This window comes from Tripterygium wilfordii, chromosome 22, assembly GCF_013401445.1.
Source record: "Tripterygium wilfordii isolate XIE 37 chromosome 22, ASM1340144v1, whole genome shotgun sequence".
In the NCBI taxonomy this organism is placed as follows: Eukaryota; Viridiplantae; Streptophyta; class Magnoliopsida; order Celastrales; family Celastraceae; genus Tripterygium; species Tripterygium wilfordii.
The window spans coordinates 12,534,609-12,597,726 of record NC_052253.1 but is presented as its reverse complement, the minus strand read 5'-3'; the positions used below and the strand labels follow the sequence as shown (position 1 = coordinate 12,597,726).

General features: G+C 37.3%; 10 protein-coding genes and 1 long non-coding RNA gene across 16 annotated transcripts; 6 read left to right on the top strand and 5 right to left on the bottom strand.

Annotated features, from left to right (window-relative positions):
• The first annotated feature begins 3,979 nt into the window (after positions 1-3,979).
• Positions 3,980-9,498, top strand: LOC119990332 (protein WVD2-like 7). Of its 2 annotated transcripts, none has more exons than XM_038836194.1 (9): positions 3,980-4,386; positions 5,253-6,103; positions 6,313-6,534; positions 6,645-6,688; positions 6,762-6,848; positions 6,932-7,028; positions 7,131-7,202; positions 7,930-8,028; positions 8,796-9,498. In XM_038836194.1, the coding sequence occupies exons 2-9, from the start codon at positions 5,429-5,431 to the stop codon at positions 8,973-8,975; spliced, it is 1,476 nt and encodes a 491-aa protein (XP_038692122.1). In that variant the 5' UTR covers positions 3,980-4,386; positions 5,253-5,428; the 3' UTR covers positions 8,976-9,498. The 2 variants fall into 2 exon arrangements, with proteins under 2 accessions (XP_038692122.1, XP_038692121.1); XM_038836193.1 differs by having other exon boundaries at positions 5,249-6,103.
• Positions 9,499-10,299: 801 nt separating this feature from the next.
• LOC119991941 (proline-rich receptor-like protein kinase PERK1) lies at positions 10,300-10,961 on the bottom strand. Its single transcript, XM_038838499.1, has one exon. It carries the CDS (start codon positions 10,860-10,862, stop codon positions 10,431-10,433), a length of 432 nt encoding a protein of 143 aa, XP_038694427.1. The 5' UTR covers positions 10,863-10,961; the 3' UTR covers positions 10,300-10,430.
• Positions 10,962-18,905: 7,944 nt separating this feature from the next.
• On the bottom strand, positions 18,906-19,325 carry LOC119991560 (chitin-binding lectin 1-like). Its single transcript, XM_038837904.1, has one exon. The coding sequence runs from the start codon at positions 19,323-19,325 to the stop codon at positions 18,906-18,908; it is 420 nt and encodes a 139-aa protein (XP_038693832.1).
• A 772-nt stretch (positions 19,326-20,097) lies between these two features.
• On the bottom strand, positions 20,098-25,747 carry LOC119990473. Of its 3 annotated transcripts, none has more exons than XR_005466047.1 (4): positions 25,573-25,724; positions 23,519-25,441; positions 21,626-22,748; positions 20,098-20,804 (listed from the first exon to the last, which is right to left on the bottom strand). It is a non-coding gene; the product is annotated as an uncharacterized LOC119990473 (long non-coding RNA). The 3 variants fall into 3 exon arrangements; XR_005466048.1 differs by having other exon boundaries at positions 20,098-20,533; positions 25,573-25,723; XR_005466046.1 differs by lacking the exons at positions 20,098-20,804; positions 21,626-22,748 and having other exon boundaries at positions 23,289-25,441; positions 25,573-25,747.
• A 5,813-nt stretch (positions 25,748-31,560) lies between these two features.
• Positions 31,561-33,653, top strand: LOC119990769 (probable gamma-secretase subunit PEN-2). 3 transcript variants are annotated; one of them, XM_038836857.1, is made up of 3 exons: positions 31,561-31,927; positions 32,698-32,847; positions 33,221-33,454. In XM_038836857.1, exons 1-3 carry the CDS (start codon positions 31,666-31,668, stop codon positions 33,355-33,357), a joined length of 549 nt encoding a protein of 182 aa, XP_038692785.1. In that variant the 5' UTR covers positions 31,561-31,665; the 3' UTR covers positions 33,358-33,454. The 3 variants fall into 3 exon arrangements, with proteins under 3 accessions (XP_038692785.1, XP_038692787.1, XP_038692786.1); XM_038836859.1 differs by lacking the exon at positions 33,221-33,454 and adding an exon at positions 33,465-33,653 and having other exon boundaries at positions 31,564-31,927; XM_038836858.1 differs by lacking the exon at positions 33,221-33,454 and having other exon boundaries at positions 31,564-31,927; positions 32,698-32,959.
• Positions 33,654-34,345: 692 nt separating this feature from the next.
• LOC119991808 (photosystem I reaction center subunit N, chloroplastic-like) lies at positions 34,346-35,268 on the top strand. Its single transcript, XM_038838285.1, has 3 exons — positions 34,346-34,745; positions 34,835-34,960; positions 35,055-35,268. Exons 1-3 carry the CDS (start codon positions 34,464-34,466, stop codon positions 35,142-35,144), a joined length of 498 nt encoding a protein of 165 aa, XP_038694213.1. The 5' UTR covers positions 34,346-34,463; the 3' UTR covers positions 35,145-35,268.
• An 84-nt stretch (positions 35,269-35,352) lies between these two features.
• Positions 35,353-39,464, bottom strand: LOC119991807 (probable polygalacturonase). Its single transcript, XM_038838283.1, has 5 exons — positions 38,689-39,464; positions 37,414-37,534; positions 36,935-37,109; positions 36,459-36,529; positions 35,353-36,335 (listed from the first exon to the last, which is right to left on the bottom strand). The coding sequence occupies exons 1-5, from the start codon at positions 39,124-39,126 to the stop codon at positions 35,713-35,715; spliced, it is 1,428 nt and encodes a 475-aa protein (XP_038694211.1). The 5' UTR covers positions 39,127-39,464; the 3' UTR covers positions 35,353-35,712.
• A 2,054-nt stretch (positions 39,465-41,518) lies between these two features.
• On the top strand, positions 41,519-42,858 carry LOC119991932. Its single transcript, XM_038838486.1, has one exon. The coding sequence runs from the start codon at positions 41,597-41,599 to the stop codon at positions 42,593-42,595; it is 999 nt and encodes a 332-aa protein (XP_038694414.1). The 5' UTR covers positions 41,519-41,596; the 3' UTR covers positions 42,596-42,858.
• Positions 42,859-50,315: 7,457 nt separating this feature from the next.
• Positions 50,316-52,670, top strand: LOC119990607. The gene is made up of 3 exons (XM_038836603.1): positions 50,316-50,732; positions 51,978-52,116; positions 52,216-52,670. The coding sequence occupies exons 1-3, from the start codon at positions 50,382-50,384 to the stop codon at positions 52,398-52,400; spliced, it is 675 nt and encodes a 224-aa protein (XP_038692531.1). The 5' UTR covers positions 50,316-50,381; the 3' UTR covers positions 52,401-52,670.
• Positions 52,671-57,043: 4,373 nt separating this feature from the next.
• LOC119992225 (U-box domain-containing protein 26-like) lies at positions 57,044-58,661 on the top strand. Its single transcript, XM_038838907.1, has one exon. The coding sequence runs from the start codon at positions 57,329-57,331 to the stop codon at positions 58,523-58,525; it is 1,197 nt and encodes a 398-aa protein (XP_038694835.1). The 5' UTR covers positions 57,044-57,328; the 3' UTR covers positions 58,526-58,661.
• A 2,960-nt stretch (positions 58,662-61,621) lies between these two features.
• Positions 61,622-62,771, bottom strand: LOC119991937 (NAC domain-containing protein 104-like). Its single transcript, XM_038838493.1, has 3 exons — positions 62,548-62,771; positions 62,019-62,302; positions 61,622-61,929 (listed from the first exon to the last, which is right to left on the bottom strand). The coding sequence occupies exons 1-3, from the start codon at positions 62,711-62,713 to the stop codon at positions 61,762-61,764; spliced, it is 618 nt and encodes a 205-aa protein (XP_038694421.1). The 5' UTR covers positions 62,714-62,771; the 3' UTR covers positions 61,622-61,761.
• Positions 62,772-63,118: the final 347 nt, after the last annotated feature.

Genomic DNA, 63,118 nt, shown 5'->3' with positions numbered 1-63,118 from the left:
ATCCGTTAATACTCCAAGACAACTTATCTGGAGTGACCGCCATCTGTGGGCCGAGTGTAGGTCTAATAAAGTGAGCCCACGAAGCCCAAAGACTTCTGAAACTTATCTGCAGTGGACAGACATCGATGGGCCTAATGTAGATCTAATAAGGATTCAGTAACGATCGTGTGTTTCAGTTCCAGACTTCCAGTTTCAGATTTCCTTCTCAAAAGTTTGAAACTTCCATCAAAAAAACAAAACACCTAGGATTTCTTAGTCACTGTTGGGCCTGTAGCTTGGACTATAGGCTATAGCTTTCGTACCTAGTTTTTCGGCTACGGCCCATATAAGAAATCAAACGACAAAGGGATATTGATTCATGGGCCTGATTAATTGGTGAAGAACTGGGCCCTTTCTAGCCACATTTTACCAGGCCTTGTTGAACTCTTTGAACTTTTCTCGGTTTCATGTCGCGAGACTACATCCAATATTTTTCTTTTCGGATGAAAGGCCTTGCATCTACTTGCCTACTTGTAATGGTCGAATTTTGTTTGTTTTTTTTTTTTTTTTAAGTTTGACATTGTTTAATTATATAAAATTATATCCAAGCTTCAAGCTTTGATATCGATTATGGTATATATATACACTTACATATACACATAAAAGACATATATGAGTTTGTATGTCTATAGTTGATTTTTTCGAGTTTGACTGTTCGAGTTTAAACCTATATCAGATGTTCAAAAGGCAAATTTGTATTTTATCGTTGTCGGTTATCAAAAAATCTGTACAGATGATTTTATTCCAAAGTCCGTTACAATCTTCATATGAAATTTCAGCTATATATATCTATGGAATTCAGTCACAGCTAAAATAAATCAAGAACACATGGGCTCACGTGAAATATGCACATACGTTCATACTCCGTCGTATATGGTTGAACATAAACACGAAAGTAGCAATGAATTCACACCTCACATGGACTTACCAATTAATTACGTGACCCTCGATCGTGTCAATGAAATAATTTCAAAATGTGACACTCTTGAAAGCTATGTCTAAGACAAAAATTACACATTGGATTGATTGACATAATCTAATCGAATAGTTTGTAAACAAAGATTCACTCACCTAGTCACCTTCACACAAACAAAGCATGGCCAAAGAGCCGATAAAGCCATGAGAATAATCCGATATATCCACAGTTAACCGGAACCACAGAGCTAACAGATAATATTGTTGTGTGAGATGACCAAATCTCCAATTTCCGCCAAGACCTTTTATAGGTTTTAACTTTTAAGTATCATAGACGACAGTATAGAAAAACAAAATTGTGCGAGTTCGAGCCCAAAACATACCATCATATTGGTTTGTAATATTTTTGGGTGGATTTTCTAACAAACTACCAAGTCCAAATATATACAATTAATTTGGAGGGTATACCACTATACCTACCTTAAGCCCACCCCCTTTTTGTTTTTATTACCGTAATTTATGGTTGTAGGAGCATGAAGTACCACTTGATGAGTTAGATCTCTCACCTAATATTATGGACGACTTCATTGACTGGGGAACGTATGTCACATGGTTAGGGTCTTTTGGTCTCACTTGTTGCCTTTGTCATTACTTGCATTATGTCAATTAATTAATTATTGATGTCATTTGTCTCACCCTTCTCAAATACCTAATAAATCGCAAGGTGTTAATTAGATGTTGAGTAGTTCCTATTTTGGTTTTAATGCAATAAAAAAAAAAACTCGAACATGATAATTCAAGTAACTTGCCAGAGGAATCGTTATCACATGACACATAGGGATGTCATAAGCGTCTACACCGTCGGGAGCCGGGGGTCTGCTGTAATAAAAATTACAGCAGACCCCACTGTAGCTCTTGTGGAGTACAAAGAATTTTTTTTTAAACTTTGAAAAATCGTAAATGCGTAGTATTCGGTTTAACGAACCCAACGACATATTTTTTGTTCGAAACAAAAATCAAAGTCACCGTGATCGAGACATCGAATGTTTTGTGTTTATATCCAACGGTCTAAAATTGTCATGTATTTTTCATGTTTAATATGATTTTTGTTTCGAACAAAAAATATACCGTTGAATTCGTTATGAAAAATACTACACATTTATTATTTTTAAAAATAAAAATAAAAATTTTTGTTAACTTAAAAATATATTACAGCGGGACCTGCTGTAATAAAAATACAGCAGGTCCCCGCCACCCCTACACCGTCATATTGATTTTCGACGGAAGGAAAAAGACATATATGATAGAATCTTCATCAAAAAATGTATCCTTAGTTCAGTTTGGCAGGCCGCGTGTGGGTCTTCAAAACCCAATGTCGTAGCTTCAAATCCTAACAAGCGCAATGATGAGCTTGACCCTGCGAGCCCAACGTGGGCAGCCCGGCACCATCATGTGTCGTCCTAACGGGAGACACGCCACACCCATTGGCCATTGCACGAATGCATATTTACCAAAATGAGTGCACGACAGAGTCTTACATGTACTACTTTCTGAACTTGCAATCATTCATGGCTTCATCAGTACTTCATTCGAAAGTTTTGGGGTCCCAGGAAGGAAGAGGATTCTAACCATGATTTCTTGGCCTTTTTGTTTTCTGTCTTTGAATTTTGCAAAAATATTGCACATGTTCCAAGTTCATCATTACTAGACAATTCCAAAGTTTGTGATTTATATAGCTTTTTGGGTAATGCTTTCTTTAATCTTTCGTCGACCTTTGTTTGAGACAAGAAAACATCCACACTTTTACATGCACCAATCCGTGTGTGTATGTATATATATATTATTTATAATAATTATAACCACGAAACTATGTATTGTTTGGCCCACAATTTATCATGATTAGAAATTTCAGTTCACACACATTAACAATATTGTCGGTTCTGATAAATAAATAAGGCTCACACGATTTTGTTTTTCATGAACCGTCTCACTTAATATTATTTAGGTCCAAGGAAAATAACTTGTTGGAAATTGGAGATTTAACCCTTTCACACAATAATAATATTGTTCGTTTTCAGGTTTCGGTTCACTGTAAATACATCAAATTATCCTCATGATTTTGTCCTTATTATGATACCTTATTGATGGAGAGGAAGTGAGATTTTTCTTACAAACCACATTATTTGGGTTTGCCCAAATGATGTGGAATTTAACAAGTATTGATAATGGTCTTTAAGACTTGTGGCATGAAAGTTAAGAAGGTTAATGAATACTTTTCTCTCTTTTATGTGGATCAATTACTATCATTCGAGTGCGCCTTAAATAAATTTATCGGTCTGTATAAACTATGTATGTGAAATAAACCCATAAAAAGTTATGTGTGAGCGCATACATTTGAAGATGATCAAATCTTGATAGCAGAGTATGACTAGTTTGCACCTTATTATCAGGTAAACATCATCATTGATAATTAAAAAGATTAATCAACAATTTTGGAGCAAAAAAGAAACATAATTAAGTCCCAAAGAGTAGAATCAATAGATAATCCGTTAAGGGTGCCCGGGACCTGCTGTAATAAAATTATAGCAGGTCCCGCTGTAATGCTCTTTATGGGTAGTAAAAAATTTTATTTTTATTTTTAAAAATCATAAATATATAGTATTTTTCATAACGAATCCAACAATATATTTTTTGTTTGAAACAAAAATCAAATTCATCGTGATCAAAACATCGAATATTTTGAGTTTATATCCGATGGTATAGAATTATCATGTCTTTTTCATGTTGAATTTGATTTTTGTTTTTAACAAAAAATATATTGTTGTGTTCGTTGCGATGAACACTACATATTTATGATTTTTAAAAATAAAAATAAAAATTTTTAATACTCAAAAAGAGCATTACAGTAGGACTGCTGGAATTTTATTACAACAGGTCGCGGGCGTCCAATCCGTTAACCTCACAAGTACAGCGAGACATTTACTGGATTGAACATAGCACAGCTGGCACTTAATTTCCCCCTCACTTCACTGCAGAGTGTCGCATTACACGAGAACAAGCATATAAACACATAGCAAGAGAAGCAAGTCTCCTCGACATTGAAGAACGATCCCGCAAAAGAAAAGTTTTCCGATTGGTTAATTTATACTCTTGTTAATTTCACACGCTTACTTGAGATTCCCTGTGTCTGATTGCATCTCAAGCTTCGGCTGCGAGAGTTTCTTTGATTTCTATGTAATTTTGCGATTGGAATCGGCGAATTCACGGTTGTGTCGACAGTTTTGGGGGAAATTGTTGATTCGAAGTGTTATTCGTCGAAATGCGGGTTTCAGGTATTTCACTAATCGACATTTGAATAATTGAAGGGCAGTGGATCCTTTTTGTGCAATTATGGCTGGAGAGATCGAAGAACCATTCAGCTTTAGCTTTCAGGTTTTCTCTTCTCTTTCTGTTTTTAGCAATTCACAATTTTAAATGATAGTTAGTTTTATTACAGTAGTAGTATGAATATGCTTCGGTTCGTTAACCTCCATAGAATGTCTTCTTCTTAGTTTTGGTTTAATGATTTGATTAGTGATCACGAACTTTCTTACTATTTTCCAAGATAGATTTTCTATCTGATGTCTCTTCTATTCTTGCAAGGGAGAAGAAAGATTACAGGTTTAGATCTTATGAAGGGAATTTGGGTCTTATAATCTAAATCTTTCCAAAAACCGCTTTTGAATTAAAGAAAAGAAAGACAATAGTCCTAGCTTGTTAATTGCATTACTTAATTAGCACAGCAAGGGGCCTACCTTAAGTTGATTCATTTTTCAACTTCTTAGAACTTAGAAGTTAGAAGTGAGTTGAATCCCACAGTTTTTTAATTGCCAATTTCTAGCTTCTTAAATTACTTATTTTTCCTTGATCAGAAATTTTGAATGCTTCCAAAGAAGAACTCTTGAACTCTAATTTCGGAAATTATAAGTGAGAAAAGTTCTTGTTTAATTTCTGTAAATCTGTTGTGATTTATTTATAACCGTGTTTTCTTTGATTGTTGTTTGTGTAATGCAAAGATGCCCAATGAAACAGCTACATATACTCCCGGAAATTTCTATAGTCTGTAATATCAACTGATATCTATGAAGAACCATGACCACATTACTCTACCTGAACTTTCACTTGTGGAGTTCATAGTTCATCACTACAAAGTAATGTGTATTGCTGTTCCTGGAAGGGCGTTTGTTTTTACATCCTGGCAGATAGATTCTATTTTCATCCCCCCTCTTAACACTCACTCCTTTTATTCGGCCAGGCAGACTCTTTCCGCTCTGGCTCTATATCATTTGGGAAATACGAAAATGAGTCCTTATCTTGGGAAAGGAGGTCATCTTTCTCGCACAACAGGTACCTAGAAGAGGTTGAGAAATGCTCAAAGCCTGGCTCTGTTATCGAGAAGAAAGCTTATTTTGAAGCTCATTTCAAGAAGAAGGCGATGCTGCATCAGAATTCGTCTGGGGGCCAAAATGGGAGAGAATATGACACCAGTGACAATGAAGTCCTGGAGAACATAAATTACAAGGAAGAATATGATAATGTGAATGAAGGTAGTGAACCCGCTTCCACTAATGGAGGTTTATTGGGGAATCCGAATAATTGGGAAGATAACAATGGAGAAGAAAGGAACCAATTAAATTATGTAGATGATGCTAGCCATTCTGCTCACTTTAAAAAGGAATTGGGGAATGTGGATTATGGTGAAGAATTTGATAGTCGATTTGGATATTTAGATGATAGTGGTACACAATGTGCTTATTATGATGAGAGCCCCAAAGGATCAGAACACCGGAAAGAAAGTGAAGTAGCAGCCTGTGGAGTAGATGATTCCATGGTTTTTCCCTCTGGCCTTGAGATTGAAGCTTCTATGAGCAAGTCTAATAGTTTAGATGGTTTTCAGGAAGATGGTATGCAAGAACCAAATCAAACTGAAATATGCTCTGGCAAGTTACTTGTTGATGATGGTGAAACTGAGATGGAAGTAAACCGGAGGCCTGATGATATTAGCATTAGTTTTGAATCATCTAGGCCTTTTAACTCATCGCCAAAGAATAAAACTGGCAAGAAAGTTAGTAAATCTAGTCTTGAACATCGTCGGACCCATTCTGCAGAGGTATGGATTTATAATGTAGTAGCAGTTAAATATCACCCCCATGATGCTTACTTAAGCTTAGAGCCATTCCACGATAAGAAACAATGCCATGGTGTGGTTATTTTTCTTGTGTGAAACTTACTCCATATGGGCACATGCTATTGAATTGATGCACATTTCACAGAATCTTCACGTGGCGTGGCTGATACACCTTGATTTCCTCTTTGTAGTTGATGGCTGCTGTAGCAAGTAAATCAACTAAACCAAGGCTGAAATCTCTGGTCAGTACAGTTGCAAAAGGCTCTTCCAGTGACCCCTCAAAAACATCTGCAAAGAATCAGAATATAATGGAAAAAGAGAGTCAGCAGAGACCAAAAAAAGAAAAACAGCCATCACAAGTTGCAATTCCAACTAGACATTGGCTGAACAGAAATGCAAAGAAAGAAATCAGTGTTAGTCATGAGGATTATTTTGAGTCAATTATGCAAAATTTTCAGTTGTGCATCGTTTTTGATATCACATGTCTATTGAATCAAACATGTTGAATTTTGTCTTTGTTCAGGATACTGAGATAACCAAAACTAAACCAAATATTGAAAGGAAAAGGTACTTCCTAGTTGTGCGCATTGTAAACCCTTATATCCTTGGTAACGACTTTTATGATATTATCTGTTTGCAGTGAAAAGGTGATAAGGACGAAGAATGTAATTGAACCACAATCTTCTGCATCAAAAGTTGAACCCAGAGTACATGATTCGTCAAACAGGTCTCCAAGCAAAAGAAAAAAAATCTCTCAAAAATTTTATATTCATAAATTCTGATTTTTTATGTAGACTTATTCTTATGTAGACTTAAGAATACTGTTGCTCTGACTAAGTTGGACATAAGAACAAGTGCTGCAAGTTTTGATTTCAAAAGCTCTGAACGAGCGGAGAGGAGAAAAGAGGTAAGACGTTACGCATTTTTGTCATCTGAACTTTCTTTAGTTCAAGTAATCAAACTTGATTGGTTGTCCCTCTGTTTTTTTTTTTTTGGCTTTGTAATTCAGTTCTACAAGAAATTGGAGAAAGAAATGCATGCTAAAAAAGCTGAGACGAATCAGCTCCTAGCAATAACCCAGGTACAGGAAACGTCATTTACTTAGCATTTGCTCTCTGCGTGAAAATGATGTGGCCATGTGGGTGTCTCGGTTAGTAGAACGGCAATTTTGGCATTAGACCCAGAATCATAAAATCAGTTATTCTATGAATGTGAACATATCTTTGATCCCTGTATCTGAAAATGCAACTGCTGCAAAGTACTAACAGAACTTTAAAATACTTGACCATACCATTTGCTGGCCAAAATTTCATAGCCATGTTTGGTTCAATTGCTTGTTTTGTGATGTAATTTGAGTTTTCACTATAATTTATGGTGTAACTAAATGTTATGGTCTGATTAGCTGGTAATCAAACGTCACAAAAGATTAAAAAAAAAAGATCACAGTAGCACACTCAAACTGTTTGATTGAAATTCCTTAACTTATTTAAGAGAGGAAAAAACTCAACCGAGTAAAATACTTTCATGGTATAATATAAGACCTCGTTACATGATTGTCCCTTATTACAGGAAGAACTTGAAGAACTAATTTATTGTCTAATTATCTGGGGTATGATGGAATGTATTGAAATGTTTATTTGAATCCTCTTACAGGAATTCAACCAGGATCATTTTTCTATTTTTATTCTTTATTTGTGAACCAAACATGGGCTTGATTGTATCCAACTTCGGTTTGGTTTTTGCCGTTCTCTACATACATCTTACTTAATTTAGGTTAAAGCAATTTGCTTCAATTACTGTTTCTGCAGGAAAAGAAAGAGGCCGAGATTAAACAATTCAGGAGAAGCCTTAATTTTAAAGCAACACCAATGCTTTCCTTTTATAGTGCTGGCTTAATTGGGAACAAGGTAGCTTATCATTTCTGTATTTGCTTGGATTTTCTCTGGGTATTTTGGCTTAGCAGAGAGCAACTCAATTGTCTCTCTCCGGGAAGGTTCACATACTTTTAACTAGTTACTTTAGGTAAATCATTCTCGTTATTTACTTCATTTAGTCTACGGATACGGTTATTTTTTTTCTTTTTTAATTTTTATATCTATAAACTTTGGAGTTTTCATTTTTGGATGGCTCTAGTTTTGTGGACGACGACTATGATATATGTCTGTTTGCATTTGTAAAGTTCCTGATTTTTCTTCATTTCTCGTGTACGGTCAGGACGCTTTTTTCTGATGTGATAAAAGCTTGCTGTTGATATTGTTTGTTCTAAGGTAATTCCCCAAAAAGAAAATTAAAAGTTCTATGGAAATGAGAATCTTCTCAAGATATGCAGTTTTGAAAAAGGAGATATGTTCTCCAATCTCTTAAGCTCTATGGGTTTAGAGTAATTTACTCTATATATGTCCCATCAAGAGCAAGTTAATTTGTATCTTGGAGCATTGGCATCGGTAAGGCTACCTTACCTTGATACTTTAGGAAGAAAAATAAGAGGAGGAGAAGTTATGCATATTTGTCTTGGGCCTCCAATAGTTTTACCTTTTCTTTTAAATTCCCTTATAACAGTTTCACAAAATTTTATTTATCATTTAATTACATAAGGTTTAATTGTTTCCTTAACTATGATGATGGTCTTTCATTGCCTCAAACAGACTCTCATTTATGTATTAAACTTTCTCAGGCTGCATCATCCAAACACAAACCAGGCAAGGTACATAATAAGTTGAATACTGGAGCTGCTGTGAGATCGACACCGCTTTTCAAGGCAGGAAATAATTGGACTGCAGAGCAATCTGAAGTTCATGCACTACCATTGATTCCACCGACTAATAACAAGTTACCAAGAAGCAATACCGAATGATGGGATGACTGGGAAGAAAGTGCGGGGGGAAATGCAGAAGCATCGAGTTCCAGACAACAATAAAATGATGAAAGATCTGAAAGTCAGAGGGAAGCTGAAAGCAGGAGCTAGGAGAAACCATGGTGAGGTAGCAAGTAATGAGATGAGATGCACTGAGATTGACGACAGTTATAGAATGGCAACAGTAATGAGATAGGATGCTACGCTTGTTTGCAGCCTTTCTACTTCCAGGAAATTGTGTACATCTATTTCTTTTCGGTGGAAAAAGCAAAGTGAAATCTGGAGATTTTGGGTTTTGTCCAAGTGCTTTTCTCAGAATCTCAGGTATGCAGATGGCAAATATCGTCGCAACCACTTACTCTTGAGGTAGTTCCCAGTAGTTTGCCATTCTGATTGTGCTAAAATTGCACAGATAAAGCAGGGATGTGATATGAAGCTGGAAAAATGTAAAACCGGTCGGCTGATTTGCTGATTTCATGTTACCATATTTCTTAAGAATCAATGCAAAAATGCTATCATACAATGTGATATAAACTCGAATAATGCTTGAAACCCAAAATATGACATTCATTTTACCCTGATCAATGTAATGTGTTGAATGTTAAATGGCTCTTATGGTTATTTCAATACATTACTAGATCCATCTCTATCTGTTTGCGGCCTAGTCGTCCTCCTTTGGTCAAAAATATTATCATATCAATCATAATTTTCCCTTCAATTGATTGAGACAATAAGCCTTTCATCACTCACTTTCTTAGTGCTCTTGCCTCAATGGCAGGAGCACTTGCCTGGTCTCCCATTCAAGTCATCCCAGGTTCGATACCAAGACAAACATCCCTCAAGATACTCCAGAAAAGAACCCCAAGGCGAAAGAAACTCTAAAGTTGTCTTACGTTTACAAACAAACATTATTTGTCCATATTCCCTTCCAATTCCATCCATATAAATTGAAAGAAAGATGAGAAGAAGACGGAAGACTTTAAAAAGCAAGGAAAAGAAATCAATTCATGAAGGTTCCTCGAACCCATTGTTGAAAGCCCACTTGGGCCCACTACCATTCTCATCCAAATAGTTGGTGTCAGATCCTAATCAAAGCATGATAATCAAGACGCATTTTTTTTTAATCGAGACCCAACATGTCATTCGGATAAATGAGATGAGTGAATGTAACTTTCGAACCAGCATTGCTGGTACCACATTAATTGATTGGTTCAAATTCTTGATTTTGGATATCGTAGACTGTAAATATGGGAAAAAAAAATCAATTGGGCCATCCTCAACATAAACATTACCAATCTTAGCTATTCTCTAACAACACAGTGATAATAGAAGAAAGCTTTTGATAGAGGAAATTAATTAATTAATTAACTGCAGCATTATTAAATACTTGAAATCCTAATAATTCTCTAATCAAAATTATTTACTGCCCAATTAAATAATTAACACTTTCTTACATCAATGAAGTAACATACACAACAGCAACAACAACAACAACGTTAAACTCGTAATCAGGACCGTTGATCTTCCAACGGAGGCAGCAGAAGACTCATCATCAGTCTTGTGAGGAGGTTTCCTGTAATAGAAGGGAAAGTAAGGCAAGATTGGGTCAGGAAGCGGAGGCACATAATAACCACCACTCCCATCACCAGTGGGCGGTGGAGGGTAATACGGCAAATTCCCACTCGGAGGAGGGTAAGAGTAAGAAGACCCTGATGGGTATGGCGGCGTCAGAGCCTCCGGGGCCGGTGGAGTTTCGGTGGTCGGTGTGCCGGAGCCGGTGGGCGGTGGATAGCAGGGGTAAGGACAGACTTCTTCGGAAGCGGCGAAGCTGAAAATTGAGGTGAAGAAGAGGAGGGAGAGAGGGAGAGTGCATAGTCTTGGAGACATGTTTGTTTGGGTGAAGAGAAAGATAGGAAAGAAGAAGTGAAATTAAAGAAAAATTGAGGGAACAAGTTGCTGAGTGAGGTTTGTTGGTGTGTTTGTCTTTGATTAAAAAACGCCAATAAAAGAAAAAAGGAGGAGAAGAAAAGGACAGAAAAGCAAGTGTGGATGCTTCTGCTCTGTATATACCACTAAAGGCTGACCTCCCCCAACACCTACAGTTAGGGTTGTTATTGGTATGGTAAATTATCCATTGGTATATCGTTACCGACATATTGGTTACTGAAAATCACAGAAAACTGGTATACCGTTACCAATACTTCGGTATGGTAAATTTACCGCTACAATTGGTAACGGTAACGGTAAACAAAGTTCAAAATCGGTAAATTTCCCGATTATCGACATATATTAAATATATATTAATATTATTAGTTTTATTTAAATTAATTTGATTATGACCATTAGATTATTCATCTCCTATAATCTAAACCATTGATTAATTGATTTTAGGGTTATAACTTAATCTTATTCTGATTAACTTATTCTTCATATTTACCAGTTTACCACTTACACAGCCCTAATACCTACGACCTCTGTCCTCTGCCTCTCGTCGTTCACCTTACGTTCTTACCTTTCTGACTTTCGAGGTTCAATTTTCGATCAGGAACACAGCCTCTACCTCTCATCTCTGCACTGAACGTCTGCACCTTACCTTTGGCTATATCTGATCTCTCCGACTCTCCCTAGTCTTTATCGGCTCTCATCTCTGCCTCGCTCGGTGCTACACGCCTACAACTTTTCAGACGGGACGCTCACGATTTCTACCTATCTCCTGCCACCAGTACACGAGTCTATCATCTCTGCCTAGTCTTTCTCTCTGATCTCTCATCTTGTCGTGCCTCACTGCCTCCAAATTGGTAACTGGTAAGTCAAGTGAACAACATAGGCTTTTGAGTTATGATTTCTGAATTTGCCTTGAACTTGCCTTCAATAGTGAAATAGGGAGATTTTTGTAAGAGGATACAGTAGACATGGTCAATCAATTTACTTACATTGTTTCGTTGTGAACTTGCAGTTGTATATATAGTAGACATGGTCAATCAATTTCTTGTTCTACCTTATACCCTGAGCATACTTGTTGGAGTTAAATAACATACGGATTAATGGATATGCTTGAATCTAATAGTTTGGAGGAGCTTGTATTATTGATTTATTGTGTAGACTAATTAACTATTATTATTTTTGGGATAAAATTCTGCATTTGATTCCTTTGTATACTACAGTTTACACTTGTGTTGTGAACAATTGTACACTGTAGGCTTTATTTCATTGTTATTGCAGTCTGTTATTTGTCTATTTAGAATCTTGAATAATTGTAGATTTTATAGGATGGAATCCAGTCACTCAAACAACATGAATATCTCTCAAGCTGACGTTGTTGAGCAACCTATATCCCAACCTACAACCCAAACAGAAGCTCAATCTATTGCACCTCCTCATAAAGGTAAGAAGCCTTCATGGGTGTGGGAATATGCCACTAAGGCTATAAGAACAGATTCAGAGGGGACAGAATACCAAGTGGGGGTTTGTAAGACTTGCAAAAAGGAGATAAAAGGTGACAGTAAGAAGTATGGGACAACAGGGCTTGCCAACCACTTATCAAGGCAATGTAAGAAATGTCCAGCTTATGGAAGGAATTTAGTTGTTGAGAAAGGCCAAAGCACTATTTCACAAGAAAGTATGGGGGGTGCACTAGTCCCACATGTATTTAACCAAAAGAAATGTGAGGAGAAGTTAGTTAGATTTATCATCCGTGATGAAATGCCTTTTAGGATTGTTGACGGAGTGGGGTTTCAAGAATTATTGAGTGAGTTGTGCCCTAGGTTTAAGATACCATATAGGCAAAAAGTCCCCTTGTTAGTGTGGGAGCAATACAATTTTGAGAAGGGTAAAATAATGAGTATAATAAGGGAACGAAGAGTGAGTATCACAACCGACACTTGGACGTCCATCCAAAACATAAATTACATGGTTGTCACCGCCCATTTTATGGATAGTGATTGGAATTTACAAAAAAGAATAATCAATTTTACAAAGATCACTAGTCATAAGGATGATGACATAGGGAGGTGTTTGGAGGGGTGTTTGAGAAGTTGGGGGATTGAAAAAGTCTTTAGTATTACGGTTGATAATGCTTCCGCTAATGATAGGGCTATTGAGTATATGAAAAAAAGACTTGGTGAGATGAATACTCTTTTGCTCAAAGGCGAGTATTTGCATATGAGGTGTGCTTGTCACATCCTTAATTTGATTGTTAAGGATGGCTTGAAGGAGCTTTATAGCTCAATTGAAGGCATAAGGAATTGTGTAAAGTACATTCATTCATCCTCGGCAAGGTTAGACAAGTTTAGGGAATATGTCATCATGTTTAAAATGGACCAAATGTCAAATATACCCATGGATGTCCCGACTAGGTGGAATGCAACCTATAAAATGCTTGAAAGTGCCTTGAAGTACAAGAAGGTGTTTGCTAGAATGGTGGAAGAAAATGCTCATTTCTTGAGTTATTTCAATGAGAAAGATAAGGATGGATTGAAGAGGGTAGGGCCACCATGTGAGGAGGATTGGGAGAAGGCAAAGGCCTTTGTTCATTTTTTGAAGAAGTTTTATGATGCTACATTGTCACTTAGTGCAACTAAGTCTTGCACTTCTCACTTAATCTTTGTGATAGAGTCGGACTTGTTGATTGATATTGATATGAAAATTGATGATGATAGTGATCCGGTGTTGCAAAGTGTGGGGATGTCAATGAAGCTAAAATTGAATAAGTATTGGGGAAATTTTGAGAGTGTTAACAAGATGATATATGTAGCCCATGTTCTAAATCCTAGATATAAGCTTGAATTAATACAAATTTCCTTTGAAGACATGGGGAAGGATGTTGCTACAATAAAAAAGAGTGTTGATGACATCAAAAAGTGCTTGCTACAATTATATGATGTATACAAAGGGGCTAGTGGTCAAGATTAATCTTCCACCACTACGGGCACCACCACTCGAGTCAATACAAATTCAGGTTCCCAATCAAGTGGGCTTTCTCATGTTGAGATGAAACTAAAAAGAAAAAGAGAACAAATGGAAGTTGCAGAGATTGCAAATGAAGTGGATAAATACATTTCAGATCCTTGTGAAAAGCTTGATGGTGACTCTTTCGATCTCTTGACTTGGTGGAAGTTGAATCAATCATGGTATCCTATTCTTTCAAAGGTTGCCAAGGATATATTCTCAATCCCAAGTTCGACCGTGGCTAGTGAAAATGCTTTTAGCTTGGGTAGGAGGATTGTGGATCCTTTTAGAGCTTCATTGACCCCAAAGATGGTAGAGGCATTGGTGTGTACTAGTGATTGGCTTAGAGCGAATGAATTTAATTTCTATAAAGAGCCAACGGATGAGGAAATTTCTTTATACAAGGAACTTGAAGAATTTGAAAAAAGTAAGCAACTCTTGCACTTTTATTTTAGTTGAATTGTTAATATGTAATAGTTATGTGAATTGTTAATATTTATTTGCATTGTTCACTTGTTTGCATAGGTATGAATGCACAAGCTCTACCTTCCGAACTACCTATTTCGGCTTCACGTCCACCAAATCCACAAGCTTTGTAAGTGCTTATTTTGAACTGTCTGTAACTTTATATGCGTTGTGTAGACTCTGCTTTTGAACTACTTTTTTTCCTATTTATAACTCTTCTTATTTGCTTTTTATTCACATACTGGGCCCATGATAGCAATATGTGAGTGCATGCCTCTTTGAGTTCACTGACCATTGCAAACTAAACCATTTCTACAGCCATGATAGTTCATAGATTTAATTTAACATCTAATTTAATACACTAATATTATATGCAGGTAAGTGTCCCATGCAACAACTTATGACTTATCAATTATGGCTACAGTGAGTTGTGGACACTGCACAAGCCTTCTCTGTTTCTCTTTAAGCAACCAAAAGAAGAAGAATCCAAATGTTTCTCTGTTTCAGGCCAGGATTTGGTGGTGGTTTTGGACTTATGGTGCTGCACTGCTGATTACTTTCTTTTTGTTGAGTTTCTTTTGCATTATGTAGACTTTGAGATCCAGTATAACAATTTACTTATTGTGATGTTTTACTTATATTTTAATATTTATCTGAAAGTGGAATGTGGATTATATGTAATGTGGATGTGGATTATCATATATAATTATATATGTGGAATTAAGTGGATGTGGATTTGGTAGAATGGGTAAACAGTTTTTATTGTTTTTAGAATTGACACATTTTTCCCTAAACCCTAAAGGTTATATTCATTGGTAAATTTACCAATTACCGTCTTACCGTTACCGACTATCGGTATACCGACAGTCGGTATACCGACACTTCTGGTAACGGTAATGGTAACATTTTTTAAGTTACCGAAAGAATCGGTATGGTAACGGTATTCCGTTATTGGTAACGGTAACCGTACCAATAACAGCCCTACCTACAGTTATAGTAACATAGTGAGCTTATCTTCACTACAGTCCTCTCCTTTGTATATGCAGTGGACTTGTAATAAAGTCCTCAATTTTAGCTATAAACAGAGGCAACATGAAATCATGTAAATATTATCCGTTATCGGTTATGGGTTTTATTTCTTGGACCATCTCCATATCGTACTTAGACTTAGAAAACACGTTTGTTACGGACCAGAATATGAAACGACAGAACTAATTAAGCCCACATAAAAATATACATATGACTTGACTTTTCAATGGATACCCAATATATTATACGGCTTCAAACTTTTATTGACTCTTTGGCTCACACGTTTGTTATGTGAGAGATAATTAGATTTTGTTTATATGTGACTCGGATGAGTTATGTCAATCCGATATGAAATTACAAGTCTTGAAAATATGTATGTATATGCACAACAATTACTACTAAAATTGTACAATTACTTATGTGTTAATACTTATTAAAATAGGGTCTGCCTCACAACATTGAAATAGCTAGACATGATGACTTGGTTTGCTGACTTTGTAAGTCTGATTCAATCTTCACAACTTGGTTCCTCAAGCTAATAAAAAGAATGCACCGGCCCGCTGGAAAGTTGATGGTTAAGAGTGATATTGATCAGGGGTAAACCATAACCAAAGAAAAGTTGACTACATATCATGACCTTATTGGCTAGCTAGGATGAAACAAGTAATGCTTATAGTAGCTAGTGTTAATTCATAGAGTCGGTGGAAAAGTCTTCCAGACTAATAAGAAACTTATTTTTGAGGTATTAGTTATAGCTAACAATATTGATTCCGTCCCCACTAAAATTTCTAACGTGTTTGATTATAATTTCATACACCAAATTCACTAATTTTATAGAATTAGTCATCCGATCAGTTAGAGATTAATTATCTCAATTGGAATTAATTAAGACCCAAATTTTGATTAATTATATATCAAAACTCTATGACTTAGCAAGAAGCCTAGGAGGAGGAATCCCATTAAAGTTTATAATACTATTCTCTTCTTTTGGGCTCAAAAAAGGAGGATAATAAAAGTGGCAAAAAGCTCTGAAAATCCAAATGATAAAAAAAAAAGGTAAGAAAATAGAATTAATTCTCTCTTCTTTTAGGTGGAGGACCATCCTTTTCTGCTTCAAAAAGATTAACGTACTTTCTTAATTTGTAAGGAAAAAAAAAAAGAAGATGAACAAATATGGGAAAGTAATATTGGCTTATATAATTCCTGCTCCTTTAGGTATCAATATTTGATCCAAATTGAAATCCTATGGTGCTTCATTTTTGTGCAGGAACAGTCCAATTCTCTCACCCACCCAACCACCCTTCTGTTGTTATTTTTCTTGGCTTGGCTTTAGGTGCAACTACAAGCAGGCTGTGTGTTGTATGTTTACTCCATTATTGTTGTCACCCAACCAACCAATAATATTGGAATTAATTCTTGCCTTCTATCTTATCTTCTACGCTTGATTTTTTTTTATGTGTTAAAATTAAAATTAAAATTAATTAGGAAGTCAATGATGAATATGATTACCTTTTGAATGCAATGCTAGGCTGCTAGCTATGTGTTACATTAATATATGGTGTAGATTTATTATCAATCAATTGGAATACAACGTGGATCAATATGACCATATGCAACTAAAATGCCACTAACGCTTGTACGTTTAATCAATTCAAATAGGTCAACTTTTGGACAACTCAATTTTCTACATTAATTCACACTACTTGTAACAAAAGTTATTTCATAATCACAATGACACTGCCTATTTTTTTTTAAATCAAGAACGATATATCTACGAATTCCTCGAACGATCTAAGTTTAAATTCATATTGAATATCAACTATATTTTGTATTCGTCGAACAATTTGAGTTTAAATTCATATTGAATATCAATCATATTTTGTATGATATCGTTATCGTTTTTTTTTTAAAAGTTATTGCACAAATTGTATGGTAAAATGAGAATTAGAAAGGCGAGTGTAATACGTCAAATCAGTTGTTCTGTAGTGAAATTAATTGAATAAACACTGGGTTAGTGGGTTTCAAATACTTTCAATAATGTGACAGCAACCTTATCAGAAAAAGAAAAAAAAAATCGTGTCTTGACGAGTAAAGATGACCCACGAATCCATGACGTGTCAGGCATGTGAGGAGTGGGACCCACATTTGGTGAAACCGAAGTTGATACTAGAATGTACTGCCAAACTGACACGTCTTAGATACTTCAGAGTACATGCGGACCCGAACTGATCCGGTTCTAAACAAAGTGGTTAATATAAAATTATAATACTTTTTATTCGGGTTGCATCCCAGTCCCACCCACCCAAACACAATCACACAAAAACAGGTTTCGGGTATTCGAAATGAGTAACCCGACCAACCCGATAACTAATTTAAAAATAAAACTGGAGTAATAGTTTTCTATGCACAATTATATATTACTATTGATAATTTGATAAATTATATCATTAATAATTTTTTCTTATATTATCTGAGATGGATTTACTGTTTGTTAGTTGTAAATTTAAACAGGCTGTTGGTCCTCTATTTTTTTTTTTAATTTTAGTTTTGATATCAACATATATGGTCCTTGTGTGTGTGAGTCAAAGGTACACAAAAATCAACGGGTCGGGTTGGATTTGAGCAGAAACACTTGTGAATTAGCACCGACATCCATCTTCTCTTTTGTTTCCTGGGAAAAGTCACAGAAGATTAATGATCCTTCAAGCAATTTCAATTCGCCACGTGTCATGCACCGAGTTGTCACCAATTAATTTTATCTTGTGTGTAATTAATCAATCAAAAAAGTTCACTTTATTTTTGGGATAGTTTTTTTATTTATAAAGAAACTAAAAAGAAATTCACCGTTAGTTACACAATCAGCGATAATAGAGTTGACATAAGAAGGAAAATCTTCTAACTAAATGTGGGAATTTACGATTTTTGGGATGATTTATCTATATCATAATAAATATTGATTAATATAACAATTACTATTGACAATCAATCAATCACAACTAATCTCAAGATTATTTCTTTAATTAAAAGAAAATGAACCTAAGCTTAGGATCCATTAGTCCGGACCTCATAATTCTCTTAGATAAGTCATGGTGTACAAATGTGGACGTGATTAAGGACATATCTTATGTATCTACCACCATTTGGGCCCCACCGTACCCTAAAAATATTAAATCTAGACAGCAATTGAAGTGCTAAATGATGGATGATCCATATATATTCAACGATAATTATATACACATACATTATTTATATCAATTCAATTCAATTTAAACCAGATCACATGTTTTATTGATTGCAATTGAACACAAATCTAATCAAAAACTACTGAAATTAAAGAAATTTTCGCTAGAATTATTGAACATTTCCAGACAAACACTAAACAGCTAGCGATCGACGAGCTAAAAAACCTGCTATTTTTAGGCCACAATAATTCTCTTAACGTAATAATCTTGACCAGAATAATTCTTCCAATATTAATAACGGGATGATTCAAGAGAAACCCAAAAGTCCCAATAATCCCCATCCAATGAAAACTGACAGACCCACCTTCAAATTCCTGTCGACGCCGCCGAAATCATTGTCAATTGGGTACAAATTTCCTGGTGGACCGGTGATGTAAATATAAGACGGCGGCGGCGGAGGGTAGTATCCCGATGGCGGCTTCTTGGGAGACGGAGGATGCTGCGACGGTGGCGGAGGACACAGGGATGACGGTGGAGGTGGAGACGGTGGTGGTGGTGACGGTACTGGTGGAGGAGGAGGAGGAGAGGTTTGGCCACATGGTTCACACTTCTCGCCAGTGGGCCCCGGGACACCGGTTTCATCGAGCTTCCTTGAATCTGAACCGTTGATTGCAGAGATCAGAAGGAATATCATGCTTATAAACACAAAAACATTGCGACCATCCATTTTTTTCAGACCAATTTTGGAAGATAGAGAGTCGGTGGTGTATGGATTGGAGAGGGAGAGGGAGAGTTGAGTAATATAGTGGAGGAGAAAATATGATTCAAGGTTGATAGAGATAGGTTTTGTAACGTTAGGTGCATGGAGAAGGGCTAATAAGGTATTTTGGGGTGGTTTAGTGGTGACTACTGACTAGAAGGTTGATGAATTAGACCTTGTTTAGTATATGGACTTGTTTTTCAATTGATGTTGCCTAGCTTGTTCAATAAGGGAATTGCATTGCATGTGGAATGTCCTAATGTATGGGCCCCCACCGGCCACCGGCTAGACTTTATAAGACTTCAATTGGTTATACATATGTCTAATTTATTGTTATTTTTCGTTATGTTTACATGTATATATTATATGGATCTGTGTGGGAGCGTGTTGTATTTTGTACCGACAAAAAGTGTTTTGATACATCACTAAGCAAATTGAAATATATTAAAAATTAATTATGAAATTACAAAGTCTACCTACCAAATTACGAAAACTAAACCATAAATTTTCATATTTCTAACCTGACCCCTCCCTCCCGACTCAGCAACCCACAAGACCCCCACCTTTCTCCGTCGTCCGGTCACCAATGAAGGTAGGCGACCGATCAAATCGAAGCACCCGACCTGCATAAATCATTTCCACCATCATTTTTAAATCATTTGCAAAACGCACTGCCAAATGCACCGTGTTGTACAATTTAGGTCTCTCGATTACTTAAAAAAGTCAACATCCCCATATGTCGATAATTCGTATCAACCAAGTTAGCTATAATAATCAATGATTGAAGGTGCTATTTTGAGGGCTGGGCTGGGCTGGGCTTCAACATACCTTTCTCAAACTCGGCTACCTCGTACAACTACGGACTATACCAAGCCCGGCCCAGAACAGCCCATACAAAGCCTGCAGTGTCAAGCCCAGTCAAAATAACTCTATAGAGTCTCCGGCCCATGGCAGCAGGACATACACATACAATAAATTACATAATTCTATAATCGAAATCAGATAAAGCTGTAAGACCATATATCAGCATGATCGAAACCTCTCTACTACAGCCTTCCAGAGTGCTTCAATTGCCAAAACCTGGAACCCAAAAGGAAGGAAAAGTTCACTGAGCGCATCAAAGAAGGGTAGGTGAATTGTTGATTCCCTCATCTCCTCCTATCTGCAATAACTGCCTGTTCCATGTACATATGCCCTTTTGAGGTATCAAATTGTGTATTTCTCCCCATCAGTAGATCCGAATTCCAATGTATACAATATAGTAACATAAATGAGAGGAAATCAAACAAGAATCGTATAGGAATAAAAACTTTGTTGTTGGATATAGAATAGAATACACCTAAATAATCAAGTCCAACATTGAACATTGTCTCTTTAAGATTGATTTGTCCCCCATAGTTGTTTTTGGTGATCGAACAACAATCTCCCAAGATAACATGATCTTTCCTACACAAGAAATAAAGCAGCAATTTTTGTGCCTCTGACATAAACAAAAGTGACACTATTCTCTCTTATGCAAATTTCATGCACATGTATATATGTGAAACTTTCAAATTCTATTCTATGTACTTGATCTTAGTATCTATTATATCTTAGTATCTAGAATTATTATGTCGCAAATGCACAGGAAAATATGTACTTATACGGTTGTTGACGAACCCACATGTCTATATATTATTCATAATGTTTGAACGAAGATACGTCAGTTGAAAAAATCTGTCAAAATGTGTGTATGTTGGCAAAGTCACTTGAGCGCCTTTCGAAGTCCCTCAAGTAGCTAACTTCCTGGAATCGCTTATGTTTTCGCTCAAGTGATTTTTGGAGTCGCTTAAGCTACTTTCACTCTGACAACCCTCTTTTCTTTGAGCTACTAATTTCCATTCATGTATCATCAATATTTAACTTTATTGTCTACATAAAACTCTTTTAGATTTATGTTCATACACATGATTTTCATGAATTAGAACTAGGTGAATTCAATCCAATCGTGGGCCTTCCTTCTGTCCCGATATTTGTCTCCTTTCTCTAAATAAAATCAGTAAGTTTATAAAAGAAAAAAAAAAGACCAGGAAAGTATAGAGAGAATGTCAAGAAACATTTGTGCCGGTCTCACAAATTAAGCACTGAAGCATGCATATATATGGAAATGGAAATAGATGTTTATCATAATCCTTCACCTACAGAAATGAAAGAAAACACATGCAGCTTGTTCGCTCAGGAAAGACTAAGAAAACAAGGGAGAGAGAGTTCAGAATTAAAAGTCAAACCTGGGAAATCCAGTTGAGAGAGCAGTAATTAATGGTGGAAACGTAACATTTGATAGTTCCATGCATCAACTGGAGCCTTGTCAAACAACTGAATATCTATGAGGTTTTAAATTCCATGCAAACCCAGGTCAAGTAAATAGTCCCTACTTCATCACACCTCTATTTCATTGTCATGTTCCACCTTGAAACTTCATCTTACATAGATATCTAAGACTGTGACATACCTGAGTCTACGGGAACCGGGCAAACACTAGAAAAGGAGTTGCTTGAGCTAAGTAGCTAACTACTATATAATCGTAGTTTTTGAAAAATATGGGGCATTGAGCAGCAACCAGGTAGAGCCGCCCTTATCTAAACAAGAGGTTTTTTTTTTCCCTTCCATTTTTCCCAGATTTTCTAGGCAATAAAAAGTACATTCCAATTCTTACATAAGAAACAAGGGTTGTTGGGAAACTTAGCGTAGTGTATGCATGTATCAATTCAATTTGATATACGGGAATATTAAAAAGAAAGAAAATAACAAAAGATGACTAGAACCAGCCAAACACATACATCCATGTATGGAAAAGTAGGGTGGGTCCTAAAATTATTTCACCATTTCACTTTCTTTTACCAGATGAATTTGGTTTCTCTTTTCTAGGTTTCATGAGTAGCTTATAGCCTGCACTTTCCTATTACAGTCCCAGTTAGCAACATTTGTATGCATAATACTCAAGTATATATATATATGTGTGTGTGTGTGTGTGTGTGTAAAATTGCTATAGCTTTGTTTTGAGATTGCCATTTATCCGACTATATATTGATTCCTTGTACTTTTTTTTTGTTTTCTGCCAATTATATTGGAACCAATTTTTCATCTTCTACCTTATTCTATTTTTTGAGATATATAACTAGGATCTAGGGTTTATAACTTTATATATATATATGGGGCCTAAGAAGAAAGGGTTTCAGGGTCGAACAGACAATGAAACAAAGATTAATCTGTTAAGGAACTGCTCACTTGACATGGATAGCATGGAATTCACTCATTTTTCCAAGCACTGACAGCAATTAATCTCTAGCTATCTTCATTCTGACAAGCTTCGATCTCTAGCCACCTCCATATCCATCGTGCATGGGACACCTGAAACCAATCAGGATATATATATATATATGTACATAACAAAATTCATGATAAATAACAAGCTAATTAACTTTCTATAATAATTAATAAAACCAAATAAAATAATTAAGGACCTGAAACTCGTAATTACTTTAGGAATGAAAGAAGAAGAAAACCCTATTTATTTAAATTTGAAAACCTATTTATTTGGACGTTGGTTGTTAAAATATCTTACAAAGTGGGGTTTTAATTGGAAGGTTGAAATGTCAGAATCTGTTGCACTTGACACGTGACCTGCTTTGACTAACGGGTGCGTATTATTGGTTCTTGTAGCATTGCGTACCTTCCGATTACTACGACATCTTTGCTGGTAAAGTTTCATGTCAAAAAACGATGAAGAGTGATCGAGTTGACTGACGATTGTTTTTACTATGATTTGTTAATAAGATTAATTGTTCTTTTTCTTTTTTTATATCGAACCCACATTCATCAGGATCATTAATTTTCGAATGTGCACTGAATAAACCTATGAATTAACATAATATATAGCTCACAACTATGTGTGATCAATGGGCTAATGGAATATAATAAAGAGCAATACATGACTTACGCCTAGATAAGTCCACTAAGAGTAATATGGGCCAGTAATGTAGGTCAAAACCAAATGTCTCAAAGTGGGGTGAGTTTACAAATTAATATTCGGACTACAACGTTGTATCATACATTCATAATATGTTTTGTCACTTCTGTGCCTATTAGTGTATACTGACACTAGTGGTGGGGATTCTTACCATCCCGGGCATCCATCCTGCTTAGTGTATTGAAAATGAGAGCTGGCGAAATTAAAATAAAATAAGTCAGTGTCCTATATGTATAGAGTTTAGACATTAATATGACATTAATGAGAACCATACCTAGGCTTTTTGAAAATCCAAGCTCAAACACATCAAGAATATTGTTCGTTCTGGCCATGGACTTGTATGAATTTATTCTTCATGGATCGTCACCATTGATTCTTAGGTTCAAAAAAATGTGTCACTTGTGTGGAAGGTGTTAGGACTTTACTTATATATCACTTGATTGGATTATATCAATCCAATGTGGGATATAGTCTTGACACACACAGGACACTAAGATATTTTTGGTCCAATGCAAAATAAAATTAAGAATTTTCCCCTTTAAGTTCAAATAGTGAGACCTACAAATTCTTTCAAAGCATATATATATATACAATATGTCAATAAAACAATATAAAAAATGTAGCATATATATATATATATATATATATATATATATCCAAGCATGAGAGACAGTACTGAGGGCGGGTGGGTGTTGATCTCCGTGTAAAAGCCATATCAAATGAACAGTCCGTCGCTTTATACCTCACATTCGCTGTCCTGTTCGACCTTGAATTTAATTAAATTAAACCAAACCCACTTTCATTACATGCATATGCATATTTTGCCTTTTGTATTTTCTTGTTCATAAGAAAAAGGCTTAACCACACACATTTTACTTAGAAATGGCCAAACACAAATACTACAAACAATTAACAATGCATGTGTGTCCAAAGGACCCTAGCTATATGGCTATATATAACTCTAAAAAGTACAAAGACAAATTAAGTTTCATCAATATGCATGTCCAAACTACTGCACAGACATACATTGAACTAATTTTCACTAAGAATAGAGAGAGAGAGAGAGACGATCATTATTACAAGGCCAGGATTAAAATAGGAGTAAGATTCTTGTTTGACTGCATCTCCAAACGGTATTTTCTTTTTCAGGGTGAAAAGTGATACTTTGAGTTTAGACTCCTAGAAGGAAAATATTGCCAAAATAACTGAAAAGGGAGGGCCCACATTTTATCAACTGAACTGTGTTCTGGTGTTCTACAACTTCGTCAGAGAGTATATCAGTGGATCAGAAGAGAGAGAAGTATACGAAATATCCAGATAATAGATATAGGAATTGGATATATAATACATATATAGTATATAGGACTTGGATGTATGAGCTTATGCTCTATTTTGAGCTCGTTTATAGTAAGATATGCTTAGCATGAAATCCTCTCCTCTTTCTTTAGCTAGGCAAAAAGTTGCACCAAATCTTGGCAATGTTCTTCCAACTATGAGCCTTTCTATATATTATTAAGATTAAACAGCCATGGTGAAGTTTTGTCTGCAAAATTAATTAATTAATTGCTCCGTTCCTAGCTAGCTATATATCATATATGTTTTTCTCTTTCTATATTGACCTCCAATAATAACTATAAAACTAAGATTAAACGAAATTTGAATTCTATAATGATAGGCAAATTAAACATATATAGAAGTGATCCTTGGAACAACAGCAACATTAATTGTGGTATGAGCTAGCCTTGTGTCAAACACTATATACACACACACACACACACATATATATGCACATGTTGATATGTTATTGGCTTTCCTTGATTAATTATATAACCTAATCGATATAATCTCTTCAAATTGAAATTCAAAACCATCCTTACTCATTAGGGTTTTTGTTTTTTATGTATTCAAGGTCGAACAGACAACGAACAAAAGGGTTAATATGCAAAAGACTAATCACTTGACAAAGCAATAGCATGGAATTCACTCACCCCTTTAATCAACATGATAAATCCCAACTCCCAACTTGTTATTCCTTATTGGAGAGTCACTGAACTCCAGCCTTTGAAAGAAAACCCTGAAAATGGAGAACAGCCTCGATCGATCAACGGATCGAATATTTCAAACGTACAAATCATCACAGACTTAGAAATTAATCAGAAGCAAGAAGAAGAAGAAGAAGAAGAAAAGAAGGCAGTATATACGTACCCAATAAATTCTCAAAGAGATAGAGGGGATCGAGTTGTTATGTCAACTGGGTGTAGATGCTTGCAAGCTGATTTTTATAGAGATAAGATATATCATGGAGAGGATATTTGTACGTGCGAGTGTGTGTGTATCTGCTACATTTCACACGTGAGGAGGTTTGACTCGCAGATGAATATATACATGTGCATTTCACCTTCCTTGTGAATTAGGGCAGGCATGCAACAGCCAAGACGGTGGAATTTAACGAAAAGTGGAAAAGTTGAGAAAACACAAACAAAACCCAGGTTAGCTGTGCTCGTGCATGTGAATATCAAGTGTTGATGGGTATGCATTCCTTGTATCATCTCTGTCATATATCCACACCCCTCAAGGCTCATACAACCAACTTTATTGATGACATTGGGTTTATTGATTCTCGTAGATACATCGGGCCTGTAAGATTTTGTTTCTCTATAATCCGTCTCACTTAATGGTTCTTGAGCTCAAAGAAAAAGACCTAATTATTTGTTAAGGGGTGCCTTGAGTTTATAAACCACACCCAGTTGGTCTTCCAACCAATGTGGGATTCTCAACAATTTGTCTCTCCATACATATAAAATCCAATTATAGTCACAAAAAATCTCTAGGTTATTATCCTTTATATTCATTTCTTCATTTAAATACTTTATGAATATAAAATTATAGAGTTCTAATAAAAATCACTGTCTTTTTTTTTCTTTTCCTTATTATTAACTGTTAGAGTTGCAATTGAATTATTATTAACATATTTGTTATTTTATTTGGAGATGCATTTTAGTTGAATTATTGTTATTTTGTCTCTATTAATATTTAGAGTAATATAATTTTAGTACTTAATTATTTAGTGCATATATTGAATTCTAAATAATTTAATTATTGAAAAGAGAGAAAAGAATGAAAACATAAATTAATTAATAACTGTATTTTCAATCAAATTAAGTTTCTAATTACTTCTATAAATTAATTTTTTTTAATTTGTTAAGAACACTAGTCACATATTTGTTAGAAAGAACAGATATATGTGTGTGTGTATGTTCCTACAAAAAAAAGTTAATTATATACGCCTTGGATATAGGCATATTGTCCATCCATCTTAATTTATAAGATCCATGAAGGCATGAACACACACTCGGATGTAAATTATTTATGTTTTTATAATTTAACTAAAACAAAAATAAGAACAACAAAGGAAAAACATTTTGAAGGCCCAGTAAGGGGCTGGGCCCATCATCATACGTGAGGAAGGTCGTATACTTGCATTAGAAATCAGAAGTCAAAGCGGAGGAAAGCAACAACCAATACGAGATGACAAACAAAAAGACGGGAATACAGTAGTGCACAATGACAGTTGTCAGACAACCCCAACCCCCGATTGAAAAACCGGGCCCACAATCCCATTCCGGTTAAAAGTTAAAACCAACCCCAAAACGGGACCCCGTATTTTGACCATTTCTTCCTTCATTATCCTTTCTATTTTTAAAATTTTTTAAATCGATAACCACACTATATAAATTTACGCTTTAACTATCCGATACGTGTCTAAAAACTCAAGCCATCAGACTCGTTTGTAAAATAAATTGCCACTTAACGACAGGGAAAATAATAATTTTCACCTAAAAGCAGGGAAAATTAGACAAAAAACTAACGCGTGATCATAATAATATTATTTCTAATGGAAATTGAACTTACAGCCTTCCAAATCTATACGGTTTGGCCACACACAGATATATATATCTTTTCATCCTTTGTTAATGTCTCAAAATCCACATAATAGACTTTATATCCTTATTTTTTAATTAGTTTTCAACATTTTAGTACTTTATTAGTTAGTGATTACAATACAAAACATTAATAGTGTGTGTATATATATAGATATATATTGTAATATCACACTCTATTCTCGGTCATTTTAATTGTAAATTTCGTCCCAAATATTTCCTGGCTTTTTTTTTTCTTATTTCAAATCTTCTCGATGGATTATGCAATTGACACTTAGGGATTTGTGCTCATGATTTACATGGTTGGAGTTGAAGATATCCAAAAGCACAAACGTTTGAGATGCTGAAAAGATAGATGGATGTTAAGTTATAGTTGGAAACAAGTTTTGGGAGTTGGTATATATTAATCTGACCAACCCCTTAATCACCAACTACCCCATTGCAACTTAACAAACCATTTTTAGCGTTAATTGTTGGGGTCTACAGTCTACATTTCATGATTATATGTGTTTCTGTACTAAATAGCAGAAGGAAAGAAGAAATATTAATGGCTAGTCAAGCTCTTTGATTAAGATATGCATATACTTAAGAATGACTTCATGATAACCACTCGACGATAACCTAATTGGTTATCTCTCCAGACTTAAGAAGTATGATTCTCGGAAGTCAAGAGTCTGAACCAACCAATTGAAATATTTTTTGTGGAATCCTGGTTTCGTGGGCTTGTCCCACTTTCGGGTCCCTACCCACATGGACTCCGGTCTCAGTCTTACCTACCGACAACTTGGTGAGGACTAGTCTGAAGGCCCGCAGTTTTTGCCCACTCAACTATACAAATAGTACGTTGGATTGGGTGGTTGTTTGGTTAAAAAAATGACTTCATGATCTTGTGAAAATTAAAAAGCGTATAGGGTTCTCTGGTTGATATTGAGCTCATATTATTTTCATTGGTTCGGTGCAATTAATGATGTTATATGCTCGTTGGTTTGAGGTCTCTTTGGCGACTTGGAGATTAGACCCTTATGAATATTAGTGGAAGGGTCTTTTGTCTGTTTTCTATTTTGTAAGTTGCTGCAGGTGGTTTCTCATCCTCCATTTTCCCAGCTTTTCTTCCTTTTTTTTTTTTTTTTCTTTCTTGACGTTATTTTCGTTAGAACACGTAATCATTGCCCTCCAAGTGTGTGTTAGGTAAACTCATCCAACCAGCGGAATAACGCACAAACTATACATGTTAGACAAACCCCAAGAAAACTCAGTGTGAGCTCACGCTTCTGAAAAAATATTGAACCCTAATAGGACGACATAACTAACATGCCCTTTATCACCATATCAACACCATCTTGAGCTTAATTGTAAATTTACGGGACATTTGGTTGATGTTTTGAGGGGGAATGTGGGTGGATTAGATATTCTCTTATTTGATTGAGTTTTGGAGAGTGGAATCCTAAACTCATTCCACTCTCTATTCTCCTTTGTGGAGAATAACTAAGCTCACCCAAATGGTGAGAATGAGTTTTGATGTGTAAAAAACTTTTTTACATTTGTTATAAATATTATTTTAATTTCTAAAAAGAAAAAAAAGGTAATATGAAAATTATATTATTAATATTTTAACGCTCATGCTCACTATTTATTTTATATCAAATATGATCATGCTCACCCCATACTCATCTCACACTCACCTCGCACTCATCTCTTCTTCATCTCATGCTCACCTCACACAATGATAAATCAAATGCCCTGTTAATGATTCTATCCACCGCCCAAAAAGCGATTCGAGATGGGAATTATACCAACCCAGATGGACCACAACCAATTAACCTAATTACCTAACCCTCTCACATTGAAAGTGATTGAGTGTGACTCCATATGTAGACAATATTCCACTTCCCAACAAAATTGGCCGCTCATTTTTCCATTTTGTGTACGTGGAGTCACTTTCATACTTCAATGTCTAGATTATCATGTTATTATATATATATGCTACGTAGTAATCCTTTACTTTGTCAAAAAAAGAGCCCATAAAATACGACTTGTCAAGGAACAAAGTATTAATCTTTGTAGCCTGTCCGAGCCGATAGCCGATAGGGTCAAGAGTGTATATATATGTATATGTATATATATAGTGTTAATTCAACATCACAAGTTGGTAGCGTAGCGAGGCTTCTCTTACTAATATGGTGAAAGGGTTTTCTTATCTTAGTTTTAATGTTAATTTAATGGGGAATGGATTATGGAGGAGGAGAACAATGTCAAGCTGCCAATAAAAATGACATTATTGACCATTGAGATCGACTTTTTTTTGTTTTATTAGCTAGATTCCGATAAATATAATCTAAAGGGCAATCTCATCCCCATATTTGTGGCGAAACTTTGACTTTTTGATTGCTTTTTAATAATAAAGTAATTAATTACATGTATTTCTTATCTTTTATATAAAAAAAATGTATTTAATTTCTATCACCTCTCAACGATGCTGTTTTTGTTTTTTGTAACTGATAATGACACCATACAAGTTATCCTTTGGACATTTGATATCTGTCTAAAGAGGGCCGTTAGGCTATTGTACACAGAGATTTTACATCTAATTGCATTATAAGTTGTGTTAAAACTCATCGGTTAATTAAAAAGATATTACTCCAAGTGAGAATCGAACTCTTTAATGTGCTTTGCTTTGATATATAAGTCAACTCGTCCATCTATGAATAATTATCCTTTAACATTTCAATTATTTTCTTCTAATTACCCCATGATTAAAAAAAAATCAATTTTGACGGACTAGATTCAAGGAACAAGGACTTTAAAACCACTCTTCAATGGGACTGGACGTTCGGAATTATGAAGACTTATTTTACTTTTGGACTGTTTGGTTGAGGTTTGAAACTTTGCAGTTAGACCTCAATAGAGCCCAATTTAATGGGCTGAGCTCAAGTTCGCAAAATTTAACGGGCTGAGCCCATACTGTCATCAGTGATTGACCATTCGGCCTAATGGAGTTTTCAATTTTGATATAGGAATCAGTTAATTACAGCTAAAGATTGCACAAGCAAGCATGTCAATTTCCCTATCTGTAACTTCCAACAATTCCAGCAATGAAACAACAGTAAAAAGAACTGGTATTTTCTACCATGATCAGTAAAAGTTACAAGAGGAAGAAAGAAAAAAGAAAAGAAGAAGAAGATTGAGTAACTTTTATGGGCATAAGACATAGTCGTTGGTATAGTAAGAATGGTCAGCACTGTTATCAGGACTTAGCTGGTTATGGCACGCCGAAGGTCCTGAAGGAGGCACTGGACCTCGTTGAAGCCGGGATTCAACCGCACCTGTATCCCTCGTCAGAGCTCCGCCGATTGATGCTTTTGCCACAAGTAGCAAAAAAATTAGTACCATCACAAATCTCATACAATTCAGAATTCTCTCCGCAGACATGATTAGTTAATTGATCTAAAACAAATTGCTCTCTTCTTGTTCTTGCTTCTTGTACGGATGGTAAAATGTTAGTAGCTAGCTAGGTTTTATATAAAGACAAGTGTGTGAAAAGTTGGAACCATATGCTTAATTTCCATGAAGATTGGATTATAGTACTACTACCGTATATATTATTTAATTTTGAATAAGTGTAGTTTGTCGTAGGAATTCATTGGTTCATTGAATGAAATATGACATTACAAGCCACAATAAGAAGCAATCGACAACGTTTTCAACACGCTATAAAACGTGCTGGAGGCCTAACTTAGGCCAGTCTGCAGGGTAAATAGGAAGATGAAAGAGAGGTTTGACTCAATTCATAAAACTTACACGGTTTTGTTTTTAAAATGACGTATATTGTAAGAGGAGTTGAGCTCAAACTTAGAAACCACAAGGTTAACTCTAACCTGATCGATATGAGACATTTTATATTTTTAACACAGGATCCAACACAATCAAACTTGATTGTTTTCTTATCTAGTTTTATTGTACATGTATACATTGAACAAACTTTTATGTCATCTCCCTCTTCTTCGTCATTCTTTCCTGAACAAATATGATAAAGATTTCAGTAATTAATATCTCGTTATCCCCATTTCTGATTTGGACGCACAGGAGTGAATCTGTGCACTACACATATCACACATGATGCAATGTCTACGGCTCCTCTGAACTACTCATATCCCACATGATCCAGACCGTACATTTTGGACGTAATTTCTTTGGTTTTTCAAATAAAAGAAACGTCGTCGTATTAGCGCCGCGCCCTATTTCTGACTTTCTGTATTTCATTCTGCGAGGAAATGAATCGTTAGCAGTTCACATCTCTGATCGACAAAGTCGAAATTGCTTTCGGCGTCGTCGTTTCTGATCGTGGTGATAATTTGAAATGGAAGCCTCACAGTCAGAGGCTAACCCTAACCCAAACCCGAACACCAACAACAATGCCAACCGAAATTCGATAATGTCGTCGATGCCGTTGTGGCCCACGATCGACGGTCCACTGGGGCTGACAGAGGAGGAATCACTGAGATACTCGCGCAGGTTTTACAAGTTCGGCTACGCGCTCTTGCCTTGGCTTTGGGCAGTTAATTGCTTCTACTTCTGGCCTGTTCTCCGCCACCCGAGCTCTTTCCCCGGCATCCGCCGCTGTAATATCTCTTTCTCTTACTCTGTGCTTCAAATTTTCTTGATTTACTTTTCTTGAGTTCCTTGGTTGTTCTGTTCGTTGATGATAATCTGGTTTCCCACTTTATGGATCTCCCATCAGCAATGCCCTAATTATAGCGCAGTTGGTTGCAGTTTGGCTTCGAGAAAACTTTGGTCTTCCTTCTATTTTTTTTCTTCTTCGTTTTATAATGGGACTTGTGTGTAATTCAGTTTGCTCTGGCTTTTTCTTGTACCTATGCAATGTCGAAATGATTTATACTCCAGAGTTATTTGCACTTTGAGTGTTGATGCATTACTCCTGTAGCTTGTTTTCCAAAGCTAAATTGAAACCCACTTTTTCCTTGTCTGAGTTGAAGGATTGAAATCATTTTTTGTGTGGATTGCATATTTCCTACAATTTTTTCTCCCTCCAATTCATTACAGTTCCCTATCTAAAGGTTTGGAAATTAGTCATGTCAAAAATTATAGTGGAATTAGTATTGGATGGAACAAGAGTAAGGGATCACAATCCTTTTAATTTAGCTGCTTAACTTATATAGCTTGCACTTTACGAGGAATTTGTTGGTGTCCCTTGATTAATCACATCTTGAATCAATTTGACTGTTTTGACAATTTTATCTTTGCATACTTATATTCAGAACTCTCATCATGTATTGAGGAAAATTTTACTCTGGCGTTCTGGTTTTGCTCAACAAAGTTCCAGTCATTCTCCTTTCTGACTAATGGGTATTACAAATATTTCTTCTTGTAGATGTTATTAGCTCTGCTATTGGGTTCACAGTATTCACAGCCCTTCTCTGTTCATGGGCATTGACATTTGCCATTGGAGGGGAAGATCTCTTTGGCCCAGTCTGGGAGAAACTAGTAATGTACAATCTTGCTGACAGATTGGGCTTGACAGGTTGGAGCTCTCTGATATAATACTCCATTTGAAAGTGATCTTACTTGTATAAACTATGTTCTCATTTTTTTTATATGAAGAAATATACATTTCAGCTTAAATTCCTTTTCTACATTTCTGCTTAAATTCCTTTCTCTCATCAATTATGGCATCTTTGTTTGCGTAGCCACTAGTCTACATATCGGCATATGCTGATGTACAAACTATGAACATCTTTGCTTTACAGTTCTTTCCACACTTTACAGTTCCTTTTTGAGCTTCCCAAACTAGAAAGGATTAGGACAATTTGTCAATAGAAGTTTATAACTTTGTGCTGTAAAAACTAAGTAAACGTTATAGTCAGTTGAATCAGAGCTTGATTCCATTATATCAGCATCAAGTTCTTCTTTGTGGGCTAAAGAGGGATTTCACTATCAAGAGGCATTCAATGTTACCATCCTAGGTCCTCCAGTTCTGGTTTTGTTGCACCAAAGATTCATCAACATGAGAAGTTTAATCCAAAGTATATGAATTTTGGGGATGGTGATGATGGGAATGAAGAAATATTGATGAAGAAAAGCAAGTTTGATGATCAGACCGATGTACTGAAGAGGTTTGGAATGGCTGCTTTTCTGCAGGAACATGGGGATGAGTCAGACAAGCACAAGCATGGTGGTGTTGCCTTCATTGATTTTCTTCTTGGTGTAGGGATCTCATAGTTATGTGATCTAATTTCAGTCTTTTTCATATTAAGTAGCATAATCTACATTGTTAGAGTCATTTAGGTTTGAAGATTAATGTAAGAGATGCTGCTGTACTTGTGCATATTCAACTCACTCCCTGTCATAATGGACATCAAGACATGTAAATTTTGAGTATATAATGAAAAAATTAAAAATATTTTAAAAAGTTGAAACTACAATGTACTTTTCATAAATCATGATATTGTTGAAGCTCCTGAGACTTTTTTTTGATTGAGGACAGTTGTGTGGGTATAAATATCGGACAACAAGAACGGTTTATATCGTGTTGGTGGTAGGTAAGACTGGACTGAACTCCATGTGAGTGAAATGAGACTCCTAACCCCTCTCCGGAAGTGAACCTTAAAGTCCATGACATCAGAAAATATTCGCAGTTGGATCAAACTCTCAACATTAGTGGCATGCCGAAGCAACCATCCACTCCTATGACCAGAGATATAACCAGTTGAGCTATCGCTCCATGCTTATTGAGACTGATTATTATTAACGTCGAAAAGTACACTTTTCATGGAAAAATAGTTCTATTTTCCGAGAAAACAAATAAGCCCCATTTTTTTCCCTGATGTGTATACAGAAATCAGAAGTTGAACATCAGAGACAAACTTCATATTTTCAAAGTGGGTCCTTAACACAAGCTCACAAATAATTACACAAGTAAAGTGGCCACTGGAGAGCAGTGTTGGCCAATAGGAGTGAGGAAATCTCACCTTATCCACACTTCCACCACAAACCTTAATAACATTCATATCTTCCACCACCATCACTCCTTATCAATTATCCACACCCACCAAAAACAACAGAGAGAGATTAAGCTCAGTAGTAGTTGAAGTCTCAAAGAGTACTAATTTTGTTGTTAGATCACAATTTCCAGCAAAAATGGCAGCTATGAACTCTAGTGTTTTGGCATGTAACTATGCCATCTCAGGCACTGAACTCAACAACAAAGTTGCTTCCATGCCTTCAATGGCAACCCCAGTTAAAGCAACAATCAAATTGCCAGTGATCAGGGCACAACAGACAAAAGAATCACAAGGCAGTGAAGGAAGAAGAGCTGCAATGCTTTACTTGGCAGCAACACTTTTCACCACTGCTGCGGCTACTTCTTCTGCTAATGCTGGGGTCATTGATGACTACCTTGAGAAGAGCAAAGCCAACAAGGTATAGTTTGTATAAACATTCCTATATATATATATATATATAAGCATCAGGTTTGTTCAATAGTGACAATGAATTTTGTTTTATTGTAGGAATTGAATGACAAGAAGAGGCTGGCAACAAGTGGCGCAAACTTTGCAAGGGCATTCACTGTTCAATTTGGATCCTGCAAGTTCCCTGAGAACTTCACTGGCTGCCAAGATCTTGCTAAGCAAAAGGTGTGTTTTCAGATATTAATCTTACATGAACTTATCAATGGCAAAGTGGGCATTTTTTTTTGTTTTACTAAATAATTATATTTGGTTGATGCAGAAAGTACCATTTATTTCTGAGGACTTGGAGTTGGAATGTGAAGGGAAAGACAAATACAAGTGTGGCTCCAATGTATTCTGGAAATGGTGAAGAGAGCAAACTCCTCCTCCCTGTATTTCTCACTGTGTCTTTCTACCTGTCACATTATGTATCCAGTTTTCCATTGAAGGAACTCTATAACAATTTCTAGTGTGCCATGTTCATTCTGCATCTATTTTTTTTTCTCCCACATAAGTCTTCCTGAATTTGCCTGGAAACTTGTGATTTGACAAGAAATATACAAAATCTGCAGCAATTCTGTATTCAAATTCTGTACACTCAAGGCCTTTCTATATCTCTATGGGATCTCCAAAAAAACCCCATGTATACATTTGATTCTGATGTGTTAGCAATCATTTTACACAATAGAAATAAACCAGTCCAAGAAAATTAATCAAAGAATAAGTCCTCCTGGAAAAATTCGGAACCACGACGGACCCCTGCCGGAAGCCCTAACTGTACAAAACCGATCATCTTTGCCAATAAATTAGGGGTTTGCATGCAGCCAACACTGCTGCCCAAGAACCGTATTCCCAATTCTAGGCAGTCCAGCAGTGCTTGCAAGTTCATTGGCATACCAGTTTCGCATCTTCCCATGGTTCAAATAAACTGTGTATGATCACCATGATAATGAACCATTTTTCTGCAACTGGGGGCATGGCATTGGAAATACTTTGTCGGTGAAACCCGACACGAATTCACAATGCCATGATGCAGATGAAGGTAGGCCGAGTAGACTAACATTCTTCATGTATATCGATTCATATGATGAATCCTCGATTCCCAGCAATATAGGCGCCTTTGTAGAATTCAAACTCACAACATCACTAATAAAGATACCTTTTACCATCGGAACAGCTTTTGGATTCCATCCTTCATCAGGATGATCATTTGAGCCTCGACTGAACCTTATCGGTATCTTGACTCTCTCCATTAGTATACGACTTATGGTGATATTTGCTATATATCCTCCTCTGCCCTTGTCGGTTTTGATACGAACACCAGCTGCTGAATTCCAAACATGTAAATCTTTGACGGTTACATTATAAATACCTCCAGACATCTCACTGCCTATTCCAACACCAGAACAGGATGGAGTAGTGCCAGCAACCCTCCTCACTATAATGTTTGAGCTTGGACGTGCCATGGTGATGCCGTATTGGTCCCAACCACTCTTCACGGCAACAAGATCATCGCCACTCTCAATGTAACAGTCTTCAATGCATACATTGGTGCTTGAGTCTGGATCATTTAGCAACAAACACAATTCATTCAATGTTTCTGTTTCTTTTTATTTGTTTTCTAGATAAGAAGAAAAATGATCACCTTGAATGGATACTAGAAAAGGGAAATCGGGAAGCATACCTGGGTCAATACCATCGGTATTAGGGGCATTTAAGGGAGCTAAAATCGTCATGTTTCTCACGACAACATTACTGAAACGAACATAGAACACTCTTATAAGTTCAGTTATCTAAGAACTATGTCTGGAGAAATTAAGAGAATACTGTACTTAAATAACAAAACAAACTTCACATAATACATATTCTGGACAACAAGCTTAGAAGGCAGGGTACCATCCTAATCTTGATTGTCAGAGACGGCTTTTCATATAAAAACCCCGAACTAAAAAGGTTCCATTCATGATGATGATTTACAATTTTCAGCAGCATAAATAGAAGGTGACTGAATTGTTTTTGAGAGCTTTAAACCAAAAGTCCTTTAAGTAACAGTGTGAGAAAACTACATTTCAGTCGCGCTGCCATTGCTGAAGTATACCAAAGAACAAGCGATAAAAGAAACAGGATGCGATACATGACAAGAAGGTGGAGATATTGAACCTGCAGTAAACGGGATGGACAGTCCAAAAGGGAGAATTGAGGAAGGTAAGATTGGAGATTAAGATGTTATGAGAGTTGATGAGTTCAAGGAGGTGGCCTCTGGTGTGCTTCAGTGTTCTGTTCCACCACAGCTCCCACCATATCTTCCCTTGTCCATCAATAGTCCCATTTTGCCCTGAAAACCAATCCATAAACACTTTCACTAATTGACAACACAGGAAAAATCAAGTGCAGTAAATAAGTGAATGAAAATGTGGGAGAAATAGAAAAACCTGAGAAACCATAACTGTAAAAACTAAAAAGGGTTTCGCACTATAATGGCTGGTTCACTTTAGGACAAAAGAAACTATTTTTCTTGTTTATTTAACTCTGACATTATTACCAAAGCACCTTTGTCACATTTACAAAAGTTCAGCACTCAGAAGAAGAAATTGTGTATGCTTTGATTGATATGCATAAGAAAGTGATAATTCTGGTACCTGTAATGACAACATTGGTGAGGCCATTTCCGTGAATGAGGCTTATATGTCTTCCTCCTAATCTCTCTCTTCCCCTCCCGTAAGAAGGCAATGGTTCTATAATAGGCCATTCATCTGGATCCTGTTCAAACCACATAAACAAACAATCTCAATACGAAAATGCTAAGGATCTCAATGTTTTTTATTCCAGCTATCCCAAATGATGATATGGACGCACATGATCCACGTGAAATTGTGGAACCCGCATGCCCCATATGATCAATATGAAATCGTGTACGTCCATCACAACATTCGGAATAGCGGGAATAAAAAAACATCATCTCAATATAACTCTCAACGGGGAGGGGGTCTTTGTATACTGCGGTTTGGACAGTTTGAACATAACATTCCCAGTCAATACACATCATTAACAAGGTCAGGCCACCAACCTGTCCTCCTATAAGCAACAATATAATTAACTCTATTAGATGGGTCCCCATTGTTGCCGCTTACACGTTAATTTATGCCATCTTTCTTCCTTCTTTGAAGAAAAAAGGCATATTTGTTTCTGCCTCCACTATCTACCCAAATTTCAACAAAGCATATATTCTTCTTTTGCATACTTGAAACACGTCGTGGAGCCACCCAACAAAACGCAAAGGGCAAAAACCCTTCCATTGCCACAGTAGACATGCACATATCGCTGAAATACATATAAGAAAGCTAGTAGAGTAAGATTGCTTTTTTTTTCTTCTTAAGGTCGAAGATCCGAGAGCAAACAGAAGTGCTAGGGAATTAGGAATCCCATCACAGTAATGGATGTGTTACTCTCTGGTTCAATCACCAATTTTCGTGAGCCCCACACTTACATCAATGAAATAAAGGGGAATTATTCATTACTAGGATGACTTGGGTCCCTTTACTAGGATCCCTAACATTTTTGGAGGGCAAAACCAACCGAAACACAACTGGAGAACAACTTCTCTTCCCATAGGAAGACGAAGACTGAAGCCAGACCAAGAAAAGAAGCAAAAGCACAAAGCAAGAATAACAAAAGACAACACCATCCTAATCAAGAAACAAGAGAGCTTCCCCTGTCTCCCAAAGCACAGTCTCTATCCACCATGCAAACCAAATCTGGGGGAACCTCTCCATGCCACACATAAGTAGAACAAGAATAAACTCCCCTCTTTGCAAGACAGTGAGCCACCCCATTGAAGATTGCATCTTATAATATAGTTTCCCATTGATTATTATTAGCGAAGAAAATTAAATAAAACATAATTGACCTTATACCTGAGAGCCCAGAATGAGAGCACCTTGTTGGAGGAAGAGGGTGAAATTACTGGTGAGATTAAAACTCCCAGTGAGCCACGTCCCCTTGGGCACATTCAACTGGGACCCACCTTTCCCTCCGAGACCTTCCATGTATCGGACGGCTTTCCGGAACGCTTCGGTGTTTGAGGTCTTTCCGTCTCCGACTCCTCCGAAATCCTTTATAGACATCACTACCTTCCTCGGCCGCACGTCACGAAAAAACCCGGCGCAGCTCTCCCGATCCTCGAAAACATCCGAAATAGCCGGTTCCAATGATTTCATTGCCGGAAAAACTGAATCCGTCCGGAGCTGCATGGACAGAATTGTCACAAAAACGAACAGAAGAAGCAAAACCCCCCATGATGGCCGGTTAATACTACCCACGATCGCACCAAAACTTGGTTTCTCGTAATCCATTTTTTTGCGATCAGATTTTCAAATGCTAATACAGAAATCCAAATTCAATCCGGACCCAGAAAACCGTTTGAATTAAGGATTAGACATAAATGAATAATAGAATTGAAAATATTATTGACTCGTTGTGGTTCAGAATTCAGAGTATCTTCCAGAGATTTTTGAAGGAATAGAAGGTGTATTCTTTTTTCCCCGTGATCATAGAGACGAGCGCACACGGCACAGGGTGTCGCTGATATTGCCGCGGAAGGGGAAGATGAAGAGCGTGTTGCGCGCAAAACGACGAGCTTTGACCAAAACCACCGAATTTCGAAACCTTTTTGTGTAGGCCGTGTGGGCCTGCGGACTTTAGGTAGTTAAGGTAAAAGAGTGCCACGAATCAAGGATCCAGAGCCGCTGTGGCCCTACGATTTGTTAGATGAGTATCCGAATTTATATAGGTTAAAAGTCATGTTTAGTTGTCATAAAAAATATATAAGAGGAGTGAATCAAATGGTCATTGTTTAGCAAACCATGTAAAATGCCAACTCTTGTATTATATACTAGGTTATAAGAACAATAAAATTTGGAAACTAGTCCTTTGGAATTTTGAATGATAGCCATACAAGCTAATTTTAAAATATTATGCATGATAATGATATGTTAGGTATGCTAATTACTAATATTTTAAGTACGCAGAACAATTAACTTTAGCACGCATACCTTTTTCACATTGTAATTGTGTAATTGGCATGTTTATTGGCAAACCATCTCGGATGTTCAAAAGATAAACTTGTATGATGTTGTTCTCATTTTAAAAAAAATGTTTACTCTTAAATATGCACATATAGAGATATTAAATCATTTTATTTTTATCAAGTTAAATGTTTCTCGATGATTATCTATATTTAATTTGACTTGAAAATAATTTAAAAAAACCAACAAGAGATGGTTCAGTTGGCAATCGACTGGGTTAAGAATATGTGTACCCAAATTTCGATTTCAATGAAAAACATATTTATCAGTGGTATTTCAAAAATAATTAAGAAAAATGTATTAAAGCATGGATCGAATTGACATCCATTTTGACGATCCTTATCCAAGTCCAATAAACCAATAGTCTAGCCCACATCTCTGGAAATGGGCCAAGTGGGTCTAGTGGGCGGGCCACATCCGGCATCAATATATGTACTTTTTTAGAGAGGAAAGACTTACTGTACTATGCGGGTCCACGATCTTCAAATGGGCCAAGAAGATTCAGTGGGCCGGTGACATCCCGCATCCATGTTTTAGAGGGGAAAGACACATGGAACTTTGAGGGCCCACGGTCTCTATATCTCTTAATTTTTTTAAACTTTTTTTTTTGGCATTATCTTCAAACTAGCCATGGATTTTGGGACTCTTGTTATTGTTGTTAAAGTTTATGTCAAACTAGTAGTACCGTATTGGATTTATGTAACCTAACTCATTGATAAAGATTCAGTTTCCCTCACAAAAGTGTCGCGTTTTTTGGACCGAATATTTCAAACACGACTCAAGAGAACAAATTCATTCCGTCTTTGTTCCAGAGCGAACAATATCAAGTGTTTTGAGTATCTGATGAAGACATAGTTGCAGCAAAATACCAAGATGATGAGTTAGATACAACCACCAAAGTCATCAATGAAGCCAATCACGTACAATCAAGAGGAATTGGAGGCAAATCGTTGAGGAATTGTCTCCAACAACCATTGTCAATGATGACGCAAATCATGGACATTGAGGGGGATATCTCCCCTATTATTAATTAATTATTAGTTTAGTATTTGATTCCTATAGTAATCGCACAGATTACGTAGTATTCAATGACTTCCCTAGTTAGAAGTCAATAGGACTTAGGAGACTTTGGCTTTAACAGCCAATATGTTTTATGTTTTCATAATCAATCAATTAATCAAAACACAAACTAAAATTTATATCTTAAACCGAGAGTTTTCTCTCAACCCAACATTGTTCTTACTTTAAGATTAAGTTTTCATCAGTATCTCTCGCTTCTTTAAATTCTTAAAGTTGTTTCAGATCATGAAATGCATGGTTTATCAATAAATTATAACACATAAACAAATGTTTTTATCAAGTCATGATATGAAGACCGTGTCGTGTATTCTAATTTGATAGTCACCCCGGTACCTCTCTTGCTGTTCTGGCACGCCATTTTTATGCATTTTCAGCCTTCTAGGAATATCTCTACACAGATTTTTCTAGTCAAGGAATATCGCAGAGTACTGGGCCGGGCCTTTGATCTAATTGCACTTTAAATGCTGACCCATTTATCTGACAAACGATGACTCCTAAGCGGTCAAGTGTTTCTTGACCAAATACATGGTAAATTACTATTATAACCTTAGAAATTATTTATTGTATGGAGGAAACAATGTTTCCTCTCGTCCTCTCTGAGCCATAAAAACCCAACAATGTCCAATTCTTCACAAGGAAGAAAACAGAGAGGAACGCCATGGACAGAGAGCAGCAAGAGTTACAGTTTCTGGGCTTCTTTGGAATCTTCAAACACTCCTTCAAGATCGTCTTCTCATGGAGAAAAATCTTCAGTCAAATCACTCTGACTCTAATCCTCCCACTCTCCTTCGTCTTCCTCTTTCACTTCCAAGTCTCACATCTCCTCTTCCACAAGGTAATCGAAGACCAACACGACCTCAATCGTCATTCGAATACAACCACCAGCCGTGAAAAGCTCTCTCACATGGTTTCCGCCGACTGGGCTGGATTTTGGCTCTTCAAAGCCGCCTATTTAACTGTATTTCTCATACTCTCTCTGCTCTCAACCGCTGCAGTTGTTTACACCATCGCCTGCATTTACACTGCCAAGCAAATCACCTTCAAGAAAGTCATGAGCGTGGTCCCCAGGGTCTGGAAGCGACTCGTGATTACATTCATATGGAGTTTCGCAGTCGCTCTGGTTTACAACCTTGTTGCAGTTGGGGTTTTCGTTTTGTGGGCTGTTGCTTTGGGGTTTTCTCCGATTGGGATTACGATCTTTGTCGTCCTCTTGATCTTGTACATTGCAGGTTTCTTGTATATCAAAATCGTGTGGAATCTAGCGAGCGTGGTTTCGGTGTTGGAGGACATTTATGGGTGGAAAGCCATGGTGAAGAGCAGGTGTTTGATAAAAGGCAAGCTGCGTGTTTCAATTGGTTTGTTCATTGTGATTGGCTTATGTTATGGGGTGATTCAAGTGGTGTTCGAGAACTTTGTGGTTTTTGGGGTTGCGCCTAGTTTGGCAATTTGGCTGGTGATTGGACTCATCTGCTTCTTGTTTCTACTCAAGGTTATGTTGCTTGAGCTTGTGATCCAAACAGTGCTCTACTTTGTCTGCAAGTCTTATCACCATGAAAGCATTGATATGTCCGCCTTATCTGATCATCTAGAGGTTTTTCTTGGAAACTACGTCCCTCTGAGGGCCAAGAATGTGCAGTTGGAAGAATGTCATGTGTAGATCGTCTCATGCTCTCAATGCAGACAAATATATGAACTTATGAAGACTTCTGTATGTATTTTATGAATATATATATGGAATCTATGCTTGTTTCAATCTCTATAAATAAAAAAAAAAAAAAAAGACTCTGCTTTGTTTCTTTTCCATTGTTTTTTGGCATTTTACATTGTAAATGTCGCGTTTGACCAAAAAAACATTGTTGGTGTGGAAGCGATTTTTGCATCCAATGTATTGTATTTACATTTCAGGAAATTATACCTCTACGGCTATTTTTATCGTCTCCCTCACGGTTTTGTTTTATAAAAATATCTCATTTCCCACACTCGAACGCATAGAAAAGTGAGCATTGAAGTTACCATCTCGCCTCCCCCACTAGATAATTTTTTGGATGCAAAAATCGCATCCATAATCGGCAACATTACTACATTAATTAATCCAAGGGGATTATGCGTGTTTTGATCACTATTGCTAATTGTAAATGGATTGGTATTTGGTAGGGATTGTGATGTGTAACCCTGATACAAATAATGTCTAATACGTATGACTTGCCCAAATTGCATTTCATACACCATCCTATCTTTGGGAGGAAATAAATGAATCGGCCATACACTGGCTAGCATATCGCTAAATTTGGTAATCTTTTCCTCTTCTTCTTTCTTCTTCTTTTTTCCTTGCTTTGGCTCATAAACCAGAAAAAGAAATGAAGAGGACCAGCTATAGGGTTGGTGTGAGGCCAAAACTCTAAATAGACTCTAAGAGTGTGTTTGGATTGAGGGATTTAGGGGGAAGGGAAGAGAAGGGAGGGGAGGGGAGGAAGGGAAGGGAGACTATTTTTTCCTCTCCTATGTTTGGATAGATAAAAAAAAGAAGGAAAAAAAATTTGTTTAATTTACTAATTTATCCTTATTTTTATGTTAAAATATTATGTACAAGGGTAAAATAGATATTTAACTTATAAATGACTTAATTAGTAATCTCTCCCCTCCAAATGACTTCATTTTGGAGAGAAAGATTTTTGACAAAAATTTAATGAAATCTTCCTCCCAAATCCCCTCAAATCCTTCCCCTTAATTTTTAATAAACTATCCAAACAAGGGAATTGGAAAGAAACTCTAAATCCCTTCCTTTCCCTTCCCTAGAGTGTGTTTGGATTGAGGGATTTGGGGGGAGGGGGGGAAGAGAAGGGAAAGGGAAAGGGAAGAAAGAGAAGGGAAGAGAATGGAAGGGAAAATACATTTTCCTCTCTTATGTTTGGATAGATAAAAAAAAGAAATGAAAGAAAAGTAGTTTAATTTACTAGTTTATCCTTATTTTTTATGTTTAAGTGTTATGTCCAATGGTAAAATAGGTTTTAAACTTATAACTAACTTAATTAGTAATCTCTTCCTTCCAAATGACTCCATTTTGGGAGGAAAGAATTTTGACAAAAATTTAAAGAAATCTTCCTCCCAAATCCCCTCAAATCCCTCTCCTCAATTTTTTATAAACTATCCAAATAAGGGAATTGGAAGGAAACTTCATTTCCCTTCCCTTCCCTCCCCTCCAAATCCCTCAATCCAAACACACTCTAAATGGGAGGGTCTACTACACTATGAAGCCACCATTGAAGTTCGATGAGGAAGTGATTGGAAATTGTTAGACTTAAAGTCTAATCGTCTAATCCTACATCAATTGGAGAACACCAAACAATGTAGTTTATAAGAAAAGCTTAAGTTTTTCTCAATAAACAAATGGCTTTTTCTAGGCTCAAATACCGTTAAATAAGATGGTCCAAAGAAACAAAACCTTACGAGTCCGATGTATCCACAGTGAATCGATTCCAAAGTAAGCAAAATACTTGTTGATTTGAGTGAGCTGAGATTTTTGATATGGTATCAAAGCAAAGTTTCAATCCTGTTGGATAAGCCTCTACTAGTCTACTTGTTGGGCTTGACATAATAAAATAAAATTTACAAGTGCGGGGAGTGTTAAGATGTATAGGGATGAGATTCCAGATAAAAATGCTATTGATAGATCATCAACCAACCAAGTTTGACAAGCACATGAAAATTTCATGTATAACTCTGGTGGGATTTGAACTCAGGTGGCAAAGGGTACGCCATCAATCAGTGGGAAAAAGTTGAGAAGTTATTTGAACACCATGTAGCACAGCCCATGCTTCACCAAGACGAGGGCCCAACATCATTTTGGATTGTTGCATTTGCAAGGATACTGATGTGGATCAGGAAGCTACCCTATTCATGGAGAAATATGACCGTTGTAACAACTAGTCAGAGTTGCACGCTGTCTTTGGTGTAATTGTTCTCCTCTTTTGTTTTGTCTGTTTTGGTCTGTCCTGTTGGGCTGGGTCTTGGTGTTCTGGCCCTGTTTTGTTGTAGGGCCTTCGGCCCATAATTCTAGGGTTATGTTCGTCGTCTGTGTTTGGTTGTAGTAGTTTTTGAAATAGAAAGAAAAAGAGACTAGTTCTCCGCCGTTGTCCCAATTCTTGGCATCTGACAAGATCAACAAGTGTTGGTTGATATTCTCTACTCTAATCTTGGTATTCTTAGGAATCAACAGGGTTTTAGGGTTGAATTTACATCAGTTGGTATCGGAGCAGGTTCGCTCCACTGTCCGTGATCTGTTTAAGGGTATCAGTCCAGTTACGATATGCCACCTAGGAAGCGCAACAACAAGGGGGCCGAGGAAGGAGGTGCTAGCAGTCGGGGAGATATAGACAAACTGACCGAACAGGTAGCCACTTTGACCCAGCAGATGATGGGGGTCACAACAGCCTTGCAGGGCATGAGTTTTAACCAACAGGCTCCAGACTTAGAGGAGACATTAACAGAAGGGTCAGATGAGGACTTTAGTAACCCGTTTGCACCAACAAGGAATGAAAACCACCGTAGAGAGCAACACCCAGTGGTAAACGTTAATAGATGGGAGTCTGGAATTCGGGTTGATATACCAGAGTTCACGGGTGGTTTGCGGGCAGAAGAGTTCATGGATTGGCTGTATGCTGTAGAGGAGGTACTTGAGTTCAAAGAGGTACCTACACAGAGGCGAGTTCCTCTGGTGGCTACGAAACTTAGGGGGCGTGCGGCGGCGTGGTGGCAACAATTTAAACTTAATCGTTTGAGGCAAGGAAAGGCCAAAATCGATTCCTGGGAAAAGATGAAAAAGTATATGCGCGCGGCTTTCCTTCCCCATAACTACGTGCGAACTCTATATCAACAATTACAGAATCTGCGGATGGGAACGCGTAGTGTTGATGATTACACAACTGACTTTTATCAATTGGTGGCACGGAATGATTTAGGGGAGACAGAGGATCAGCTCGTATCTCGCTATATAGGAGGGTTGAGGGTGCAATTCCAAGACATTCTTAACATGTTTGATCTGTTTACAGTGTCGGAGGCATATCAGCGCGCGAAACAAGTAGAGACCAGACTAAGCAGGAAGGGAATAGAGTCCTTTTGGAGTGGTGGAGCTGCGGGACACAATGCTAACAATAGTCTTGGAAACAAGTCGGATAGTACCGTGGTGACAAAACCTACTCCACCCATTTCTTTGAATCGAACAGCAGTTGGTGGATTAAAGTGTTACAAATGTGGTGAACCGGGTCATCGAGCCTTTGAGTGTCGTAAGGGTGACCGTGGGGGAAAAGCACTGCTAGTTGAATTGGATGAGGACCACCCAGGTGAGCTGGAGCCGGGTGATGATCCTGAACATGTTGAAAGGATAGAGATGCAGGAGGAAGTATTGCATGGCGACCAAGGCTCCTCGCTGGTTGTCCGTAGATCTTGTTACACACCACGAGTGGTGGATGGGGAAAATTGGTTGCGTAACGCAGTGTTTCAATCAACTTGCACTATAAATGGGAAAGTTTGTCGTTTCATTGTTGACTCAGGGAGTTGTGAAAATGTCATTGCTGAGGAGGTGATACGGAAGCTTAAACTTAATACCGAAGAACATCCGAATCCATATCGGCTGTCATGGATACAAAAAGGGGTGGAGGTACGAGTATCTAAGCGATGTTTGGTTTGTTTTTCAGTGGGTTTAAAGTACCGTGACCAGGTCTGGTGTGATGTGGTTGAAATGGACGCGTGCCATTTGTTGTTGGGAAGGCCCTGGCAATTCGATAGGCACACCATCCATGATGGACAGAGGAATACCTACACTTTTGTGTTCGAGAGCACAAAAATTATTTTGATACCAAGCTCTGAACAGACACCACAGGTTGTCGTTCCTTCTACTGTGCCTAATCTGTTATCCTTTCGCTGCTTTGAGGAAGAGTTGGCTGATTCTGAGGTAGTATATATGCTCGTGGCCAAAGAGGTCACAACTGGTAATAGAGTTCCTACGGAAGTCCAGAACCTGATGAAGGAATTTGGGGATGTATTCCCAGACCAGTTACCTACGGGTTTGCCCCCGTTGCGTGATATCCAGCATCGCATTGATTTGATTCCCGGAAGCGTTCTCCCAAATCGTCCTCATTACAGGATGAGCCCTCAAGAACACGAGGAGCTTAGAAGACAAGTAGAAGAACTGGTAGCAAAAGGACATGTGCGGGAAAGCCTTAGTCCTTGTGCGGTTCCCGCATTATTGGCTCCAAAAAAAGACGGATCGTGGCGGATGTGCATTGATAGTCGTGCTATCAATAAGATCACAACTAGGTATCGCTTTCCCATTCCTAGGTTGGATGATCTCTTGGACCAGCTCACGGGTGCCACCATTTTTAGTAAGTTGGACTTGAAGAGTGGTTATCACCAAATCCGGATCCGACCCGGGGATGAGTGGAAGACAGCATTTAAAACACGGGAGGGACTGTATGAGTGGTTAGTTATGCCTTTTGGTTTGTCAAATGCACCTAGTACGTTTATGCGATTTATGAATCAAATTCTTCGGCCATTTATTGGGCGGTTCGTCGTGGTCTATTTTGACGACATTTTAGTCTATAGTGCTGATTCGGATGTGCACCTTCAGCATCTTCGAGAAGTCCTACTGGTGTTACAGCGGGAGAAATTATTTGGGGGCTTAAGTAAGTGTTCCTTTATGGAGAGTAAGATACTCTTCCTGGATTATGTTATTTCAGCTCAGGGCATTGCTGTAGATGATGCTAAAGTGGAAGCAATACGTGGATGGCCAGAACCAAGAACTTTGTTTGAGGTACGGAGTTTTCATGGGTTGGCGTCTTTTTATCGGAGATTTATTGCTGATTTCAGTTCCATCATGGCTCCAATCACGGATTGTATGAAAGGTAGGAAATTTGTATGGACTGGGGCTGCTTCAGTGGCTTTCCAAAAGATCAAATTGGTACTTTCTAGTGCCCCTCTCTTGGCTCTACCAGATTTTACCCAACTGTTTGAACTTCATTGTGATGCCTCTAAAGTGGGAGTGGGGGGTGTTTTAAGTCAACGGGGACGACCGATTGCTTTCTTCAGTGAGAAGCTTTTGGGAGCCAAGCTTAACTACAGTACGTATGATGTTGAGTTCTACGCAATTGTTCAAGCCGTGAAACACTGGTATTGCTATCTCATTCATGACGAATTTATTCTTTACTCGGATCATGAGGCTCTGAAACACCTCAATAGTCAAAGCAAGCTGTCAGCTCGTCATGCCTCCTGGGCCAATTTCCTCCAAAGGTTCACATTCACGGTTAAACACACTGCAGGTTCCCTGAATCGAGTTGCGGACGCGCTGAGTCGTCGCACCTCTGGCTTGGCTGTTTTGCGTGCTCGGGTGGTAGGCTTCGACCATTTTCAATCTCTTTATTCTACTGATGTGTATTTCAGTCCTGTCTTGGATACTATCGCAGCCAGAGAGCCATCTGAATTTCATCTCCACGAGGGATTCTTGTTTCGTGGGAATCAGTTGTGTGTACCTGATTGTAGTCTTCGGTTGCAGATTATTAAGGAGGTCCATAACAGCAAGCATATGGGCCGTGATAAGTCTTTTGCCAGTGTGGCTGCTTCATATTTTTGGCCTTCCATGAGGCGTGAAATTTATCGTTTTGTGGATGGTTGTCGTATCTGTCAGGTTTCTAAAGGTACAACTACTAATGCAGGATTATATATGCCATTACCAGTCCCTTCACAACCCTGGACGGATGTCAGTATGGATTTTGTGTTGGGTCTTTCGCGCACCCAACGCGGATTTGATTCTATATATGTCGTGGTTGATCGATTCTCTAAGATGACTCATTTTATGCCATGCAAGAAGACTACGGATGCAAGTCGAGTTGCCGATTTGTATTTTCGGGATGTGTACAGGCTTCACGGGCTCCCTCTTTCCATTGTGTCTGATCGAGATACCCGCTTTCTATCACATTTTTGGCGGAGTCTGTGGAAACTAACGCGTACAGACCTGAAGTTCAGTAGCGCTTACCATCCCCAGACGGATGGGCAAACCGAGGTAATTAACCGTTCCTTGGGTAATCTGCTTCGAAGTTTTGTTGGTGATCATTTGAAAACCTGGGATCAATGCCTCTGTCTTGCTGAGTTTGCATTAAATAGTACGGTCAACAGGAGCACAGGGTTTCCTCCTTTCCAGGTTGTTTACGGTCACGTGCCCCGTACTCCCATTGATCTAATCCCTTTTCCAGACTTCCATCGTGTTGAGGGTAGAGCTGGAGATTTCATTGATAAATTGCAGCAAGTTCATTATTCTACACAGCAGCGACTCCTTGACTCTACTGTCAAATACAAACACTTTGCTGATCAGAAGCGCCGCTCGGTGGAATTTGAGGTGGGCGATTTTGTTTGGGCCATTCTCACCAAGGATAGGTTTTCCCCTGGTGATTACAGCAAACTCTCTTCCAGGAAAATTGGTCCCTTTGAAATCATTTCTAAGATCAACAGTAATGCTTATCAACTGAAGCTTCCTAGTCATATTCGAACCAGTGCTGTGTTTAATGTTAAACACCTTATCCCCTATGTGACTGACACTTCCGATGATGAGGTGCCATCGTCGAGGACGCCTTCTTCGTTCCCAGGAGGGAATGATGTGGATCAGGAAGCTACCCTATTCATGGAGAAATATGACCGTTGTAACAACTAGTCAGAGTTGCACGCTGTCTTTGGTGTAATTGTTCTCCTCTTTTGTTTTGTCTGTTTTGGTCTGTCCTGTTGGGCTGGGTCTTGGTGTTCTGGCCCTGTTTTGTTGTAGGGCCTTCGGCCCATAATTCTAGGGTTATGTTCGTCGTCTGTGTTTGGTTGTAGTAGTTTTTGAAATAGAAAGAAAAAGAGACTAGTTCTCCGCCGTTGTCCCAATTCTTGGCATCTGACAAGATCAACAAGTGTTGGTTGATATTCTCTACTCTAATCTTGGTATTCTTAGGAATCAACAGGGTTTTAGGGTTGAATTTACATCAGATACTGTGGACCATGCTTCACCAAGATACGTATTCGAACAACTGGCATCGCCGTTATTCCACCTGTTGATTTGTACACACAGAATTTTATGTGTTTTATGTGGGACGTGATGTTTATTATTTTCGTTGATTTTATGCGTGCTTTTGCAGGGATAGCCTGACCCGGGTCCTGATCTGGGGCCAGATGCTGGTTGGACACTAATCAAATCGGGGTCCAAGCCCAGTCATATCAATAGGTGAGTCTTCAGTCCAAAAATCTTATCACATTGAAGCCCAATCAACTAGAATTGTTGTAGGCCCACCTAAGGGAGTTGAAAGGACAAAGGTCGAATAGCAATCACATGTAAGTAAATTCACTCTATTTTTCTATTTTAAGATTTCCTGAAATCCGAATTTTTGCCACCAAAGGAAATCGTTTACAGAGCCGGAGAGATGGGTATTGCATGTAGGGCGCCAATTCCTCGTCTCCTCCCTAAATCCACAATTCCTAACCCAAATAAAACCCTAACAAACTCAATCAAGGCATCTCTGCGAAATGGAAGCATCACCAGGCGTTTCTTTCTCCTCTCTCTTCCCATATCTACTATTCTTCTTGGTAGTAACAATCGGAATATGATTCAATCCAGTTCAAATATAGCTCTAGCCGACCTGGTGAGTCCCTCCGAGCGAGAAAGCAGCGCCATCATTTCCCGGAGAGTGTCGGAGGCCGTGGAGTTGCTGGAAAAGGGGAGGGAATTGCAGGCTCTCGGTGATTTCAGTGAAGCTCTTCGTTATTTCACATTGGTAAATTCACACTCCCTTCTGTGCTTGTAGAATTTCAGTTTAAATGTCCGTAAAGACACAACATGTACAGAAGGCTCTGTTTATACCACATAAGGTGTTGCCTATATTCAATCCTTTTCATGGATTTGATGCAACTGTGCATGTGCCTCAATCTAGAGTGACTGTTGTTGTGTAGCCAGGTTCTCCTGCCCAAAGCCAATGAATCCTTTTAGTCTGAGGTTAGGATTGAGACTACTATCGCCAGTCTCTCTACTCGGACTAAGCCCCCTTTTCCTTCTATTCTTCGATTTGGTCGCTACACTTCGCTTTTGTTGGTACCTTGGAGGTGGAAAGGTTGCTGTTATGTGTTCCATTATTGTTTATTAAGGTTATAGTTTGTTTACAAGTGGTGCAATGAAATTATATTTTAGTTTGTTTACAAGTGGTGCTATGGAATTAGATTTTTAACCCTACAGAATGTTTCTTTATATAAATTTATAAGAAAGTGCAAAGAAACAAGAAGCAGGACAGTACTGAAAAGCAAAGTACATAATGTTCATTATATTGTCTAGAGAGCCAAAATTTGGTGGAGGAATATCAGTAATGAACGAGGTGATCAATGTCCGCTTCTTCGCCACTGATGGATCTGTTATTTTGCTCCAAACAGATTAACGAGTGACGCCTGCCCCAGGTGACCAATGAAAAAGCTAGATTTTAACTCATAACCAAACTGATACCAATTAGTTTCCAAATTACCTCCCAAATCTTCCTGGTCCAGGTGCAGCAAAGAAGAGTTTGTCTGACAGGTTTTACATGAGCAGCATCTGTTGGCAATAGAAGAGCACAAGTTGAATTTTGAGTAGAATTGATGGGTTCCAGTTTATAAACTCTTTGACTTGTTGGTTACCCATTCTAAATTTGTACTGCATTATTTGTAATTGAATCCTCAACAACCTTGAAACACTTGAGAACTAAACACAAATGAAGGATTTCACTACGACAATTCTCACTGTTTTGGAAACAGAAATATGTTTTCAATCTATGCAAGGCAGTGAGGCACTCATTATGTCTGATGTTCTGCAGCAACAAATACTTTGCATTCTAGCAGCCAATGTGGTATGCTATCATGATGCAAAAATGACTATTGCATCAATCTATGTTCAGTTCGTTAGATGGATCATGATTATGTATATGCTGACAAACCCCACCCTGCTAATGTCCACTGGAAATTCCAAAGAGCGAAATCATATTTGCCTATGGCTTCAGGTGGTAGAAAATTACAAAGACTTGGCATTCTCGGACTATGCAAGAGTTGGGAGAGCATTAGCCCTATATGAGGTTGGAGACAGAGAAGAGGCAATTGCAGAACTGGAGGATGTTTCCATATCTTTGAAGGGGTATCCAGGTATCCGCAAAGTTTTTGTTTATCATCACACCAGCGGAGAAATTTATTATTATTTTTGAATTGTCTTATTGGCTATTTGTATGTTGGGATTTTCAACAGAAGTGCATGCAGCCCTTGCAGCAGCCTTGTATGTGGATAAACATGCCCCACTACTGGCAGAAAACCAGTTCACAATCGCAACTGTGCTTGATCCTCACTATACGGACCTCTCATATGTGAAAGATACAAAGCACTGGCCTCCAAGTTTGGTTAGTTCTTTGCAACACTTCATCACACTTACTTAGAAGTTGTAATATATTGCAGATCCATATACTATCACACAACCAAGAAGTTTGACTTCTTGTAAAATTGTAATATTTCATTATAGCAAGGCAGTGAATGATCGATAGAGGTATCTGCAATTTTGCTGAATCTCTCCACTTACTGCTTATCACACTTATTTTTTGTAATATATTACAAATCAATGTACTATTTACATGACCAAGAAGTTTGAATTCTTGTGAAATTGTAATATTTCATGATAGCAATGCATTGAATGATAGCAATTTGCTGGATCTCCCCACTGGCCGCCTTTCCATGTTTTCATTTTAACTTATACTTGAGGTTTATGAACTAATCATAGCCACCTATGTTTTTGACTGTTTGTGTTTTTTGTTTTCCTTTGTAATCCTCATCATTTATCGCAACTATTATATTCGCCTGGATTAGATGTAAATTATCAGAAAGAATTTTAACATTAGGAAGTGGTGATGTAGAAAAGTCCCCGGACATTCCAACGTGTTTATGTTATGGAATTCAGCCACCTGTGGATCATGATCCTCAAATCCTTTCTTTAGTACTTCTATGTGTGTCTTTTTAGTTTAAAAGATACTTTTAGGTCTCCCTTTCTCTTTTTAACATTCTCTTCATGAATGTTTTCTACTCTTTGCTCAAACCCCTTCACTAGACTGAATATTCTAAATTCATGTGCTATCACTCTTTGGGCATGTCAGCAGTTAAAAGCTTACATTTTGTATGGTACATTATTGTGGGGCTTACAAAAGACTTAAAAGATTTATCTTTTAACTTAAAAGGGAATTCTTCGATTGTACAAACTGCCGGATGCACTATTTTTTTTACTTCATCCAGCCAATTTTAACCCTATTAGTTGCATACTCCTAGAACGCTTTGTCATTCTGTATAATTGATCCAAGTTTCTTTGCTTTAGATATTTCTTTCCCACATATTCCATTCCCGTCTGTTCAGGCAGCTATTGATGATGTCGAACTTTGAAAATTGGATCACTTTAAAATCTCAAAATGTTTATATTTTCGTAGTCCTGGCCTGGAAGTCATTGGATAAGATTGAGAGCTGTAAATCTGTGTAATCTATGGTTTTGAAATATTGTTTCAAAAGCATTATGTCTTGCCATTGATTATTGATAAATTGACAATAGAATTTTCTGGGAACTTTCTTTGTGTCCTGTCATGTGGAAAGTAGGTGTCCTTGTGTTATGATGTCTTTTGTCTTGAGAGAAGTTTGAGTAATAAGTTTATTAATTTTGTCTATTTGAGACTTCTCGAGTGCAAGTTGTGATTAAGTTTTTTTTCCCAACTTACGTGGCACATGATTCTCCCTTGCAAGAGCTTGTACACTGTAGCTAACCTTTGGTGAATTGATTTGAGATTAATGTTCCTTAGGTTGTCTTGATCTGGACTACTAGGAATAAAAAGATAAGCTATTCATCTGGCATAAAAGAAATTAAGAAAGATAAGAAACTAGGAAAAATTAGTTGAAAAGAGGGTATAAGGACACTAATGTATGTCCTTATAAATTGGTATTTCGTCTTGGTCCCCAACTCATCCTGCCTCCACTAATATGTATACTAGAATGCCATCAGCCTTTCCTATAGTGTGGCAAACCTAAATAGGCCTAATTCTCCTTCCTCCACTATATCATCACCCACTTACCCAAACTTTCGATTACCAACCCACATAATAAACCCATCTCCATAAAAGTATAAAATATCAACAAAAATGATTGGGATACTAGTAAAAAGCATCCTAATCATCCCAGTAATAGATGTGTCACTCTCTGATTTAATCATCAGGTTTTGTGAACCCCTATACTTACATCAATCAAGGGACAATATCCACTATTAAAATAACTGAGATGCTTTTTACTGGCATCCCTAACATTTCTATAACTTCAAACTTTTCTTTTCCTCCTTTTGGGAAATCATTAACTATTATAGTCGTAAAGCAGGGTTTATTAGTCACATATCCCGGGAGTGACATGATTTCTTATGCATGTCGTTTGTACAATTAGGTAGCCTACTAATAGATAGATGATCATTTTTTTATTATGTTATCATGGACTACAGAGTAGTTGTCTTTGTCTATTGTTCAAACTTCAAAGTTCAAACTGAGACTTTGGTTGGGGAAGAGATGGGGATGGATTACGTATGAGACAAGGCTCGCCTAGTCTCCTACATTGCTTTTCCAATAATTATTTCTGCATATATAGATTTACTTAATTTGACTTTCCAGAAGCACATATATTGCATACGTGTGTGTCTAACATACAGTATATACGACATAACACATATGGATTGCATGCTGGTGCTGTACTTGGCCAATTATGTAAAGGTTAATTTTTAGTCGTGATATGACCCATCAAGTTATTATAGTAAGCATCATTAGTAATCTGCTTGGTAGTGGAAGTTGAATTATTCAAATGGCAGACAAGATGATGCTTCAGCCCAAATTTTCTTCTCTAATTAATCCTGGTTTTTGGTGGACTTGATTTGTCTTTTTGTTGCTTCTTCCCCTCTCTCTCACTCACCTCAGTCGTGCATGTGCATCACGTTTCATCTTCCTCTTGCCCATTTTAGCTATTACAGGGGAGTGTTGATGTTCTATTCACTAACTGGCATATAGAATTTGCACAATTTTAAACTACGTAGCAGTAAGACTGTGCAAGTCTGATCCTTCGAGCCCCCGCAGCGATGCGGAGCCTTCTATAAGGTGTCTGAAACAGGAGGGGATAAAGTAATGAAATTGTTCTAGGCATCAAAGCTATAGTTTCTCCCCCATGTGGGGATAAAACTATGTTGATGTACCATTATTGGCTCACTAAAACAAGTAAAGCTGGTTGTCTTTTAAATTTGGCACTTGGATATGCACTGCTGCTGCATTTTCATCAGGTATGAGAAATTGAGAAGTGACATATACCACCTTTAAAAGGTCATGATCCGAACTGATAACATCCCTAATTGTGTATCTGATTATGCATATATTATATAGGATCACAATCAGATGGCAGGAGAAAACTCTACTCTGACAGCTGTTATGGATTGACTATCAAAGGAGTTTGGTCAGAGTTGGAGAATCACATGGACAAGAGCTACCACATGTAAATAGATTCTACTCTTGTTTCAAGGATTCCCTTAAGATTAGCTTCTGATGCATGAACATGTGTATTGTGAATGTGTTGAATTTCAACTTGCATCACAGTTTGAACTTTGAACCTATGACTGGTAGTCTGCAATGGAGCAATTTTATCACTGCACAGACTTACAACTGCCCTTTAATTGGTGTATTAGTGAGAAAAACTTGTTAGAAAAGTCATTGCACACTTTGCCAGAAGTTAGGGTGTTATTTCTAGGAACTTGAAGTGCATCTTTACTGTTATTATTATTTTTTTGCCATCCCAGCATTTCATTATTTTATAAAAGAAGGTGTTTGACATGATGGAGCCATATTGTATAAAAGACCTAGAGGGTCGATCTGAAGCTGAATTTAATTTTTTAAAAATATTTTGCTGAAAATCCGGTATGATGTTGGGGTTTCCAACTATTCTAGATTCTAATAGACAGCCGGCTTAAAATATAGCATTCAAACGAAGATTTTCAAGATTATGTTGTTGATTAAATTCATATCTTAGAATGCAATTATGCTGTGGTAAAATCTGCTATTGAAAGAGAGGAGAAGATTTCATTTTTATTTTGATGAATATTGAGTTGTTCCTTAGTCACTTTCTTCAATTCCCTCAATAGATACTGATTCCTTGGTGCTTGTTTGGCTCTCTGATTTTACTTAAAATGAATGATCTCTATGCACTTTTTAGTTTTTACACTATGATTTATGTGATTTTGTGTTCTTTAAGCAAGTTGGTATCAAATCTTTGCTTAGCCAAAGAGATAAAAGATGCCATGCTCTGTCTGCCATGAGTACCTAATTTAGCAAATGACCCATTAACCTCTAAACCTTTGACTGATATTTCTTAACCATCAGGACATGACACAAGTTGGAAAAGAAAAATGAACTGTTCTCAGACAATTTAGATCTGTTCATGCACATTAGGTTAAGCTGTCTGCTTTTTTCTGGTTGTTTCCCACATTATTGTCGTTATCATGTCTTGTATCAAACCAAATGCTAAATCTCCCATGACCACCACTATGGGTCTAGAAAGAAAATATGAAGAAAACCTTACTCCCACGTTAGTTCAAAGAAGTTCTTTCCTAATTTTGAACCTTTGCACAGATGAAAACAACTTTATCATGAATGTTTTTTTTTATTATGAAGTGAGTGACTATTTTATTTCTTGAGCACACAAGTTTTATTTTCAAAGAATGTGGGGTGAGATTCAAACTTCAAAGACATTAACAATTCTTTCTCTGCAGGTGGGTCAGTTTGACTGCAATACTGCATTGATAGATACAGGAAAAAGATAGGAAAGGTTGTGGGGGGACCAAACTCTCAATTATTCTATATTATTAGTTACAATCTCTACACCCTTTTCACTTGGATAAGCCCCCCCTATTTTTGGCCTTCTCTGGTGTTTGTATTCTGGTGCTCTCCTCTGATTCCTCCAAATAAGATAGCACTTCACTGCTTCTCTTTCTCTCCTTCTCCCTCTCCCTCTCTCTCTCTCTCTCTCTCTCTCTCTGTATGTCTGGCTGTCTCTCTCTCTCTCTCTCTCTCTCTCTCTCTCTCTCTCTCTCTCTCTCATGTGATGTTTGTCAGTGTAACACTGCAGTCTTCATAAGTTTTTCTGTACTATAGAAAGTTCAGTTTCAATTTCTCCATCAATAATCATTTTTTGCTTGCTTGTATACTAGTATATCTATGTCCTCATGATTTCCTGTTAACTTTATGTGACATCGTTTAACACCCACTACTTGGATTCTCACATCAAGTATGCTTTCTTCTTGAATCTTGGTTTTTCTTCCATGAAAGAAGCAGAAATGAGCATACCCCACTTGTTCAGGTGCCCAATTACTCTGGATTTGTTCAAAGATCCAGTGACTCTGTGCACAGGCCAAACCTATGACAGATCAAGCATAGAAAAATGGATTTCAGCAGGTAATCTCACATGTCCTGTTACAATGCAGAAGCTTAATGATCCAACTATGGTTCCTAATCACACTCTTCGTCATTTGATCGATCAATGGCTTCACATGGGTCAACTGCATTTTGATTGTGATTATCTGATAAAAATTGATTCTTTAGCTTCACTGAAACAGAACCTTGATTCTCATGAAGCTAAACTAGAAACCAAGCTTCAATCCCTTGAAATCATTCAGGTATTGACTGAAGAATCGCCATCACAGGTCCATTCTTTGCTCCATTTTGGATTCTTAGATTCACTACTGGAATTACTCTTCACAAAAGTCGAATCCGAGCTCTCTCAAGAATATACAAAGCTGGTAGAGCAGACACTTTGTTGTGTTAAAAGAATGCTGCCCTTTTGTGAACTGGAGTCCCTAAATATGCTTAAAGAAAAGTCCAGACTGGAATCTTTTTTAGCTTTGTTTGAGCATGGTAGTGGCATGATCAAGAAGAGTTCTTGTCAACTTATAGAGGCAATAGCATCATCTTCAGAGACAAAAGAGCTCTGTGCTATCCTTGGCCAAACAGAGAAACTATTGCAAGGACTTGTTCTTCTGCTTCACCAAAACCGAGAGGAATCCGATTCTGGAATCAAAGCCATATCAGCATTGTGTTCTTTGGAACTGAATAGACAGAATTTGGTTAAAGAGGGTGTGGTAGATGGACTCATAGCATACATTTCAGATGCCGAAAGACGCGAAAGAAGCTTGGCACCAAGAGCAATGGCAACACTTGAGCTGCTTTTAGGACTAGAAAGTGCAAAAGAGGCATTGATCAGTAGCAAGGATGGTATTAGAATGATTGTGAAAATGGTTTTCAAGGTATCAGATCATGAAGGCAGTGAAAGTGCAGTGAAATCGCTTACAATCATATGTAATGACTCATTAAAAGCAAGAGAAGCAGCAATGGCTGCTGGGGTACTAACTCAGTTGCTATTGCTCCTTCAGAGCCAGTGCAGTGGTAGGACAAAAACAAAAGCAAGAATGCTATTGAAGCTTCTTAGATCAAAGTGGGTTGAGGATACAAAGCATTTGTAGGTTCATGGTTTCTCTGTGGGTCTATTGAACTTCCCTGTAACATGGGTTCTGTATGAAGGAGTCGTGTGTTCTTAGATTTGTTTTCAAGAAACCAAATTCGTATGAACTGTACAGTTCCAATATTATCGGCACCTAATTTTGCCCTCATAACACAGTATTTTATCAATTAAAAGTGATTGAGGGAAAAACTAGAAGAAAAATATCATGTTCTAATGTTGAAAATATGATCAATCGCGTTGCGTCGGGAGTGAAAATCACTCCCTACAGTTTCAGCTTCAAATTTGCCCCAATGCAGTGATACCATTACACACCACTCATCCAAACATTTTTTTGTTCCGAACGTGATCATTTGACAGGTGTAAACATACCGCCAAATGTACCCAAAATCTCAAACTATTACGATTATTTACCAACATCAAACAATTCAATGGTAAGAAACACTTAAGGAAGCAGTAAAAAATTCATTAGAATCTCTAATGACTCCTCCACCTCTTAAATGTTTTTTTTTGTTTGTTAAATAAGCGGAGAGGGAGACTCGAATTTTAGGGTATCACCGAGTCAAATATATACATTAACCATTTCGGTTGAGTGATTGTTCACATCCTGAAAACCCCTAGATTGCCAACTGCACTACCATCAACATTCAACTTGAACCGCCCCGCCGCTAGACGAGACCAATTCACAACCTTAAAGCTCGTGGCACGCAACTTGAGAATCTGTACGCCAATTCTGTGCCTAGTGCCAAGCTGCCAACATTGGTATCCTTCATTTCATTGTAGTCCAATATCACATAACACCAAAATTAACTTCTAAAAGAGAGACCACGCATGTGTGCACATGTATCATTATACTTCTAGTACCAATAATTAAAAGGCTGATATGTATGACCCACCGACCCAAATTGTTCAAACGATAAATAGCATATTTTGTCTAATAGTTGCAAGTTGTTGATATTGTTGATGCGATTGTGTTGTTAGCTGAATATTGGGTTACTTTATTTGAGAGCGCTACGTATCCCTAATAAATTCAGTTATAACATTTAATTAGACAATGTAATAATGAAATTTAATGTAATTAGACAACATAATAATGAAAATCAATGTAATTAGACAACATAATAACGAAATTCAATGTGATTAAATAACGTAATACTGTTATGACTGGTTACGAAAGAAATTGTTAGGGATATATAAAGTTTTCGTATTTTATTTGGTGGTTCAGAATGAACCAAGAGAAAGGGGTGTATTGTACACAAAAATTGTAGCACCTTGGCTCGGGTGACGGGGCTATAAACTTCTGCAGTGTTAAGTAATAGCGAATCTAGGAAATAAATTAAGGGGGATTGATCAATGGAAGAGTCAAAAATTTACAAGAGGGGATCAAAGGTTGATGGGGGTTTGGGGATGACGCCCCCCATTCAACCGTGTGCATCCATCATTGGTGTTAAGTTTGGTGATATTGGACGAGTTATCGAGTAGCGAAAAGGTAAAGTCTCTGATCCCATATCGTCTAGAGGAAGATATGATATATAAAATATAATAGGTCAAATTTCCTAACTAATAACAAGTCTGAGCTCAAACTAATATGAGTTCGTACTGGGTTTGAGAAGACAAAATTACGCACAGTATAGATTGACTCAAAACAGACTAAAGTGTTGGTATTGCAGAGGAGGATGGAGCTGTTACAAAAATAGTCTATGATTACGTCTTGAAGTGAACCAAAAGATTTATGAAAACCACTCGCTTTCTTACACGAGGTGAGTAGAAAGAAAAGATGCACCACCTCGTCACTACCTCACTGTGCTACCACGCCGAATTAGCGCCGCCCATACTTTTAGACCAAGAAAATGGTTAGGTTCTTTCTGCGAATGCAATCTAGGTCACTTCCACAGTTCCGCTTGAATATTGCAAACCATCCTCTAACAATAATTTAATCTGGGTTAGGATCCGGACAACTAAATTAGACAAAATTTATGTATTTAGACCCAGATTTCGGATATATAATTTATATACGAATTTGGTTTAATCCGGATCGGAAAAATTCAACCATTCAAACCGAACAGAGTTTTTGTCACCCCTAATTCCAATCCATCACTAGTAGTCTAGTAGTAAAGTGACTGGTCCTCTACTACTAAACCAATACAAAATTGAGTAATTGACTGCAAGCCCAATAAAAAGAAAGGGAGAAAATAGTCGGCCGCAAGCCCACTATTAGTAGTAGTCTATTACTGACTGGCTTAGAGCACATGCAATGGTTTAGCATTGTTTGGGACAACAACACACCTTGGGACATGTGCATATGTGTTGTAGCAAGGAATGAAAATGTTTTCTCTACAATGGTTTAGGTCTAATGGCTTCACTTGTGCCCATTTTTTGCAGCATTCAACGCATGTGGGCCAGGTTTGCTCTAAAAGCAAGCTAGCATGGGGGCAATCCAAACACCATTCCCCCGTGTTTGGGCCATCAAATTTGAGCCAAAAAAAATCTATTGTTGTAGTGTAAATTGAGTTCATGGCCCAACAAATTGCTAATCTCTAGGATCCATGGGCCAATAAAACATGTCCATTGCATGTGCTCTTACTGCCCCTTAAATGGCGGGCCTTAAAATAGACTGCAGTTCGGGCTGGGCTTTTTCACAAATAAATTGGACTGTTTCACAGTGAGTCTCGTGTATTTAAGCCCAACATCACCGTAAAAGAGTGTACAATACTACAATCTACATAGATAACCATGATCATGACATTCGTCAGGCTGTATAGTGTATAGTTTGAAACTCAGCCCATTGGGCTAGTTTAACTAGCCAGCCCAACTTTGATAATGTCTTCAGGCCCATATCAAGATTTGAAAGGCCAAGACGGACCCAAGCAGTCTGCAGCTCAATAATAGACTTCCGGGCTTCTTTGGTAATATTTTCTTCGGCCCAAATCAAGATTTAAAAGGCCCAAACGGACAGAAGTCGCGTGGTCCTCTACAACACTTTCATTTTATCCCTGATCTGTATGAAATATTAGACATTAAATGGGTCCTACATATATATTTATAATCACTCACTATCACACATACCACATAATAAGATTGAGAGTAATAAGAGAGAAAGAACCAATGGCTTTGAGACACAAGGTAATAGCCCACCACATTTAATCAAAAGCTTTTTTAATATACATGTTAATTAACACAAGCATATTTTGAGCCTACCATATCCAAAATAAATAAAGAAGAAAAAACCATAAAATATAATTAATTTGGCAAACTTATATCATCAAGATCATCATCTAGAGACAAGAACATTTCGTCCAGGCATGAAAGTTCAGTTCCATCGTCATCATCGTCTTCATTGTTGTAGCAGAAGCTCTGTGAATCGCTTTTCCTCTCATAAACTCGGCATAGAACCAAGTTATTACCTTCCTACAAACATATAATTAATATCTAAATTAGGAAAATCAGATAACATATGCAATAATACAGATGAAATCAAACACCAAATCATATCTTACCGATTTTTTTGGCATTTTTCTTTTATTGTAAAGTGAATTACTTGATCCATAGTTGCAAAGTCGATATTCCTGCATAACCCAATTGGTTTCTATGCCTCCTTGAGCTCCATCATTGATGTAAAACACAAGATTTCTCTTCATACCAACTGTCCTGTTAGTAGTACTAGAAAGTACAGGTTCCTCAATGTCTAGTTGCTTCCAAAACCCATTTGTAGTCGTTATTGCTTGATTCTGCATCATTTGGCCAAAGAAATACCACTGGTTTTCACTTGCCAATGCCTTCCCTATATATGGACATCAACCCACAAGGGAAAAAATATTAAAGAAACATATTTAGCAGTTTAATTATAACAAACATCAATATACAGAAGAAAAATCCAATTAGCTATGTTTGACAGAGTAAAATCACAGGAAGAGTAGCAAGAATATTTAAAGTTGAATCACCAGGAGTAATTCTTGTGGGTACATAATATTAGAAAACTAAGTACAAGTTGCGTGCTTATCTATATTGGGGAATATATATACATACCATCAAGTTCCCATGGATCAAGAGGATAAGAATCAAGAACAGGAATGAAATCCGGGTGGCACGACAAGCGGGAGGCCTTGGGATGGAGAAAGTGAAGGACTAGTTCTTCATCAGTAGGGCAGAAATGAAAACCAGGAGGGAGGTTGACCTTGCCATGATCTCCCATGTCTTAGATGCTTATGCAAGCAAGTGTTGTAAATGTGTTTGACATGTTTGTGTATGTGTGTCTATATATATATATATATAGATATATATTAGATGAAGAGAGATATTTTGGTTGATTCTAGTTAAAGAATGAATGGCGTCCTTACATGGATGACAATGAAAGTAGTGGTGTGTGAATGGATATGTTTTGGCGCGGCTAAATTTAACTTTTAAGGCAACTTTACTAAGAAGGAAAGTTTAATTTGATATTTTATTATGTTAAATATTGTGGACTAGGATAAGTTTCTCTCTTCTTCTTTTTTTTGCCTTGGATTAAGATAAGTGAGTTTCACATTTATTGTTATCTCCAGGTGCCAATGAACTAAGCTAGGTCTAATTTTTAATGATTATATCCTTCTCTTTGTTG

Coding starts and splice junctions, on each gene's coding strand:
- LOC119990332 (XM_038836193.1), top strand. CDS start 4,345: ATGGCTGGAGAGATCGAAGAACCATTCAGCTTTAGCTTTCAG. Junction 4,387..5,248: donor CATTCAGCTTTAGCTTTCAG/GTTTTCTCTTCT, acceptor TTATTCGGCCAG/GCAGACTCTTTCCGCTCTGG. Junction 6,689..6,761: donor CCAAATATTGAAAGGAAAAG/GTACTTCCTAGT, acceptor ATCTGTTTGCAG/TGAAAAGGTGATAAGGACGA.
- LOC119991941 (XM_038838499.1), bottom strand. CDS start 10,862: ATGTCTCCAAGACTATGCACTCTCCCTCTCTCCCTCCTCTTCTTCACC.
- LOC119991560 (XM_038837904.1), bottom strand. CDS start 19,325: ATGGATGGTCGCAATGTTTTTGTGTTTATAAGCATGATATTCCTTCTG.
- LOC119990769 (XM_038836857.1), top strand. CDS start 31,666: ATGGAAGCCTCACAGTCAGAGGCTAACCCTAACCCAAACCCGAACACC. Junction 31,928..32,697: donor TTTCCCCGGCATCCGCCGCT/GTAATATCTCTT, acceptor TTCTTCTTGTAG/ATGTTATTAGCTCTGCTATT. Junction 32,848..33,220: donor TGACAGATTGGGCTTGACAG/GTTGGAGCTCTC, acceptor CCATTATATCAG/CATCAAGTTCTTCTTTGTGG.
- LOC119991808 (XM_038838285.1), top strand. CDS start 34,464: ATGGCAGCTATGAACTCTAGTGTTTTGGCATGTAACTATGCCATCTCA. Junction 34,746..34,834: donor AGAAGAGCAAAGCCAACAAG/GTATAGTTTGTA, acceptor GTTTTATTGTAG/GAATTGAATGACAAGAAGAG. Junction 34,961..35,054: donor AAGATCTTGCTAAGCAAAAG/GTGTGTTTTCAG, acceptor TGGTTGATGCAG/AAAGTACCATTTATTTCTGA.
- LOC119991807 (XM_038838283.1), bottom strand. CDS start 39,126: ATGGATTACGAGAAACCAAGTTTTGGTGCGATCGTGGGTAGTATTAAC. Junction 37,110..37,413: donor CACCAATGTTGTCATTACAG/GTACCAGAATTA, acceptor ATTGGTTTTCAG/GGCAAAATGGGACTATTGAT. Junction 36,530..36,934: donor GTCCATCCCGTTTACTGCAG/GTTCAATATCTC, acceptor TGTTCGTTTCAG/TAATGTTGTCGTGAGAAACA.
- LOC119991932 (XM_038838486.1), top strand. CDS start 41,597: ATGGACAGAGAGCAGCAAGAGTTACAGTTTCTGGGCTTCTTTGGAATC.
- LOC119990607 (XM_038836603.1), top strand. CDS start 50,382: ATGGGTATTGCATGTAGGGCGCCAATTCCTCGTCTCCTCCCTAAATCC. Junction 50,733..51,977: donor CTCTTCGTTATTTCACATTG/GTAAATTCACAC, acceptor CTATGGCTTCAG/GTGGTAGAAAATTACAAAGA. Junction 52,117..52,215: donor ATCTTTGAAGGGGTATCCAG/GTATCCGCAAAG, acceptor GATTTTCAACAG/AAGTGCATGCAGCCCTTGCA.
- LOC119992225 (XM_038838907.1), top strand. CDS start 57,329: ATGAAAGAAGCAGAAATGAGCATACCCCACTTGTTCAGGTGCCCAATT.
- LOC119991937 (XM_038838493.1), bottom strand. CDS start 62,713: ATGGGAGATCATGGCAAGGTCAACCTCCCTCCTGGTTTTCATTTCTGC. Junction 62,303..62,547: donor TGATCCATGGGAACTTGATG/GTATGTATATAT, acceptor GTCCATATATAG/GGAAGGCATTGGCAAGTGAA. Junction 61,930..62,018: donor GAAAAATGCCAAAAAAATCG/GTAAGATATGAT, acceptor ATATGTTTGTAG/GAAGGTAATAACTTGGTTCT.